At 37.9% G+C, this 70,687-nt stretch overlaps 7 protein-coding genes and 1 pseudogene across 10 annotated transcripts; 2 read left to right on the top strand and 6 right to left on the bottom strand.

Moving 5' to 3' along the window:
* Nucleotides 1-3,745: 3,745 nt before the first annotated feature.
* LOC121745820 (2-haloacrylate reductase-like) lies at nt 3,746-4,534 on the bottom strand. The gene is made up of 2 exons (XM_042139768.1): nt 4,235-4,534; nt 3,746-3,976 (listed from the first exon to the last, which is right to left on the bottom strand). Exons 1-2 carry the CDS (start codon nt 4,532-4,534, stop codon nt 3,746-3,748), a joined length of 531 nt encoding a protein of 176 aa, XP_041995702.1.
* A 1,080-nt stretch (nt 4,535-5,614) lies between these two features.
* On the bottom strand, nt 5,615-9,619 carry LOC121743595 (2-haloacrylate reductase-like). Its single transcript, XM_042136923.1, has 5 exons — nt 9,517-9,619; nt 8,770-8,911; nt 8,240-8,466; nt 6,360-6,614; nt 5,615-6,087 (listed from the first exon to the last, which is right to left on the bottom strand). The coding sequence occupies exons 1-5, from the start codon at nt 9,556-9,558 to the stop codon at nt 5,773-5,775; spliced, it is 981 nt and encodes a 326-aa protein (XP_041992857.1). The 5' UTR covers nt 9,559-9,619; the 3' UTR covers nt 5,615-5,772.
* A 1,448-nt stretch (nt 9,620-11,067) lies between these two features.
* LOC121745819 lies at nt 11,068-14,515 on the bottom strand (annotated as a pseudogene).
* Nucleotides 14,516-18,385: 3,870 nt separating this feature from the next.
* Nucleotides 18,386-20,555, top strand: LOC121745818 (protein FAR1-RELATED SEQUENCE 5-like). Its single transcript, XM_042139766.1, has 4 exons — nt 18,386-18,481; nt 18,568-18,572; nt 18,667-19,903; nt 20,076-20,555. The coding sequence occupies exons 1-4, from the start codon at nt 18,386-18,388 to the stop codon at nt 20,553-20,555; spliced, it is 1,818 nt and encodes a 605-aa protein (XP_041995700.1).
* A 3,069-nt stretch (nt 20,556-23,624) lies between these two features.
* Nucleotides 23,625-28,189, bottom strand: LOC121743692 (hexose carrier protein HEX6-like). The gene is made up of 3 exons (XM_042137021.1): nt 28,028-28,189; nt 27,626-27,948; nt 23,625-23,913 (listed from the first exon to the last, which is right to left on the bottom strand). The coding sequence occupies exons 1-3, from the start codon at nt 28,161-28,163 to the stop codon at nt 23,803-23,805; spliced, it is 570 nt and encodes a 189-aa protein (XP_041992955.1). The 5' UTR covers nt 28,164-28,189; the 3' UTR covers nt 23,625-23,802.
* A 6,277-nt stretch (nt 28,190-34,466) lies between these two features.
* On the bottom strand, nt 34,467-39,653 carry LOC121743006 (autophagy-related protein 3). Its single transcript, XM_042136179.1, has 10 exons — nt 39,347-39,653; nt 38,654-38,724; nt 38,199-38,315; nt 37,926-38,089; nt 37,750-37,835; nt 37,625-37,676; nt 37,390-37,455; nt 35,874-36,001; nt 35,189-35,292; nt 34,467-34,758 (listed from the first exon to the last, which is right to left on the bottom strand). Exons 1-9 carry the CDS (start codon nt 39,505-39,507, stop codon nt 35,196-35,198), a joined length of 942 nt encoding a protein of 313 aa, XP_041992113.1. The 5' UTR covers nt 39,508-39,653; the 3' UTR covers nt 34,467-34,758; nt 35,189-35,195.
* Nucleotides 39,654-48,351: 8,698 nt separating this feature from the next.
* On the top strand, nt 48,352-52,319 carry LOC121745225 (U-box domain-containing protein 35-like). 4 transcript variants are annotated; one of them, XM_042139034.1, is made up of 10 exons: nt 48,352-48,469; nt 48,665-48,861; nt 48,940-49,061; nt 49,129-49,250; nt 49,575-49,759; nt 49,892-50,175; nt 50,320-50,424; nt 50,584-51,012; nt 51,151-51,903; nt 51,996-52,319. In XM_042139034.1, exons 2-10 carry the CDS (start codon nt 48,675-48,677, stop codon nt 52,170-52,172), a joined length of 2,364 nt encoding a protein of 787 aa, XP_041994968.1. In that variant the 5' UTR covers nt 48,352-48,469; nt 48,665-48,674; the 3' UTR covers nt 52,173-52,319. The 4 variants fall into 4 exon arrangements, with proteins under 4 accessions (XP_041994968.1, XP_041994972.1, XP_041994970.1 ...); XM_042139038.1 differs by lacking the exon at nt 48,352-48,469 and having other exon boundaries at nt 48,985-49,061; XM_042139036.1 differs by lacking the exon at nt 48,352-48,469 and having other exon boundaries at nt 48,967-49,061.
* A 165-nt stretch (nt 52,320-52,484) lies between these two features.
* LOC121745226 (putative kinase-like protein TMKL1) lies at nt 52,485-54,517 on the bottom strand. The gene is made up of 2 exons (XM_042139039.1): nt 53,778-54,517; nt 52,485-53,532 (listed from the first exon to the last, which is right to left on the bottom strand). The coding sequence occupies exons 1-2, from the start codon at nt 54,268-54,270 to the stop codon at nt 52,973-52,975; spliced, it is 1,053 nt and encodes a 350-aa protein (XP_041994973.1). The 5' UTR covers nt 54,271-54,517; the 3' UTR covers nt 52,485-52,972.
* Nucleotides 54,518-70,687: the final 16,170 nt, after the last annotated feature.

Here is a 70,687-nt window from a genome sequence, read left to right as displayed (position 1 = left end):
CCTTTTTATCTCTATCCAAGGAATCTGAGTAGAATTCTTAATAAAAGGATGCCAACAAATAAAATAAATCCACTGCCCCTTCAAAATAATAATCCATTCATCCTATAAAATTAACTAGTTTTGTTACTTTGGTTCATGCCTTAAAATTATACTAGTTTTAATAAAAAAAAACTTTTGAACAACTTAATACTATTAATAATGTGGATTCCACAATTTACTAATATTATTTCTATTACATTGTATCTTTATTTTTCTTACTTTACCAATTGTTGTTATTTTAAGTTGTGCTAATTTTATGAGACGGATTGAGTAATATAGTGTCTAAAAGAAAAATACTCATACATAAAAGCACATTATTATTCATTGCCTCTAAACATTAAAACCAATACATAACAACATTTCATGTATATACTAGCATTAATTAGAGGCAATGAATAAAGGAGAAAAGCATTTATGTGCACATAAATGATTTTCTCCTTTATCTTTTTCATATTTGATTTGTTACATAAATGCTTTTCTCCTTTATTTTATCCATATTTAATTTGTTATAAATATATCATCTAACCTAAAATTTTCTTATAGTCAACATTACTATTCACACGCACGCGGTACACGCATGCGCACGCGCGTGCATGCACACATACACTCACTTCAACTTCACACACACACTACACACGCAACAGACACTAATCATTAACTTGAAAATACAATTAAAAAGTTCACCTAGGGGGTGTTCGGTTGCCAAGATTAAATTTCATGATTAAATATGTATCATGTTTGGTTAATAAGATTGAATCCTACAACTTAATCCTAGATGAATAGTCTCATGATAATTAGTCATAGCCTCCCCCCTCCGACTAAAATAATCCCACAACTTAATCCTAGATGGATAGTCTCATGATATTAGTCATGGCCACCGAACGCCACCCTAGAGTAATAAAATAATACTAACGCTCATACTTTAAATTAACACATACTACTATATACTAGACCAAGTTAATTGTTATCTGTATCCCATATCATATCGAATCTTACTAGACGCTAGCAAAATGCTTACCTATTAGGAGTATCTATTTATGGTAGAATGCATTTATTATTAATAGAGTCTTTGCATGATATACACGCATTATCTGACTTTAAAAAGTAACATAAGTTGGACGAGTCAAATAATACTCTTTTTTTATCTCTAGTCGGGAATAATAGTAGAATTCTCAATAACAAAATGCCAACAAATAAAATAAAATAAAATAAAATAAATCCACCACCTGCTTCAAATTATTAATCCATTTGTCCTATAAAATTAATTAGTTTTGTCATTTTTATCCATCCCTTAAAATTAGACTACTTCTAATAAAAAAAACTTTTGAACAACTAAATACTAGTAATGTGGATCAACAATCTACTAATTTTATTTTCATTACACTTTATCTTTATTTTTTTTATTTTACTAATTACAAATTAAAACCTTTATCATTATAAATTGTGCTAATTTTATGAGACGGATCGACTAATATAGCTAAAAGGAAACCACTCATACACAAAAACACATTCCTATTAATTGCCTGTAAACGTTAAAACCAATCAATAACAACATGTCATGTATATAATAGTATTAAGTGTTAATGGTAAATATATATATACTTTATGCACTTAAATACTTTTCTCTTCTATCTTTTTCATATTTAATTTGTTATAAATATATCATCTAACATAAAATTTTCTTATAGTCAACATTACTATTCATACGCACGCGGTACACGCGCACGCACGCGGTACACACTTCCTAAAACACACATTGAGGAGACTTGCTCAGAATAAAGAAGCAACACAAAAAACAGGATTAGGAAAAAGACATGCTTTTAATTTTGACAAAAAAAGCAAGAAATTAGTTTCGTGTTTTATTAACTAAATGGCTATTTTAAATAAATCTAAATGATTTAGAAATTTAGACAAAAATGGCTATTTTTAATAAATCTAAATGATTCCCCATTAACTAAATGTTTAGATTTATATAAGTGAAATTTTGTGCTTGGATTAATTATTTCCTTTATTAGGATTTTTCGTGTTAAATTACTTAACTGCAACGTGGGGTAAACCGCCAAGGGCTTACGCCATAGCAAGATGTTCCAAAGCCAACTGATGCAAATGTGCTTAATATTTTTACACAATAAGTTTTTTAAAATTATTAAATATATTTTTATCCCTTATACCAACACAACTTGGGGGTACAATTTTTTCTTAATTAAAAAAATTAAGGATGAGACAATTTATCCCACTCATGCGCGTGGTTGGTGAATTGCAGCTCCTTGAGAAAAGTCGCATTGGGCGTGAATCTCGAGGGTGTAGAACTAATTAATGAATTAATGATTTGATCCTGTGTATTTTTCTAGATGCGACACTATTTGATTGGAGTACGCACGATGGCTGGAGGAGCAACATCGCCTAACGATGGAGCTAAGGGATGCGCTCAACAAGTACAGGCGTGAGAAAAGTTGCATTAGGCGTGAATCTCGAGGGTGTGAATTAATTAATGAATTAATGATTTGATTCTGCATATTTTTCTAGATGCAGCACTGTTTGATATAGAGTGCAAGATGGATGGAGGAGCACCACCGCCTGACGGTGGAGCTAAAGGGTGTGGTCAACGAGTACCAACGGGAGATCGAGATGTGTGTCGCCATCGGCAACTGGTTGGCCCACTGCCAACTGGTTGCCATAACTATGTAAATATACTTTACGCACATAAATGCTTTCTCTTTTATCTTTTCTATAGTTAACTTGTTATAAATATATCATCTAACATAAAATTTCCTTATAGTCAACATTACTATTCACACGCACACGCGCGTGCATGCACACACTTCACCTTCACACAGACATACACTAAAATACACACTGCAGCTTTACACACACTTTGAATTACTACTAGTGGGAAAATGATCAATACAAAACTTGATCTTAATACAAAATCCAGACCAAATCCTGACCATGAGATTTGACAATCCAATGGTCAATAATTAAACAAAAACACGGAGGGTCATTGTAAAGTAGTTTTAGGTCATATTATAAACTTTGGGTTTAAGGTCATGTTAAGATCATTTCATGTCATCCTTACTAAAATGACGTAAAAATAAGCTTACAATGACCTAAAAATGACTTTTGTATGCTTGGTTCTGCATTTTTGTATTAAGAATGGTTTTGCATGGATCAAAACCCACTACTAGTGATATAAGTAAAGTAATCAACTTATACTCCCTCTGTCCCACTTAAATGGAGCATTTGCTTTTCGACACGGAATTTTATGTAGTATTGTTTTGTGAGTTAAGTGGAAAGAATAAAAAAAGATTGAGGAAAAAAGTAGAGTGAGTGATGTTTCTAATTTTAGAAATGTGTAATTTAGAATGTGACATCCCACAAAGAAAAATGTGACACTTAGAGTGAGACGGAGGGAGTATTTTTAATTGAGAAGTTTTTCACAACTTTTAGTTGCTACTATTAGATGGTGTAAACATAAACGGTAGTTCTGCAAACAAGCATTAAAAATATTTACCTCTTAGTCTCTAGCTTTAGTATTTCTTACCAATGTGATAGTGATACTATTCCATTTTCCTTTTTTTTTTTGCTAATATTGATTAATAATTGGTTTATTACTAATGTTGAGTTTAATTATAATTATAATATTGTTAGGTAAACATACTAGTACATCATTTAAATTTTGTTAAGTTGTGAGGATCTGAACATGATGTTATCTGGTATTAGAACAATGGAAGCTGATGTTCTCCTCTCTTGGAGATCGGAAAAAGGGGTAACTGTGATTCACACGAACCCGTGGAATGCCTTTCTCAACATTGGTGAACTTCACCTCAGATGCAGCTTCGACCACTTCATCTCGACTAGCATTGTATGGCCGCCTCAACAACACACACTTGGCTGCTACAGCTGATCTCACCATGTATCCCCCAACTTCCAATGACCCCTTACCCAATTATTCCAATTTTCAATCTCAAGCTTGAATATATAGACTACATACTAAGGATATCATCAGTTGATAACTCACAACTAGGTCAACAACCTACGTTATGGATGTCAACACGACCGAAGACATTTGCATGTCAACTACATTTAGTTCACATACAAATCTCTTTGTTTTCACATCTATAGCCTAGGTTGTTGATATAGTTGTCGGTTATCAATTTAAGATAGTTGTCAACATACTAAGTGTAGAAGATGTAACCTGAAAGGTGTCTCTGCCAACCAAATCGTTCACAACTTCAACTCCTCGACCACATGTTACGCGGCTAACAAAATCTTGCTGCGTGTAGAGTATGACATGGTGACAGCCGTTGTCTTTGGCTTGAACTGCCTTGTCCTCGGTCGAGACAGTGCCAATAACCGTGGCGCCAAGGGAGTTCGCCCACTGGCACAGCAGGGAGCCAGTTCCACCAGCTGCAGCGTGCACGAGGACACTGTGGCCTCGTTCAACCTGTCGATGAGTAACAGAGTTTATTAGGACCCTAGTCGGAGAAATGAACATTCAAATTTATGTGTCGGAAACAACAAAATACTACTCCATATAAATTGATTGTTGATTGATTATATGATCATAAAAAAATGTAAGATGGGATTGAACAACTTTTATTCGGAAGCTATAAATAGAGCAAAATTTCCAGTTTCTAAATTTATGATAATATTGAAACTAGTTACTATCTACAGGTGATATTCTTTAAGTACGTGGATTATTACTTGTGTAAATGCAAAATAACACAAATTTGACAACAATTTTGTTATGATCATAAAATATTCAAAATGTATCTATCTATCTTGGGGTATTTTGTTATGCTCCAACAAGAGAAGAGGCTGGAGAAGAATGATTTTTCTGATGCGTGAGTTTTTTGGTTGATGATAAAAGTATGTTTAATTGCATGAGTTAAGTTTGAACTGATCAAGTCACAACGATTTTTTGTATTTTCTCTCTTTTTTTTCTTATTATATTCCTTGCAAAATTTATGATTTGACCAAACTACTCATTAAATAATTAAAAATATACACATATATACTTTTTAAAGAGAGAAAAAAAAGAAGAAAAATATTTCATTCAATAATTAAAATGTATAGAGTCTAAAGACACGAGAGGCTCCATCTTCTTCATTATTATTTATATTTTTAATTATTAAATATAATTACTCAATTCATGAAAAATTAATCATAAAATTGATTAATTAGGAAAAAATATTTGATTGTGATATGCTATGTAAATTAATTATATAATTAATCGTTTATATATTTTGTGATGAAATAATAAGATAAAGAACAGAAAAAAAGAGAAAAATGCTAAAATCCATTATTCTAAAAAATTTCTGTGTCTCGATCCTAAGTTTTGAAGGTTAGTGAATTCAATCCTAAATTCTCAGTGAATTTGATCCTTTTTCTGAATTTCTCTAACTGCATTGACATGTTTACACATGTATTTATAACTGTGTTAAGTTAGCACTCTACGACCAAAAATAGAATGATAATTTGTTTAGAATTGTACTTGGTTTTGGTTTCGAGTACATTGGTGTTATAATTATTATACACAATAAAACATTGGAGCATAATCAAGTGGACCGAAAAAGAAACACAACTCAAGAGCATTCACACATTATTGAAAACATATGAAGAAATCCAGACGAGAAAAACATGTTAAAACAAACATTTTCTAGACTTATGTTTTATTGAAACACAAACATTATTGAGATTTTAGTTTATCCTTCTTCGAGTATGATTCAGCCACTAACACCCATCTGGTATGAGCACAATGGATCCAGATGTTTTTCTGTTCTCAAGATCTGAATGGGCTTGTGCAGCCTGCGACAACGGGTATGTATGATTTACTCTTACGCGTAACACACCCGCTCCAGCATTTGTGAAAACCTCAGAAGCAGAACGCAGCAGTTCATCCCTCGTTGCCGTGTATTGCATCATGGAAGGCCTCGTCAAGAAGATGGATTTTGGAGGAAGGGCCGATAAGTGTATTGGGTCTATAGCACCAGAGGACTGACCAAAGCTCACCATGTACCCTCGAACTTTCAAGCATGCCAACGAGCCCTGATCATAAGAACCCCAATTAAGGACTTACAAGATTAGAAAAAGTAAAGAAACAACTCATCATCAATCAAAATAAATCCCACTGAAAATTATCATAGTTGACATACAAATGTCATTGTGTTTACATTTATAACATAGGTTGTTGGCATAGTTGTCCGTTATCAACTTAAGATAGTTGTCAACATAACAGGACCCCTTGACACCCCTCTGCAAATAGTTAAGAGTAGGAAATAGAGAAAATGCTTGCAAAGTGCAAGCATAATTTTCATTACCTGAAATGTATCCTTTCCAACAGAATCATAGACGGCATCAACTCCATTACCGGATGTAATCTCATTGACGCGACTAACGAAATCTTCCTCGTACAATAAAGCATGATGGCAACCATCGTCCTTAGCTTGAGCTGCCTTCTCTTTAGTAGAGACAGTTCCGATAACTGTGGCACCAAGGGCATTTGCCCATTGGCATAACAGAGACCCTACTCCACCAGCTGCAGCATGAACAAGGACGGTATGCCCTGGTTCAACCTGTATGATATTGTCATAAGATAACCATGCCTGTAGATAATTGTATCCATCGGATAAATTGTTGAAGAAAGAAATGTGGATATTACTCTGCATATGATTAAGAAGGGGACAACTAAAACAATGATCTCCTTAAATCAATTAACTAAGATGAATGGAACTAGGAGTGGGTCAGTACGGTATACCGTACCGAGAACCTCATACCGCATACCGTACCGAAAACTGTGGTATGACGAAATATCATACGATACCTTTCGGCTATATAACACCGATACGCCACCCTGTTGCCGTATCACGTATCGGATACGTATCCGATACCGATACGCGACGGATACACCGTCGATACGTATCCTGGGCGTATCCGCGAGCTGGGCCGTATTGGGCCGGGAAACCTCAGATTCGATACGTATCCTTCGGCGTATCCGCGAGCTGGGCCGTATTGGGCCTTCATCCTCCTCTATCTGCAAAGATCTGAGGTTCTCCTCTTCGAAATCAACGTCCATCTCTGTCGAAGAACTTCGCAACTTTCAATTTACGAACTTCAATCCGATTTGGGAACAAAATTGACAGTTAATCGGATATGAAGAAGAAGAAGAAGAAGAAAGGGGAGGCGCCGCTATTGCCTCAACTAGGGATTGAAGAAAATTGGAAATGGGAGAATGAATTGGGCAAGAAGTAGTCACGATGGAAAAGGAGTATATTTGGGGCTCATTTTTTGGGCCAATTTATTACTCCATTAACTTTGTCTAATTTTGTAACTATAAATAAATATTTTGATCAATATTATTGGTAATATGGATAAGTATAACCAAAAAATCGATGTGGTGTAATCGACCATAAAAGAAATTGACTTTAGCTTTTAATATTTTGTAATTTTATTATTTTTATTTGTATAATAACATTAGAATATCTATTTTGTAATTTATTATGCACTATTATTATTTATTAAAAAAATAGTTAAAACGTATCCGCGTATCGGGTTGTTTGGGAAAGAGCCGTATCCGCGTATCCGTATCCTTCGGATACTGATACGCGTATCCGTATCCGTGCCGCATAGCCTTTCGGTATACCGAAAATTAGGTATGATAAATTTTCGATACCATTATCGTACCATTATTGCGGCATACTGTACCATATTTTGGTATACCGTACTTTTACGGTATACCGTAATGCTGTTATACATTTGTTACATCGAAAAAATCTGTTTTATACCCAAAATATATTAAATAACGATTTATCTATTTAAATAACGTCCAAACCAATAAAACTCCATCATAATCAAATCATTTTCATAACCTTCAAATCAATATAACTTCAAAAATCAAATCTTTTTCTTAAAATATTTCAATATATGCAGTATACCCCATATACGGTAAATGCCAAAAACCGGTATACCGAAAAGTCGGTATACTGCGGTATAAGTAAATTGATGCCGTTACCATACCGAAAATTGCAGTATACCAAAAAACCGGTATTTTCGGTATTTTTTCGGTACGATAAGTGCAGTATTTTGGTATTTTTCCACACTCCTAAATGGAACAAGCATAGCTTAGCATGGGATTAAACATTTAAGGTGCTTTAAATATACTCTTTCCCCTAAACACAATAAAATATGAAAGAAAACCTACTTTGAAACATCGGCGAAGTAGAAACTCAGCAGTCATTCCTTTGAGCAAAATTGATGCTGCTACAACAGGATCTATAGAACGAGGCACGGGGACTACTTTCTCAGCAGGAAGGATTTGCTCTTCTGCATATGCACCCATTGGGTTACCTGCATAAGCAACAACATCTCCAACTACTCTTCCAGTAAGCCCAGGACCTACAGCAATTACCACACCAACGGCCTCCATTCCTATCATCGAGAACAGTTCATATTAGATCGCTTGCAATGAAGTCCCAACGTGTGATAAATACACCACAATGCATGAATTTGACAAAAAGCATGAAAATGAACCATTGTGCCAGATAAACCAATTGAGAACTGATTAAGCAATGACATTCTTCAATAACAAATAGAAGTCTTAACAATTAAAAAAAGGAAACAACATTTTAAAAAACTTATCTTAGATATATGATTGGTTAGAGCATAGGGACTTGATCATAAAGACTTAGAACATTTAGAAATGAAATACAAAGATGAGAAGAGGAAATGAACCTGGTGTGAAAGGCAATGCTGGGGCCTTGTAAACTCCTTTCCGGAAATAAACATCAATGAAGTTGACTCCAATAGCCTTATTTTTAACCTTGATTTCTCCTTCTTTTGGCTCCCCTATTTCCACATCCTCCCATTTCAGAGCCTACAAAATATGCTTCAAATGGTAAGTAATACATTATGGTTTCAATTTATAGGGTCAAACGATTATCTATAAGAGTATGAGGACTATTGTGAAGATTCTATGGATAACTTTAATTTTGTCATGCTTGAAATTAAAGTTAAAGTTATAATAAAGTTAGAGACTTATTATCTAAATACATTGCCATGGTTCCAAATAGGTCAATAGAATCACATTCCTACTGATCAGACGTATAATACTACTTTCACAGATTATATGTGAATGCGTTGACACATGGAAGACTAACTTTCATACTTCAGAATCATCAAGAAAATCAAACACCATGAATCCGAATCCATGTAAACTTCCGCTTTATGTTTATCAATCTTATTCTGACATGTACGATTTATGTGAATCATTAATTTGATTCCATCGGTCTCGCCCTACTCTACTAAAAGCAACGGCAAATGAATTGAGAAGTTGGGATGAAAGTAGAATAGGTCAACCCAAAAATGAACCTAACATTTAATTTCTTCCCCAAAGATCATAATTGACAAGAGCACATTTGCAATCACTGAATAGAAGTAAAATACAATCCACAGCTTAAAATTTGGCAGAGTAGAAAATACCTGAAGGCCTCCGAGTTCATGAACTCTGATAGCTTTGACCATATTTGGTGAATTTGGGTAGTTGAAAGTAAGACCATTGTTTGTTTTTGTCACTGCATTTAATTTAAAACAATTGATGACGTCACGCCTTGCGTCTTATCAACCACCGCAATCTATACCCTCAAAAATTATAACCAATTTAATTTCAATAAGAAAAATTTGATTTGAGGCCATTCATATTCACTCTTAACCCTACCCTACCCATTCTAAATTTAATACTACTCCCTCCGTCCCGCACTACTCGCACGTTTCCTTTTCAGCACGGAGATTAAGGAATGAGTGTATAGCAAAGTCAAATATTACGGCTGTAGGTGAAAATTTTTACTAAAAATGGAAAGAGTGCAAATAACTTGGGCCGCCCAAAAAGGAAATAAGTGCAAGTAGTCCGGGACGGAGGGAGTATAAAATTTGATTGCGTGCGCTTTTTATAAGATATAAGTAGAAAAATAGAAAACTAACAAACATTACTTAGGAAGACTTAAACGCTGGATCTCAAGGTCATATACTTAAACATAATCATCAACTTTATATAGGTAAACATTTAAATAGTTGGAAGCTCATGTATCATGTTGCGGTGACATGTATATTTCTGACAAGGTGAATTAGCACTCAATCGCCGAAAATAGAATGATTGAGTAGATTTATACTACAATCGTGTCGAGATAGTAATGACACAAGAGGTATTGTATCGTGTGTTAAGTGAAATAGGTATATCTTTATATATTGTGAGAAAAAATTTCAAAAAAAAAAGACAACATGACATCTACATTACATCTTTTGTGTACCAAACTTAAATAGAGAGGGTAAAATCTACCTACAAAGAGAGTATTAGTTTTGGTTTCTAGGTAAATCAATATCATAAATATTAAACATAACGTAACATTTGGATACAAAATGGTATGTTCCCTAAGAGCATCTCCAATGGCGGACGTCCGGTCGGACGTGCGCGACGGGGGACCGGGACGTCCGCCATTATGGCAGGGGAGGTCGGATACGGACGTCCCGTGAGGACGTCGGGTGTCCTCGGACGTCCGCCATTGTGGAGCGGGTTGGACGTCCGGGTCGGACGTCCGATTTTTAAATTTTTTTTAATTTTTTTTAAACTCTATATATACGGCTCGTTGAATTTTATTACTATGTAATTTTTTTTTCAAATCATGTATGTTTTTTTTAAATGAAGTTGTTAATTTTTCCCGTTCGTATTCGTGTTGAAATTTTATTTCCATAAACATAAATTGTTTTATTTGTGAATTTGTCATTTTTTTTATTGCGGGAAGTCCTAGTAGGAAGGGCGATGGGAAGGGCGGATTGTGAAAGGGATGTCCTAGTGACGTGGCAGTGGGATGGGAAGTCCTAGTGACGTGGCGGGAGGTGTTTTTGGGATGTCCTAGTGGATGTCCGAGTGGGACATCCGCCCACTGGAGATGCTCTAAATCAAGTTGACCGTAAAGGAACAGAACTCAAGCATTCACACTGCTGAAAACATATAAAGAAATCCACACGGGAAACCCATGTTAAAACACACATTTATTAGACTTTCTTTGTTTTGTTGAAATACAAACATTATTGAGATTTAGTTTATCCTTATTCGAGTGCGATTCAGCCTCGACACCCAGCTACTAACACCGTTATGATATAAGCACAACGGATCCAGATGTTTTTCTGTCCTCAAGATCTGAATGGGCTTGTGCAGCCTGAGATGAGGGGTATGTATGATTTACGTAAGACACCCGCCTCAACATTTGTGAAAACCTCAGAAGCAGAATGCAGCAGTTCATCCCTCGTTGAGCCGATATGGGTAGTGGTTCTGGAGCACCAGAGGATTGACCAAAGCTAACCAAGTACCCACGAACTTTCAAGCACGCCAACGAGCCCTGATCAAAAGAAATCCAATCAGAGACTTATGAGATTAGAGAAATCAGTGCAACTACAGCTCAATGAAGATAACAAAAGAGGGGGGTGATGGCCTGAAAGTGAAGAATTGACCCATCATCAATCAGAATAAATTCAACTACAAATCATGCTAACAGATTGATGAGTTAAGGGCCAAAAAAGAGTAAAGGAAAGATTGATTAATTAATCTGATAATCTGAAACAGTTTAACAAAAGAAATAAAAGATAATCCCTATCAAGATGGAGATGTTGCTAACCACAAATCACTGCCTGCCCCATTATGTATTTCAGGGCAGTTTATATAAGCAATGACACAAATCAAAACTAGAAATTTCACTATAATCAGATCCATGGTTCGTGCTAATTAGAGAGACTAATTTTATCCTAATCAAGTTCATTTTCCTTAAATCATTGTGCTTCCTCCATTGTCTAGACTAGACAAGTCCGGTGCATGTCTATCACAATAAACCATATTGACAGTTTGACACCCCCTCTGCAAATAGTTAAGAGTAGGAAATCAAGAGTATGCTTGCAAAAATAATTTTCATTACCTCAAATGTATCCTTTCCAACAGAATCATAGACCACTTCAACTCCTTTACCAGATGTTATCTCATTGACACGACTAACAAAATCTTCCTCGTACAATAAAGCATGATGGCAGCCATCCTCCTTAGCTTGAGCTGCTTTCTCTTTAGTTGAGACAGTTCCAATAACTGTGGCACCAAGGGCGTTTGCCCATTGCCATAACAGAGACCCTACTCCGCGAGCTGCAGCATGAACAAGGACAGTATGCCCTGGCTCAACCTGTATGATATTGTCATAAGGTAATTATGCCTGTAGATAATTTCATCCAATGGAAAAATTGTTGCAGAAAGCAAAGCTTAGTACGGGATTAAACAGTTAAGGTGCTTTAAATACATTTTCTTTCCCCTAAACTAGAAGTATAGGATAAAACAATTAAGGTGCTTTTAAATTTCACAGCAGGAAGGATTTGCTCTTCTGCATATGCACCCATTGGATTACCAGCACAAGCAACAAGATCTCCAACTACTATTCCAGTTACCCCAGGACTACAGCAGTTACCACACCAACGGCCTCCATTCCTGCCACGGAGAGTAGTTCATATTAGATTGCAATGATGTCCCAGTGTGTAATACGTATTAAATGTACCACAACTAAGGGAGTTGACAAATTACATGAAATGAATCATTGTGTCGAATAAACCAATTGAGAACTGATTAATCAATGGCATTCTTCAATAACAAAGAACATATTACTCTCATTGATCCTTTTCTTGTGATAATAGAAGCAATTCCATGACAAGGAGAAAATGGACCTGGTGTGAAAGGCATTGTTGGAGCCTTGTAAAATCCTTTCCGGAAATAAACATCAATGAAGTTGAGACCAATCGCCTTAGTTTTGACCTTGATCTCTCCTTCTTTTGGCTCCCCTATTTCCACATCCTCCCATTTCAGAACTGTAATAATGGAGTGCTCATTTCAGTTGGAAGAAGAAGGCAGAGTTCGGTAAGCTCGGCTTACCGAGCTGGAACTAGCCTGGAACTAGCCGAGAAGAAGAAGGCAGAAGAAGGAAGCTCGGCTTTGAGCTGGAACTAGCCGAGAAGGAAGAGTTCGGTTGTGAGCCGAGAAGGAAGAGTTCGGTTGTGAGCCGAGAAGGAAGAGTTCGGTCTTGAGCCGAGGAAGGAGTTCGGTCTTGAGCCGAGGAAGGAGTTCGGTCTTGAACCGAGAAGGAAGAAGCAACCTAGCCGAACTAGCCGTTGGAGCAGCAGTTAGTTAGCTGAGATGTAGCGGTTATTCTTCTTGCTTTCTTGATTCTTCTTAAAGTTAGTTAGTAGCAGTTGCTACTTGATTGTAGAGCTTTAAATAGCTCACCGTGTATGTAGTTTAGAGTAGAGTTTAATCAATAAAGAGTTTTCCAGTTTCTCTCCAAGATTATCATCTTCAATACTCAAAGTGTGAGTGTGTGTGTTTCTGCATTGTGTGATCTCATACAACAGTGAGTGTGTGTGTGATCTTCTTGAGTGTGTGAAAGCCTTGTGTGCGTAAATCCCAACAAGTGGCGCCGTCTGTGGGAAGGGATATTGAAGCTGATTTGCAGAGGATCAAACGGTTTCAGAGATGGCAGCAAGGCTTGATGCAGAAAAGTTCACAGGCAAGAATGATTATAGCCTGTGGAAGATGAAGATGAAGGCGGTTTTGATTCAACAAGGCTTGGCCGCAGTTCTTGCAAAACCAGAGGAGAAAGGAAAGGCTCCAGTGCTTGATGATAAAGCTCAGGCAAAGATGGAGGAGATGCAGCTCAAGGCACATTCTGCAGTGATTCTGTGCCTTGGAGATAAGGTCTTGAGGGAAGTTCAAGAAGCCAAGACTGCGGTGGAGATCTTGGACAAGTTAGATGAAGTTTACTTGGCCAAATCCTTGGCTAACCGGCTGTATCTCAAGAAGAGGCTGTATGCCTATAGTTTTTCTGGAGATAGGTCCATCATTGAGCAGCTAGAGGAGTTCAACAAGATCATTGATGACCTGGGATCTGTTGATGTCAAGATTTCAGATGAGGATAAGGCCATTCTCACATTGAATGCCTTGCCTAGCTCGTATGACCAGCTAAGTGATGCAATTATCTATGGAAGAGATAAACCTATCACCTATGCAGAAGTCTATTCAGCCTTGATGGCCAAAGAACTCCAGAAGACAGCCAACAGAGGCTCTGCAAGCTCCAATGTTCAAGCTGCAGAGGCCTTGAATGTGAAGAAGTTCAAGAAGCAGAACTTCAAGAAGAAGTTTGAGGGCTCTAAACCCTCAAGTTCTGATGCTCAGAAGGAAACCAGAGCTTGCTATTGGTGCAAGAAACCTGGACATTTGAAGAAAGATTGTCATGCATGGAAGAGAAAGATAGCCTCTGAGGGACACAACCAATCTGATTGTGTGGAGAGTGCTGATCCCCCGGCTCAACTCATGAATATTAGTGACAGTGGGGTCAGTCATAGGTGGATTATGGACTCAGGGTGCAGCTTCCATATGTGCCCAAATAGGAGCTGGTTTCATGACCTTCAAGAAGCAGCAGGCACTGTGGTGCTGGGTAATAATCACATTTGTCAGATCAGAGGAATAGGGAAGGTAAAGCTAAGCCTACAAGATGGCTCTATAAAGATCCTAACTGGGGTGAGGTATATTCCAGAAGTGAAGAGGAATCTCATCTCATTGGGAATGCTGGAGCAGAAAGGGTTCACCATATTGATGAGTCAAGGAAAATTGTTTGTTAAATCTGGAGATGCAGTGATGATGGAGGCTGACAGAGAGCATATTCTCTATTATCTGAAGGCTAAGGCTGTTGATGGAGAAAGCAATGCAGTGTCAGATGATTCCATAATGCTATGGCACAAGAGATTGGGCCACCCAGCTGAAGGAAGCTTGAAAGAACTCATCAAGAAGGGTCTGATCTCTGGAGATTTCAACAAGATGAACCCCTGTGAGCAGTGTATACTTGGAAAGGCTAAGAAGGCACCCTATCCTACAGGTATTCACTCTTCTACAGCCCCTTTAGACTACATACATAGTGATCTTTGGGGGCCTTCACCGGTGTGTTCAATTGGTGGAGGAAAGTATTATCTAGCTATCATTGATGACTATACAAGGAAGTTGTGGGTATATATTCTTAAAGAAAAATCTGAAACACTCACAAAGTTCAAGATATGGTGTAAGGAGGTTGAGCTAGAGAAGGGTAGAAGTGTTAAATGCTTAAGGACAGACAATGGCCTAGAGTTCTTGTCTGCTGAGTTTGATCTGTTTTGTAAAGAGAAGGGTATGAAGAGGCACCGGACTGTTCCTGGTAATCCTCAGCAAAATGGTGTTGTGGAGAGGATGAATAGGACAATCCTAGAGAGGGTGAGGTGCCTGCTTCTTGGTTCTGGTTTGAGCAGCAGATTCTGGGGTGAGGCTGTGTATACAACAGCCTATCTCATCAATAAATGCCCATCTACTGCCCTGAAATCTGAAACTCCTGATTACATGTGGAATGGAGCTCATAGTGACTACTCAAAGTACAAGGTGTTTGGGTGTGTGGCCTATGCTCATGCTAGGCAAAGCAAGCTTGAAGCTAGGGCTCTGAAATGTATTATGTTGGGGTATCAGAGGGGTGTTAAGGGGTATAGGCTCTGGTGTATTGAGCCCGGTAAGCAGAAGGTCTTGGTGAGTAGGGATGTGGTGTTCTTGGAGGATCAGATGCCATACCTGAAAGATAAGCTGGACTCCAGTGAAGATGAGGGTGATTTCTTCAAGGTGGAGCCTGTGGGGGTTGGCCTAGGAGCAGGTGGAGTTATTGACTCAGGGAGTGAGTCTGATTCAGATAAAGAAGAGGCTCCAACTCAGGGCAACCAGGCTGGTGAGTCTATATCAGACTCTATCAGAGACTATCAGCTTGCAAGGGACAGAGTTAGAAGAGAAACAAGGCCACCAACAAAGTTCTCTGATGTTGTGTATTATGCTCTGTGTGCAGCTGAAAGTATTGATGGCGCAGATCCACTCACATATAAAGAAGCTATGCAGAGTAAAGATAGAGAAAGATGGATTGAAGCCATGAATGAGGAAATAGAGTCTTTACTCAAGAACAAAACATGGATTTTGGTGGACAAATCCAAGCTGAGTACAGATGAGATTGAAAAGGGGAGAGTGAAGGTGATTAAGATTAACACCTTGCACAATCCGGCTGACATGCTAACAAAGTCTCTAGGTAGAGACAAGTTTGATCATTGCAAGAAATTGATCAATGTTTGTGCAAGAACTGAGATGAGCCCTCAGGTGGAGAATTGTAATAATGGAGTGCTCATTTCAGTTGGAAGAAGAAGGCAGAGTTCGATAAGCTCGGTTTACCGAGCTGGAACTAGCCTGGAACTAGCCGAGAAGAAGAAGGCAGAAGAAGGAAGCTCGGCTTTGAGCTGGAACTAGCCGAGAAGGAAGAGTTCGGTTGTGAGCCGAGAAGGAAGAGTTCGGTTGTGAGCCGAGAAGGAGTTCGGTCTTGAGCCGAGGAAGGAGTTCGGTCTTGAGCCGAGGAAGGAGTTCGGTCTTGAACCGAGAAGGAAGAAGCAACCTAGCCGAACTAGCCGTTGGAGCAGCAGTTAGTTAGCTGAGATGTAGCGGTTATTCTTCTTGCTTTCTTGATTCTTCTTGTAGTTAGTTAGTAGCAGTTGCTACTTGATTGTAGAGCTTTAAATAGCTCACCGTGTATGTAGTTTAGAGTAGAGTTTAATCAATAAAGAGTTTTCCAGTTTCTCTCCAAGATTATCATCTTCAATACTCAAAGTGTGAGTGTGTGTGTTTCTGCATTGTGTGATCTCATACAACAGTGAGTGTGTGTGTGATCTTCTTGAGTGTGTGAAAGCCTTGTGTGCGTAAATCCCAACAAGAACCTACAAAACATGCTTCACACAGTAAGTAACTACACTATGGTTTCAATCCGAACAAAAATGAACCTTACATTTGCAATTAAGTTCAACAACACTACACCAGCAAGGCAACACTACAATTTATTCCCCAAAAATCACATACGACAAAAGCAGCAACATCGTGTATCGCCAAAAATCAGAAACGACGATAAACCATTCAACGAGATCAAATCATGAAATCGATGAAAAACACATAAAATTAGCAGTAACAGTGAAGTAATTGGGCAGAGTAGATAATGATAATACCTCAGGGCCTCCGTGCTCATGGATTCTGATCGCTTTGACCATATTTGATGAACAATGGATGGGGCGAAGTGCAGCAGCAGTTCCAAGGTGAAGTCGAAAAGCTGAAGGGATGGTTTTGGTAACGGAAAATCGAGGGCGACTGAGAGAAAAAGAGGGCGACGGAAGAAGTGAATTGTGTAGAAGAGAGCGATGGGATTTGGCAACCAATGTAGAAGATGAAGAAAGAAAGAGCATAGTTTGAATTAAGATGAATTGATGACGTCACGCCTTGCGTCTACCCAGTTTGAATTATGCCACCTTTTATACTATTGGAGTAGCAAAAATACAATGACCACACCCGTACAAAATCGGAGGGGATCAGCTAAGGCATAAACTAATCCACTACATAATTCACTAATGAAAAATAGACACATGGAATCTATTTATAAAATTAAATAATAGACTAGAGGTATAAATACGCATAATGTATCTTATGCTACACCAATATTAATTAGACACATGGACAATCTTTAATATTTACTAGAGAGGATTAAAACTAAAACCTAACCTTTACATATTTTATAGATTTCACCGTATTAGTGAAACCCTTTCACATCTTTATTCATCTTGGAATAATAATTTATGATCTTTTATTTGTGGATTATTTGGGGCTGAACTGGATATCCTTTACTGATAAAAGGGAACAAAATTAATTAAGGGTTTATTAAATATTAATACTCCATTTTTATTCAATAATTAAATGAAAATCACATTACCAAAATACAAGAATTATGTCGTCCAGATTTCTTGGCAACAAGGGTTAGGGTTTAGCTCCGCTCATGAACCAAATTTTTTTATCTGCCGCTGCTTTATGTCGATATCAAAAGGTAATAACTTTCAACTAATGTTTATCACTTTGAAAAAAGCAATTTTAGACTAGTTCTTTTGTCTCAATATATGGATTTTGGTAAAAAATTTTGAAGCTAATTTATAAAACTATCAGGGGAGCAACTCATAAAATATACAGTAATATAATACAGAGTACAGTAACTATTTACATTATTTGAGTTGTAACAGGATTGGATTATTAGCACATGCCTTCAAAACTTTAATGACATACCAAATAAAATAGATACATATTTATGTTGTCTAGATTTTAACGCTGTGATGGAACTACTATCTCAAAAGAAATTGACATGGAGTAAAAGAAATAGCTATTGAATATATGCTTTTTTTTTCTTTTGCAGATATGGGTGACAATGTATTAGAAGACCATATTCCTAAGATAGGAATGGAGTTTGAGACAGAAGTTGAGGCATATGATTTCTATATGAAATATGCTAAGGTAACAGGTTTCGGAACTTGAAAACTATCTGTTCACAGAGATCAAATTACGGGCAACATCTTGGACATTAGTTTCTGCTGTTGCAGGGAAGGTTTTAGAGCAACAAACAATAGATGTGTTACAATTAAGAATCCCTGTCCTGAAATTAGGTGTGGATGTAAGGCTTTGATGAAAATCAATTGTAGGTATAGTAGAAAGTTTCGGATTGTGAAGTTTGTCGAGGAACACAATCATGATTTGTGTGATCCGGAAAAATCTTACATGTTTAGATGTTTTAGACAAATGTCTAATATTCAGCAAACACAAGTTGATGTTGCTCAGAGTTGTGGGTTGGCTCCAAAGAAAATAATAGATGTAATGGCAAAGGAAGCTGGCGGAATACAACATCTTGGTTTTACTCATATTGATTTGAAGAACTATTTGAGAACTAAGAGGACTTTGGAGATTAAACAAGGAGATAGTGGAGGTGTTTTACAGTATTTACAGAGGATGATAAGTGAAGATCCACATTTTTACTATGCTATTCAATTGGATGAGGAAGATCTAATTACCAATATATTTTGGACCGATGGTAGAATGATACAAGATTTTGGTCATTTTGGTGATGTTGTTTGCTTCGATACTACATATAGAAAACATCGAGATGGCAGACCAATTGCTTTGTTTGTCGGTGTAAATCATCATAAACAAACAACTGTGTTTGGTGTAGCATTGTTGTACGACGAAACAATTGAAACCTTTGAATGGTTTTTTGATGCATTTGAAGATGCTATGATGGGAAAAAGACCAAAAACCATTTTAACGGATCAAGATCAAGCAATGAGCGCCGCTTTAGCTTCCAAGTGGTCGTCAACTTACCATCGCTTGTGTGTTTGGCATATTTTTCAGAATGCAGCAATTCATCTTTCCAATGTTTTTGCGAGTTTCAAGAACACCTTTGCAGCTGATTTTAGTCGTTGTGTGTACGACTTCGAAGAAGAATCAGAATTCATTGATACATGGAATGAAATGCTGGAGAACTACAACCTACAAGATAATCAATGGTTGAAGAGAATGTTTTCTCTAAGAGAAAAATGGGCATTGGTTTATGGAAGAAACACATTTTGTGCTGATATGGTTTCTACTCAACGAAGTGAGTGCATGAATGCTGTTGTGAAGCATTATGTAAATTACAAAAATAATATTGTCGAGGTGTTCCATCATTTTCAAAGGTTGATAGATGATCGTCGTGAGAAAGAGTCGGCAGAAGATTTCAAGAATGCTCAAAGTTCTCCTGTTATGACATTTCCATTAGAAATATTGAAGCATGCGGCTGCCGTATATACACATAAGATATTTGCATTGTTTAGCGAGGAGTTGAGGAAGACAATTGAAAGCAAGATTGAAGGTGAGAGTCAACTTGAAACTTCAGTGATATATAAGGTCAGACCATTTCATCGGGCTAATGAACATATAGTCACATATGATTCCATCGAAGGTTCCATTTTTTTGCAGCTGTAGGAAGTTTGAATTCTCAGGTATTTTATGCTCACATAGTCTAAGAATCTTAACATTTATGAATGTTGTTCAAATACCCGATAAATATATCTTAAAGCGATGGACCAAACATGCAAAGGGTGAAACATCAAGAGTTTGTGATGTAGGAGTTGTCACTGTTGATGAAAAAATAAGAAAGAAACAGCGGTATAAAGAGTTGTGTAACTCTTTCATGCGTGTGGCAATAAAAGCAGCTGGGAGTGAAGATAGCTATACTTATGCTTTAGATTGTCTCTTGAAAATGGAAAACAATGTGGATAGAATGATAGGGAAGGCAAATAATGTGACAATTGAGGCAAAGGACGGAGATGTTGCAGTTGATGATGAAACCAATGAAAGTCAAATTAAAGGCTTGAAACCTAAAGGGAGAGTTACATACCATTCATGTAAGAGGCCGAAAAATGCTTTGGAACAGGCTATTAGTAGAAAACGAAAACCAAAGCCAAAAGCAACAAAGAGTGGTTCGCAACATGCTTCTTCTATGCAGGAATCTGAAGAGACTACACTCATTAATGATGACTACTGGAACGTGACATAGTGTGCTTTTGATCCTCAAAGTACATCATAATTTTAGTCTAGCAATGCTGCAAGTCTGCCATCAATGAAGAGCAAGTCATTTTATTTTGGTGTTGTTGCAAATGGTACATATTATTTGATCTTTTCTGTTTGACAGACTTGTGCTAAGTTTTGATTAAGATTTTTGTGGGAGTTTCATTTTTAATTTAAGAGTTGCATTCTGATATTATCAATTTTAGTTTGTGTTGTTATTAAGTTCTTCCAACTTTCATCTTTTCACTGTGTCTGCTCACACTTGAGATCTTCTTCTGGCTGTTAGTGTATCACGATAGATATATATTATTCTCCTTTCTGTAGTCCACATAGCAAACACTTTTAGAAGTTTAGCAAACTGATCATCGTCTCTAGTAAAAATCCTTCATACAACACACTGGTCATGTGTGAAAGCTGATTGCAGGACATTAATTTCAGCTACATCATAAATCTTGTAAATAATCTTTTCTTTATAAATGATGAGTATGTATTTCTCTTTGTTGAGTGGGTCATATCTTCTCTTTTCTGGAGAAGGAAGGCACGCAGAAGCAGGTAGGAGACTGTACCATGGAATAATCTGACTAACTTGTGGAGATTATTGGATATCAAATATTTTTTGCTCTATACTGTTTTCTGCTGTTTTGCTTGGTTGTGCTTCCTTATGCCTACTTAATATTGTCGATATGATATCTGAGCTTCGAAGCCTCTGCCAGATAAGAACTCACAATAGTAGCTATTCTCAAAGATATAAAGATTGTCCATGTGTCTAATTAATATTCATAATAGCCCATATATATTTGACGGGCTTGCGAATTTATGAAATAATTCTTGGTTGTTTCTCTTTTATAGAGACATCCTTGAATGTTTTATGTTCCACTTTCGATGTGGGACAAACTCATTTTTTGGTTGTTTCTCTTTACTTAGGGTTTTACTTAGGGTGAGAAGGGAGATGTACACTTTTTTTAAGTGTACATAATGATATAAGTTTTTGTTTTTGTTTCTATTGAATTATTTAGAATTTGTATTCATTAAGTGAAAATTGTATCACCACGGGAGTTAATACTAGTCTATACAAAAAGTACAACAAAGAATGTACTGATAAATATAGAAATGTGTGGATTATAATCTAGCTATCTCCATACCATATATTTGTAGTAGAAAATTAGAAGTTTATTTTCAAAGCTTTTCACCTCCTCCACTTATAATAAAATAAAATGAATTAACTTCTTACAATCAAAACCTATAAAGATGAAAAAAACGTTAAAAAAACTGAATATTTAATTTCATTGATTGGCGGGGTCAAGAGTTAGAGAGTTAGAACTTAATATTTGTATTTTCCTTTCTCCTATTTCCAGAGACAATCTGATTGGAAGTATTAGATTTTGTTTAATCATAAGCTAGGTGCAATTTTGATGCATATTAAAAATAGTATATTTGCTTCTATGATCGATATGTTTATTTCTGAAATCATGAATATATAGTTCCATGTCATAGTTAATGAGGAGAATTGAAAGGTAAAATTGTCTTCTAATTTATAGGAATGAATTTGAATATTTATAAATTTTAGATTAAAGGTCAATTTTGTTCCAAAACATATGGCTGATATACGAATTTGGTCCAAAATATTTACTTTTGAAAAACAGGTCCATAACAAATGAAATCCGTGTCGATCCGGTCCGGTTCCGTCAATTTCCGACGATCAACAGTTAATTAGTGTTTTATTGACCGGATTAGCCATTTTTTATTACTGTAGCTAATTTTTTTTATTTTTTAAAATTTCTGAAATAATTGTATAATAGAAAACCCTTAAATAAAATCACGAAAAACATGAATCAAAATCATTTTTTAATTCTCCATCTCTTTCATTTCTTCTTCCCCACACCACCAAAAACCTAATTTCTTTATGCAACTTGGTCCAAAACCTGTCGAACTTATCAGATATGGAGAAGTCACACTGTTGCAGGAGTTTCGGCGACAGTGGCTGCCCATCGACGACAAGAAGCTGTCTCCATCTACCTCAGTTGTCGTTTCCGACGAAGCAATTGAATTTTGAATTTTGAATTTTGAATTTTGAATCTTCAATGTAAGTCCCTGAATCTATGTTCTTAAATTCCGACAATATTGAAATGCATATTAAGGTTTTGAAACTGGATTTGAAATATCCACATAGCATTATGGACTACAATGTCGTCGAAGATGAAGCAGAAAAATAGAACAAAATACCGTCAAACTATTCCAACATATTCATTATCAATATCAAATACGTCTTGAACATTTGCAATAATTAGATTACTAATAATCCGAGATTAAGCCTACTCGGGTCAAATTTTTGCTAATCAACGGTTGACCGTCAAAATTTAACGGAACCGTTAGAAATGGACTGGATCGATACAAATTCATTTGTTATGGAACCGTTTTTTAAAAAGTTAATGTTTTGGACCAAATTCATATATCGATCATATGTTTGCGACTAAAGTTGACCTTTACTCTAAATTTTATACGAGGATCACTAACTATGAAATATTATACATATTTTGCATGTATTCTTCGGGTAGTGAAACTGATTAATTATTCCACCAATCAATGGCAATTTTAAATGTCCACAAATATCACTACGAATTATATAACAATATTATAAAATAGAAAACAATATTATAAAATAGAAGTGAATGGATGAACATTTTTTCCTAACCTTCATTCTCTATAGTGATTATGACGTAAGAGTATTTTATAAATTGAAATTCATCCTATAACTCATAAATAATTTAAAATAAAACCAAAATTCATATTTTATGTAGTTATAGATATCATATAATGGGTAGATGGGAGGTGGGCTTCTGACAGACAGTGGGTTAGACCCTCCCAATCACTGCGTACCCTGATTTAACACCCCTTATAATACTATCGGATCACGATGAGGGGGCCTTAGGGTTGGAGTTTTGAACCTTTTGTATGAATAGATATCATATACTGTAATTATGAGTCTATACCAATAAGATCAAGCAAGACTACGACCGTTGGAAATATAGCGGATTAGACAAAAACAATTGTTGGCAATTTTAATTTCAATAAGATATAATAGTGAATTTGATTTGAGGAGACAACATTTTTGTTTTTATCCAATCAGCTATAGTATTAAAATTAAGTTGATGGCTATTGATTTTACCTGTGCATTTACAAACTTTCATTCGGAATGTTCTTCGTCTCCGGCAATAAGAAATACACGAACAATGTCATCAGCGCCACCCGAAAAAGAAGAAAAGCCCCGCCTTCAAATGGCACATTATCGCCAAAAACGTCTGCCCCACCACGAACGTGAAAAGAAAGTTGACCGCCACCGTCACACTCTGCCCCGCCGATCGTATCGGTTAGAAAACAGAATGCGGAAAATAAAAGACTATTGCAGAAAGTAAAAGACGGGGATAACTTCAAAGACTACATTGTGAATTACTTGAATTTTTTATTATCTCAATGGTTACACAACCTTTTATAGACTCTAATTCTAGCTATATATGGAAAATATATTCTAATTATACTAATATCATTTGTATTTGATTTTCCATAATCTTTAATTGCTTTCCTTCTTTATTCTTGCCATAACTTCATCCATTGCCTTCTTGTTCTCCAATTAATTGATTTCCTTATTCCAACACTCCCCCTCAAGTTAAGTATCGAGTTTTTCGACACTTAACTTGCACGATCTTTAGTTTGATTAATAATTTATACTCGTATTTAAGAGTTCTTCAATTTCCATTGACAATTTATGCTCGTTTCATAGAACTTCTTCAATTCATCATTGATAATTTATACTCGTATCAAAGAGTTGTTGAAAGTTTAGACTCGTTTCAAGGAGTTCTTCAATTTTTCTTCATTGAAAGTTTAGGCTCTTATCAAGGAGCTCTTCAATTTTTGTTGACGGTTTCGTGTCAAGGAGCTTCAATTTTTGGTCGACAGTTTTAACTCGTGTCAAGGAGTCATCTTAGATAGTTTTAGCTCGCATCCAGGAGCCACTTCATTTTTTTTCTGACTGGCAGTTTTGACTCGTGTCGAGGAGCTCATTCAGACAGTTTTGACTCTTGTCGAGGAGCTAATTCGGAGCTTATTCAGACAATTTTGACTCTTGTCGAGGAGCTAATTCAGACAGTTTTGACTCTTGTCGAGGAGTTCATTCTGACAGTTTTGACTCATGTCGAGGAGCTAATTCAGACAGTTTTTTTACTCTTGTCGATGAGCTAATTCAGACAGTTTTGACTCTTGTCGAGGAGCTCATTCTGACAGTTTTGACTCTTGTCGAGGAGCTTATTTAGACAGTTTTTGCTCGTATCTAGGAGCCATCTTAAGACCATTCTCGGTCCATTCCAGCTCAAACTATGAGGCCCATTATTTTCATTTAATCTTTTTCTTCTTGAGCCTAATAACCATTGGGCCCAAATTTATTTCTCTAAAAATGAAGACGTGAAACCATCAGTCTCCTTTAGCATTGTGCTCCGGTCACCGCGCCTCCTTCGCAACTGCTTTTTTCTCCGGTTAACTGACTGCACGCACCACTATGGCCGGTAGAATTGGAGACGAATCTTCCGGTAGTGTACTTCCTCTCCCCCTCTACCGGATAATTCTTCGACTGCTTCGACTCCTTTCCTGGTTGTTCTCTTCTCCAGCTAACTGATTATCCACCATCGTTGGTCCTCAACTTTCCGGTGACAGTCTCTCCCCCTGTGACGGATTCTACTTGAAGCCGACACATGCAAGCTGTTTGGTCTCTCAAAAGAGATTTGAGTTTCCTTTTTCGATTTGCTTCTTTTCCTATCTCGGAGATTCTCAACTCAATTTGGTAAGGAATTGTTCGGTCATACACACTCTCCTTGGCCGGGCAATTCGTCAACTTCTTTACCTTGCGAGCTTCTCTCGCGCCATTCAATTGGAGATGAATCTTCCGGTAGGTTACTTCCTCACCCCCTCTATCGAAAAAACCGAGGACTCCTCCACTGTTTTCTTCTCTTGACGGCGGCTGGGCTGCGGCGCTCTATCGGTGACCACCAACAAACTCTTTCCCTTTTGGCGTCTCCATCTCGGAGACTCTTGATCTCTTGGTTGGGCTGCTACCTTCTCGACAACCTGGCTCTTCTTTTGGTTGTACATACTGTCCTGCTTTCTTCTCGGCATTCTTCTAGGCGCGATGAATCGTTTGGCAGTGTTTGTCGTCTCCCCCTCGCCGGACGATTCATCGAAATCTCTTCTTCCATTTTTTATGTTTGTAAGATTGTGAAAGATGGCTTGGTTGGGCTACTACTCTGCGGCCTTTTTGACAGCATCGATTCTTTCCTCTATTCGAAGAAGAATTGTTCAGCTGCTTGCTTTCTCTCCCCTCGGCTGGATGATTCAGTATCTCCATCTTTGGAGCCATCATTTCTTCTCTGGAGAAACAGACTGGCCTGCTATGGCTGTCCGACATCTTCACTTTCGGAGTCGTCTTGCCTTCTTCTCTCAGATCTCTCTTGCTCGCTGCCATCTCTTTATCGGCGCTCCCACCGACGTCCAATCGACTCTTTCTTGCTAGTTGACCATTGGCTACTCCGCAGTTTTGACAAGAGAGGCCATCATCACGTTGTTTGCGGTCTGCGTCATCGTCTATTTGTGCTATTGTTCGCCGTTGGTCGGAGCTGAGCAGCTGCTGCTGTTCGAAATTCAACCGCGGAGAACTCAATATTGTTGTCTTTGTCCAGCCAAGCGCCGCCATCGTTTACAGCGCCGCTGCCAGCCATAGAGGCGGTCGCTACTGCTGCTTGTGTCGCCGTTTCTGTCGGGTCTTGTTATGCCATCGCTTTGTTGGTGAAGAACTTCCTGGTGCTAATCGCAGAAGCCTCCACCTGCTTTGATATTTTTCTGATAGGGTTTTGGTTTTTTTTGTTATTTTTTGCTTTAGAGACAGTGATCAATCCATGTGATCGAACCTGCTTTGATACCATGTTAGAAAATACAATGCGGAAATTAAAAGACTATTGCAGAAAGTAAAAGAAGGGGAGAACTTCAAAGACTACATTGTGAATTACTTTAATTTTTTATTATCTCAATGGTTACATAACCTTTATAGGCTCTAATTCTAGCTATACATGGAAAATATATTCTAATTATACTAATATCCTTTGTATTTGATTTTCTATAATCTTTAATTGCTTTCCTTCTTTATTCTTGCCATAACTTCATCCATTGCCTTCTTGTTCTCCAATTAATTAATTTCCTTATTCCAACAGTATCTCCATCGGCAATATCTCACTCGGAATCAACCACCCTAGTGGGGCCCCACGACACCCCAAATCCCGCCACGTACAAGCTCACAAGCCCCAACACTAAGTAAGTCAACCCCTTGCTTAGCTCATTATGATCACCTAACTTCACAACCATTATCCCCCCAACCCCAATTTGACACAAACATAATCCCACCCCAACCATAAAAAGGAATCTCCTACCAACTCTATCCACTACCACAATTGCTACCAGAGTTGTCGTCGATCCCACGATGCCTGTCATCAGTGTGGACAGCAGTGAAGTGCTCTCTCCCAGCCCGAGCGTCCGGAATAATATGGGTGAGTAGAATCCGATGACGTTGATCCCCATGAGTATTTGAAAGAATGGCATTGCCACAGCCATCACTAGCTGAGGCCAAATACCTTCTTTTTACGATGTTTTGGAAGGGGCTTTCCATTGATTTGGCAATGTCTCGAGCTGCGGTCAGGTCGTCTAGCTCGGTTTGGAGTGGGACAGATGGAGTATTGGTTTTATAATATAATGTGAGGGGAAAATGAGTTAGTATAATGTGGGGTCCATTCACAAAAATAGTAGTAAAAGTGAAATGAGACAATTAATAAGGGACAGACTAAAATAGAAAATTGGGACACGTAATAGGGAACAAAGGGAGTTTAATTTCAAGAAACTAGTTTTCTATGAATTCCTCTCAGTTCAGTCATTCACCATACGATTTTGCATCAAAACATGATACGAACACACGATTTAGGTAAGTTAATTCTAAGATATAGGAATTAACTACTCTACCAAACTGACCTGGTTAGTGAAACCAACGCTGATTCCGAGTAATAGTCTACCGATAATCAACATGTACAAGTTAAAGGCAGCGGCTTTAAGGGCAGCTCCAACAAGAAAGGTGACGCTGCCGGCAAGCAGGGAGGGTTTCCGGCCGAAGCTGTCAGTAACAAAAGAGGCAAAGAAGGAAGTGAAGAGGCCAGCTAAATAGAGTGAGGATGTGAATAATGTAAGTAGTTGGCTGTCAAATTTGCAGTAGTTGCTAATGTTACTATCTTCTTTCATCCTCTTGTATATTTTTGGGAAGAACTTCTCCAAGAAAGGCTCCATAGATGTCACACCACCTAACACATAGTATATTGATTAGAATAGGAAAATTAAAAAAAGGAATCTAAAAATGAAAAACATGTAGTAAGAGAAAACCTGAAACTCCAATATCATAGCCAAAAATGAAAGCTCCCATGGCAGCCACAAGACAAGAGAAGAGCAAATAGGATGTGATTCTTCCATTGTATTGGCTTTGACTTCCTTCATTTGTAATGGCAATTCCCACTGCCATCACTCCTCTCTTCTCTTGTTTCTATTGTTTTGATACAATAATAATTGGTGGGGTGACTCTAGCTACCTACCGTTGCATACCCATATTTATTGGTAGAAGATACACACCACTGATTCTGAGAGAGAGACAGACGCATCATTTTAAGAAGAATCAAATCTATCATTTGTTTCTTTTGCCATAAAGTCCCACCCTCACTAGTCTAAACATGATCCCACCCTCACTAGTCTAAACATGATGATAAACAAGGTACATACAGATTAGAGGAGATCACTAACCTAGTCACAATATACTCCCTCCAGTCACATTTAGTATGGACACGAGTTTTAAGAAATGTAAATAATATTAAGTTGTAAAAGTTAGTGAAATATGAGACCCAATTTTTTTGGGTTTATAATAAAATGTGAGTGAAGTGAGTTAGTGGAACGTGAGACTTGCTTACCATTTATGATAAAAGTGAAATAGAACTCTTATTGTGGAACGTACTGAAATGCAAAATGTGACTTTTATTGTGGGACGGTGGTAGTATTATTTTCTCATTTTACTCCATCCAACAAAATTAGTCCCTTTCATTTTTAGCAAATTACTCAAATAGCTTTTCCATTCATCTATCTCCTACCGTATTAATTTAGCATTAAAACTGTTATTCCCAAAAGTCTCTATTTTTAATTAACAGATAGATAGAGTATATATAATAATTTTTCATAAGTTTCCATCCTATATTTTACTCCTACTATTTTGTAATATTACAGATACAAATTTAAAAAAATTTGCTAGCAATGATTAATGGCTAATTGATTATACGTATAGTAAAACTATGAAATTGGTAGATAAACTCCCAAGGAAAAATAGCAAACCAAGTCAAAGGTGAATACTCTTAAACAACAGATAGACCTCACCACGGTTCGGGAACCGCCGGTTCCGGTTCAAGAAAATCATGAACCTGAATCTGCCCGTCCTAGGTTCGACGGTTCCGGTTCCTGAACCGTGAACCGGCGGTTCATCTAAACCGCCGGAACCGCCGGTTCCTATCCGGTTCCGGGCCAGTTCCGCGGTTCATGTTAATTTTTTTTAACATTGTAATTCAAGTAAAAAATGTAAATATACTTGCATAAATAAAATTAGAATAATGCAAATGTTGCCTCCAACATGGTGGCTTCCATGTTTTGCTCGGTGAGTCTACTTCTTCTGTCGTCCAAGATGTTGCCTCCAACACTAAAGGCGGACTTGACGGCTACAGTGGAAGTCGGAACCGAAAAGATCTCCTTGGCCATTGATGCAAGGATGGGAAAATCTTTCTCGTGTGATCCCCACCAATCTAGGACGTCGATTTGTTGGGGGAACAGGACCTCCTTCTTCATCATTGAATGCAAAGTGTGAGTCAAAATATAAATCTAACTCACTTGCCGAATTTGCCGCCCTTCCTCCGCTGCTGTAGCCGTATAGGTCCGCCAATTGGGATTGGGCGACGGGGTCATCAACTTGGAAGAAGCCAAAGTTATTGACACACTTGGATTTTACATGGTTTTAGAGGGTGGTTTTGTATGAATTTGATCATATTTCATCAATTATTAGGCGTGTTTACATCTACTTCTGTATTATGTTGGTATATTGACCATTTTGTTAAGAATGTGTAGAAAAATGTGCAAAATAGGTGGATGTGCAGCAGTCTTGGCTTGAGACAATTTTACTGGAGATTTTGAAGTCCAATCAACCCCCAATGCACATCATTCTCTTCTTCTTCGAAAGAGCTTCGCGTAGGTACCTCACACGCCCCAATCGGAGTTCGGATGAGAGAGATATGGCCGTTTTACGAACACTGCGCTGTCTAGAAAATCTCACGCGGCCGGGTGAATTATTACCCTGTAAATACACCCGGCCGGGTGTCTCAAATGGAGCAGAATCTGGTCGAAAATCATCACCCGGCCGGGTGAATTTTACCCTTTATAATTCCACCCGGCCGGGTACGTTGTTTTGACGTATTTTTATGCCAAAAACGCTATTTTTGAAGGGGATTAAGAGGAGAAGAAGCCTAGGGTTCATTCCACACCACACCTAACGCCTCCTACACTCACACACCACCCCAAGCACACCTTTGAGAGAGAGAATTGAAGATTGAAGACTTCCAATCGGGAGATTGAAGTCACCTATCCATCGATTGATCTCACAGGAGTCTTACTATCTTTACTTCATATATTTGTTGAATTCATTTGTTTTGAACATGGTTTTCTCTATAAACATGAGTAGCTAAACATCTCTTGTAGAATTCTGGGTGATGATGCATTGATTTCATAGTTTTTATCCGATTGATTTTGTTCTTGCCTTGCTCTTGTAGTTATTTGATTATTCTTGGGTTTATTCCTTTCAATTGCTTGATCACCACTTGATTGTGTAGGATTAATTAGATTAATCGGGAGATGAAATAATTAATCCGGAAAGAAGAATAATTCACACCTTAATACAATAGAACTCGGGAGAGTTGAGGTTTTGAGTGAGGTCATTGACCTAATCGAGCTTTTGGGAGTTAGGAGTTTAGGATTAGAAGGGGACTTCGATCCTAGCACCTAATCTACATGTTTCTCACCACGGGAGGGGGTTTAATCTATAATTGTGGTCGGCTTAGTAACTCTAGAGACACCAAAAGGTAAAGCGAATTGACTGGATAAGAGCTTGGAATTGTGCATCGGATCCTTGAGTTCTGCAATTTTCTCCATATTATCTTTTCACATCCTTTTTACACCGTGTTTCCTTGTTCTTAATTGTTACTTGCTTACTATATGCTTTTATTAGTTGTTAGAACAAGCCAATCTTTTCTTGATTGTCTAGATAGTAGTTGATTTTTGTTCGTGGTAGTTAAGTGATACAAAATTGTCTCTGTGGGATACGATACTCTTGCTTACTAATTGCTACACTAGCCCCGTACACTTGCGGGTATCACTTGTGTTAAAATAAGTTGCGTCAGTTATGTGTTTGACGGGGGGTCTAGGTCTCACTTGGTGGGTACTGTTGTACTTGGCTTCGTAATAGTGAAAGAGAGCCCGCAAGTCGAACTCAAATGTTGTTTGGAGGGTTGGGAGGTGGGGGAGGTTTATTTGGAATGTTTGGGCTAGGTTTATGTAGTTGTCATCGTCCTCGTCATTCGATTGCAAAGCTCGGAGTGGTTCAAGATCAATAGAAGCCAAATTGTTGTAATAAAATTTTAAAAATTTTTAAAGTAACAACTAGTATCCATTTTGGATCCAAAACTTTTGCAAGCAAGAAAACCGTTGGGATCTCATTGAAATACTTGAGCCATTTTTCAACCATGTAATATAAAACACACATTAATTCAAGATTATTTGCGGAATTTTTTTATTGCAGTTTTAAAACCAAGTGATATGTACATGCAATGTTCTAAAACACGAACGGATGTGCAATAATACACACCCGATAACTTAACGGTGGCATTTCTAAAACCTTTGAATAATTTAAATAAATTCATGCTTTGATCCCAACGAGAAGAGGTTAGATATAAATCATCTACAGGGAAAGTTCTATAAAAATCAACCAAATATTCTATATGCTCTACTGTAGAATGCAATATATCATATGTAGAGTTCCATCTAGTAGACACGTCTAAAGTAAAAGTTGTGTATCTTATCTTCTTCGAATGGCAATACTTCTTCCACGCCTTGCCAATTTGAGGCTTCCAGAGGATCAAGGATACAGCTGTTGTAATAGGTTGAATATGTCTTTGCCATAAAGACAAAGCATCTTGTACACATAAATTTAAAATATGACACTTACCACTTATCACCGGGGAGCAAGTCGCAATTAAATCGGGTATACTTGCAGTGTTAGCGGTTGCATTATCAAAACCAACCGAAAATATTTTGTTGCATTAATCATAATCATTCAAAACTTGAATAATTAAAGATGCAATTGCTTGTGCGGTGTGCGGTGAAGGAAATTGTCTAATACCAATTAAACGTTTATTTAAAGACCAACATTATCTTTAAAATGACATGAAATTCCCATGTAAGAATTTCTTTGGAAAGAATCCGTCCACACATCAGAGCAAATATTAACTTTGTTCCCCAAGTTGGATAGAAATTTTTCAACTTCTCTTTTTTTATCAAAAAACTGCCGGTTGTTAGATCTTTGAGCAGTTGAGGGTGTAATTCTTTTTGTAGCAACATTAAAAGCGGTTTGCAAAGTAACTTCATATTTTTTGTCATTAAAAAAATTAAACGGCAAATGTTTCATTGCCGCCCATCTTACCATAGCATCGGTACCATTTTTGGGATCATATTTAAATAGAGGCGTACCTGTTTGAGACGATGAGCCGGCAGGGAAGTTTATTTGGCTTTGGGACTTAGTATGCCCATATTTCACGGGGTGTTTTGTCTTCAAATGGCGATGGAGAGTACCATATCCCCCACCGGTTCCAAATGGATAGACTTTCCCGCAATAGTTGCAATATGCTTTGAACTCATTTGTCTCCACGGTAGTGGTCGGATCATTAGGATTTGAAATTACCACCGGGACCTTCTTGTAATGTTTGGTGAAAATATTGGATTTCAACTTTGGAGGCATCTTCTTCTTTTGTCGTCCTGAAGGAGGAGGAGCATCGGCCTCCTCATCATTTTCGCCAACTTGGCCGGCGCTAGAAGGGGGAAATTGATGCGATCCATCATCGCCTTCGTCCGATGATAGATTCACATCGTATTCGAATTGCGAAGCCGAATGTGAATGCCCCCTTGTTGGTCGTCGTCGGCGAGGGAAAGTAACAAGGCCGCATTTCGATCTTCTTCCTCCTACGAAAATTATACAACTAAGTAAAAATACTAACACAAAAATAAAACACATAGACACATAGATGTTAAAAAATGAAATTATGAATTTAATAAAAATGAATTAACAAAAAACATAAACATATTAGAACTTACTTGCGCTCGAAGAGCGGCTCGCCTTCCCACCTCCTCCGCAACTTGTGCTCTAGTAGGGGCACGTCGACGACGAGTATCACTTTGATCTTGGGCAATTCCCTTGCCCCGATCACCACCACGACGAGATGAAGACATGATATTTATGGAAATTGAAAATGGAGAATAGAGAGTAGTGTGATTGTGTGAATATGATAACGTGAACAACGTGAGTAAATTATGAGCGCAAATAACGTAAACAACTTGAGAGAATGATGATGGAGAATAGAGAAATTGAGATTGAGAAGAGAAATTCTTATTAACACAAGAATGAGGTGAGTAGAAATGAAGAGGATGGAGGTATTTATAGGGGAAAATTGTGATTAAATAAAATAAAATAAAAATTCAAAATTTCAAAGTTTTGAAAATCGGCGGTTTACCACCGGAACCGCCGGTTTTTCGGTGGAAACCGCCAGTTTCATCAACGGTTTTCTGACGAAAACCGGCGGTTCCTGACCGGTTTCTGAAAAGCCTAGGGTTAGGTCGGAAATAGGCCTGAAAAGGTGTAGGGAACCGCCGAACCGCCGGTTACGGTTTTCGAAAAATTGGAACCTGAACCGGCCCGGTGGAACCGGCGGTTCTGGTCACGGTTCGAACCGCCGCCGACGGTTCTGGTTCCGGTTCGGCCGGTTTGGTTCGGTTTTGGGGACCTCTAACAACAGAGATGACAGTAACTTCAGTTTGTCGTTTGTCTATTAAAAGAGCATCTTAATCACCATGCAGCCTTGTTTGAAATTCTTAAAATTCTTTGTAGAAACTTTTGATGGGCAAATTAAATCGGCAGTCTACTACATATTTGCATTTCTAAATATTTTAAACAATGGTAGTTACGTTTAAATCTCAAATTCTGAATATCGGAGTAAAGTAAACAGGAAAGCATCCATTTTTCGATTTGTTGCAAATTAGGCTGTTTTTTTTGCTGAAAGAGTTTGGAGCTTAGATTAATTATCGATACTACAACTTAAAACTAATTCAGGATTGCCTTGTTGTCGTCTTCTATTGCCAATTTAATGCTTAGAAACTTGATGTGTCATAGCTATAAGATATTTCATTATTACAATAAATTTATTTCTTGCCTTAAAACTATAACTAGTACTGCAAGATTATAGATTCATAGATAGTAGTAGTATTTGGCATGGTATATGTATACTACTACTAAAATAAATTTTTGGCACTAGTATTTAAATACTCCGTATATAATTCATAAGTATATAAAATGCTAATCAGGTCAAAAATAGCTTGGCCATCAAACTTATCTTCATCGTCACTTTCGGGATAAAAAATAAACAATTTCATAATATTAACAAGAAGTTATCAAAGACAATTTTCTAAACCAAAGTCATAAAATAGAAACAAAAATAGACTTCAATCACCAACATCAAATATAATTTTTAATCTTGATTCTTGTCTAAATATTTTTTTTGGTTTTTTTTTTTATTTTGCCATATCTTGACATAATTACAAGCACGCGCATACCAACTTAAATTAACGTATGCTAATCGACATCTATTTACATGGATGATAATTCAGTAATAAGCAGATAGAACACTACGCGAATACGAGCTTCGGTGCTTCAGAATATCGACTGCAATCTGCACAAACCAGACACGGTGCTTCAGAATATCGACTGCAATCTGCACAAACCAGACACGATAAAATGTTAGAACCACACCATACGTCCAATAATCTGCTGAAGTGAATCGGGAAAATAAACTGACACCGCTTAAATTCTTATAAAATTACGAAACAAGTATAAACACGACCCTTAGCACCGTGCTGCATTCATCATTCGATTTTGAGGACATTTTCATATTTCTTTACTACACAAGGCATCAAAAGAAGCTACGCCTCATGTATCTTGGTATCATCTTCAAGCAAACATATTCTCAGATATACAGTTTGATATAAATATAACACATAAATAAACAATTGCACACAATCTACTCGAAAAGGCATCATTCTGTAAACCATGTTTAGCAATAGTACATGTACATCTATAACAGAAGCAATGATATGACGCACAAGAGAATGTGGGATAATGAATGCACGTAGAGTTTAATATACCTTAGAATTAGGAGCTCGAGCTACCAAGATCAAAGTCTATGGTGTAATCGTACTCTATGGTAGGAATGAGGGAAGCCATGAATTTCAAGAATAAGAAAAGGTACCTGATATGAAAAAGAACAATATAACCCATCAAATATGGTAATGAAGGCAACGGAATATTAAAAGTTAAAACGCAGTGCAAAACTATAGTCCAACTAATAGTGTCTCCTACATAGGCTGCCAAATTCTTTTCTTTTTTTTCAGAAAAGAAAATACACACGTGACTTTTTCCTGTCCTATCTGGAAAAATTCCAAGAACCATCAAATGTTAGAAACCTTAAGCTTTATAGGTGAACAATAGCTTAAAATACATGAAAATGAACATTAATAGTATAAGAAAGTTGTTTGCTACAGCCTACAGGGTCCTTGAATGTTTCCTAGGCGCCAACTAGCACCTGGCAATGTCGGCAACATTGCCAATATCATCATTAAGGGATGATAGAGGAGATGGACATTTGCTTCTTATTGATCTCAGTACAAAAGGTCAAATTCAATTTGCAGACTCTTTAACAAAGCCCAAAACTTTCTAATATGCTAGACAAGGAGCTGAATAAGCTTTTTTTCAATGCAAACAAGCAAACAAAGAGATATTTTGTACTCATAAAGTAATGGGCTTTAGAAGGAAGGCAAGAGAAAAACTTACTTGTCAACTTCAGGCTCTACTCCACGTGACATTAAAACATCAATAATTTTTTTCATTACAGCCCCATGGCGGCATGGATGTACTGATGCATGCTTTCCAGGCAAGTGTGGATGGTCTTCAATGGTTACCTGATATACATATGAAAAAAAGCTACTGACAATATAATGATATATCAAAAATATTAAAGGGTCAAATAATTTAAATGGCAAATTATCACCCTCGTAATGGATAGAACCACTGCAAGTTTCACTATGACAAGTGGCATGGGCAAGAAGCTAAATAGTTCAGAGTAGCACTAATGTGTTGATACAAGAGATTCACTTTAACTTCAATCAATGAGAAGTCCAACATGGGATTTATGGGCATAATCAGTGTCCGAAGGTGACTGCCTGCTCACCTAGATAAATTTCAGAATGTTAAGGTGGTGAAGACGGGGAGCATGATGAGGCTACGAAATTTGTCTTAATGATCTGAGGTGCTTGGTCGGAGGATATGGAGCTATAAGGAAGCATGCCAATGTGCCATGTGGGATAATGAGTCTGAGCTGTTGGGACAATTTACCTTGATGTCTGCCTTGAAAACAGGGCTGCTTGGGAGGATAAGGGAATTGTTACGGACAAAGTTTACTCAAGGACATGAAAGGCATGAACTTAGCAGCAGCAGACTATTTGTTTTCTTCTGTTATCTGTATTTACTATTTGCTTAGTTAATCTTATGACTCACTGCATAGACATTAGACATGGTAAGGTTTGCCACAACTAATAGATCACAAACCTACACAACATGCCCTCCTCTGTTTTAAGACATCATCATCCTAGCTATGCCACCTTCCCCACCTCCACAAACATTATATAAATATAGAATCAAAGAATTCACATTCACACGCTTTTCCTGACCTTCTCATAACTAGGGGTCAGTATAAGAAATTTTACTATCCTCCAATGACCTTATAGAATCTTTAATAAGTTGACGGGACAAACAAATAGGAAGGGATAACTTGTCCATCACTGGTTGCCCAATCTGTACGTTGGTCCTTGTCCTTGCTTCCATATGAATATAGATTACAAAAAATTAGGAAGTAGTAATATCCTACTCCCTCCGTCCCATAAAAATATGGGCAATGAGTATGGCACGGGAATTAAGACAAAATTGATAAAGTAAGAGAGAGGAGGATAACAGTATAGTAAAGTAAGAGAGATGAGGAGAATGGTAGTTAAAGTAGTGTTAGTGGATAGTGGGTCCTACATTATTAAATTGATATAACTTTCCAAAAATGGAATGCTCATATTTTTGTGGGACGGACAAAAATGGAAAGTGCACATATTTTTATGGGACGGAGGGAGTATCAGTTATCGAGTCTTATTTTACCATATGAAGTTCGGAGTATGCGGAAGAAAATCACAAATTAGTGACTAGAAACTTAAAAGCATTCATTCTAAAAGAGTTGATGGCAGCTTCCAGATAATAAGTACCAATTCTATAGCACCAGAACCAAAAACATACTGCATAATCTCACCGTTTTACGTGCATGGTCTTGACTAACGTCTTCAAGAACAAGTTCTGGTTGCAAAAGCATCCTTGACTGCGACACATAAGGACGTCGATGGTTTAATAAAATGAAAATGTCATGTATGAAGAAATCAAACATACACAATTGCATGGTTTAAACAGCATGAAAAGTTAATGTTAACGAGGCAGGCAATCATAACTTGAAAGTATATAACAATTAACTATGATGTCTGAATGCTGACCTCGTCATATCCAGTGAGCCAAACACGAGGCGTTTGGTAATATTTGTCATACCTGACAGAGAAGACCATAAAGAACGATGCAAAATGACAGCTGTTTCAAGGAATCAAGATTCAATACAACTTACGTGATGCTGACATCATATGTTCTGGTTCGTAGAATGTTGTCATCATCAGGCTCATGAGCCACAAGATATGTAGTCTGCAGTGTTGCCTGCAAAAAGGAAATTATTGCTAAAGAAGAGCTGTGTGATTTTTTTTGAAAATACCATAGTGACAATGAGTCTGTAAATCCTTAACTTACGGGATCATTTTCAACAACGTTGTCCGCCTCATCAAATTCTTCCATGTCTGGAATATCATCTTCCTCCCCTACAAAGTAAGATGGGATTGACTGGATAGTAGTGTTCTTCTTGGAGATTTCTAGAGCCTCCATGGAGGGCACATTATCATTGTCATCCGTTTTTTCTAGACACAATAGACAGGAACCAAGCAAAAGTAGTAATAAGTAATAGTACTAGCTATTTAACCCTTTCATATATGAAAATAAAAAACATTATAGAACTGGCATACATACCTTTAGGTTTTCCATGAGTTGCCAGCCAACCATCATTATCCTCATCGTCAACTAAAACCTCACCCCCCGCAGCTTCATATTCTTCTCCAATTGAAGCAGCTCTGCGAAGACAAGGGACTAATGCCAAAGAAAAATAAAATATATCTCAAGAGTCAAGAACAAGTAATCAACATCAAACACATAAATGCACACTCATCAACGAAAATGGTATGATTAGATAAATGATTTTAAGAGATTGCCAGGCATGAAACTACTTGACATTGCCCAGGTAAAAGAAGAGTTCATTTCAGGATAACGTCATATCTTTCCAAGAGAATTTTTTTGTTTTTTACCCGAGAAAAAGTGTAAATAATGAAGAAGATATTGAAGACAGCGTCAAGATAAAGTTTAAGAACTTACATCAAAGACATTTTCAGCACAGAATAGTACATACATAGAGAATGATAGCCACTAACCATTTCTAGTTATCAAGAATTGCTTGTCTTGGGGCAAATATGACTTCCTTTTGCCCGGATCGCCTGATTCCCTGCACAGAAAAGGGAAAATCATCAAATACAACATACTCCCTCTGTCCCACTATAAGTGAGTCGTATAAGTATTCCTTTTTTGGCCATTGACACATTGCCTTTTTTAGCAAAAGACAACACCTTTATTCTATCTTCGTCTCTCCTACTTTATTCTCACTCCTACTTTATTCCCTCTCCACTTAACCCACCAAACATAAATTTCTTAAATCAGTGCCGCACTTATAATGGGACAAAGGGAGTACTTAAATTATCAGAAAACATTATCAAATAAGAGCAAATTTTGTAATCATTCCCGCGGAAAAAACACAAGACACCAAGCAGTGCATAAAGGAAGCAATCCATCCCATTCGTTTTGGATCTCATCGTAAAACGATCCCAACTTTCTACATTGACAATTGACATCAAATTCGGCAGCTACAAATATTCCGGATGATGCACATAACATCTATCCCATACATATTCATATTGATACACATATAAACAACCAAGCTTCATCGATTAGTTACGCATACACAAATTGGGGCATTTTAAAAGGGCAATAACTCAAACGAAATTGGGAATTTTTTTCCAAATTTCAGGCTGATAAACTGAGAATGGAGAGGAAAATTGAGTTAGAATTACCAAGACCAGGTGGGGCACTTGGAGACGAGATTATCGCCGGCGAGAATGAATTCGTTGATGCTGAGCACACCTTTCTCTTTGAATGCGGAGACGGTCCGCGGGCTGGTCATTCGCTCCACCGTCCCCTTGAACGCATCGTGAATTTTCTGCGAAAGCACCATCTCCCTCTCCCTATCTTCAACCTGTAGCAAGCGGAAATTTAGTCGGCCGATCAAACGATCGCTTGCGCTGAGTTTGGGTATCTCTGCGAGGAATTTGACTTCCGATTTTAGGTCACAATTTTAAATCCTTTTTCTTCTAAGTACTAACTCTTAGGGCTTTTTTAGGGACAATATTGGAATACATGTGATATTTCTCATTATTATTACTCCATATTATATACTCATTCCATACTAAGATAGCTATCACACTTTCATCTTTTTTTCAAATAGTCTAATTTTTTTTATAATAGTCTATTTTTTTAAAATAAACTCCTATATGAAGAAGGAAATTACAAATGATGTCAAGGGAGTTCGAACTCGGCACCTCATACAATAATGTCTAAACTCCTTGCTGCTAGGACGAACTCGGCACTTCATGCAATAATGTCTAAGCTTCTTGCCGCTATGACAAAGGCTCTGGACAAAAATAAAATGAACATTAAATGTTCCTTTTATTGTTTGTAAAGTCATGAACTTCCAGAATAGTTTGGTTTTTACCATAAACTTTAAATGTTGTACGAAAAGTTATGAACTTTACCGGATTGTGTAAATTTCTCATCCGACCCGACCCGATAGATTTTCGACACAAACTTATCCTACGTGACGCGCGCTAGAGGCGTCACTTGGCATATGACAAATTTATGGTTCAATTCAAATTGTGAAATTAATGCTATTTTTATGCTAAACTCGATTTGTGGAATTTGATTTGTATGTTTATGTCAATTTGTATGTTTTCACTTGTGCTACTTGTATGTTTGCGATAAGTCCAGGGTCAGATATTGCAAAGACAGAAGAGAATAATCACAATTAGTGGAGTTTTGCCAAGTCGGCGCACACCACGCAGGATAAGTAATTGCATCGGAAATCTATCGGATCGGGTCGGATGAGAAATTTACACAATCCGGTAAAGTTTATGACTTTTCATGCAACATTTAAAGTTCATGAAAAAATCAAACTATTTTGAAAGTTCATGACTTTGTAGGCAATTTGCCCTTTCAAAAATAAAAAGTTTTTTCTCAAACATTAAATTCCTAGTTATTTACAACTTATACCTACCATCTATTTAATTTTCTTTCTCTCCCACTTTTTCTTCTTTTTTTCCCTCTCATTTATCTACTTTTGCTCTCATTTCTCTTACTAGTATTTTACCAATTTTACATTAAAACTTAAGTCGTCGACAAATAGATTTTTTTTAATGGATAGAGGGAGTATCTTTTTGGAAAGAAGGTATTTTTCACATTCCCATAAAGACTCTCAAATGGCTAAAGAGTAATTGTGAAGCAACATAACCCCTGGGAATTTTTGCAAATATCGGAATTGTAGTTTTTATTCTATTTGTTGTTAATTGCAATTGAGATTTGTTGTAGTTTGGGCTGAACTCCGACGAAATTCATACTATGTGAATTTGGGCTCAGATTTCAGCAGATTTTGCAGAGGAAGTGAATGGATTGTTGAGGGCTAATTACATTTTTCACAAAGGAAGATTTTCAACCAGAAAGTATAAATATTGTGGGGACGTTAATCATTGACTGATTTTACATTCTAGTGCCGTTTGTTCGGTAAGGATCTCCTCATCCATTTTTCCATATGGGATTATTTTATTCTATTGTGAGAGGTGGAGCAGGAATGGAGGAGGAAAAGTGAATGAGGAGATCCTTACCGCCGTTTGTTCCTATGTCTGCCTTGTCTTTTTTGTCTCGTTTTTCAAAATTTCCATTAGAGGGATTGTAATTGTTTATAGTTTCTTTGTCTCTTAAAAATATATGCATTTTCTATTTCCACCCGTCCCATAAAAATATTAGTATTTTCATTTATGGAAATTTGTTCCCAATTCATTATCCACATGCATCAATTTATTTACTTCCTACGTTCCTTGTTAATTGAGGCGTTTCTTTTCGACACAGAGCTTAAGAATAATGTGTCAAATGTATGGTGAATAAAGTAAGAGGGATGGTTACTTTTTGTCAAAAATAGAAATGACTCAATTAACTTGTAACTTCGCAAAATAGTAAAATGACTATATTAATATGGAACGGATGGAGTACAATTTATACCATTAGGGCACACCATTAAACACTAATAGTAATGTGGATTTCATTATCCACTAACACTATTTTAACTACTATATTTTTCTTCATTTATCTTACTTTACCAATTATGCATTAATTTTCGTGTCATCCTAAATGTCTCTTGTTTTATGAATCAATGAATTGAATATAACGACATAAAGTAAAGTACAAGCAGAACACGGGCATACCCTAGGGATACATGCCTAGAAGCCGAAGCTATGTAAGCCGGTGGGGAGGGGGAAGTAAGCTCTTGGGAAAAGGTATTACAGTCCAGAAAACATACATAAACAATACATGAGTAAGATCAAACAAAGGACGTCACATCGGTCAAGTCTTCACGATGGGATCCACTCGACATACTCCGGTACTTCCTATCATCAATGTGTGCTTGTACTCGTTGCAACCGTCCACGTTACCCCAATGGAGGTAGGGGTAGGGCCTCGTTAAAACCTCCTAGAGATAAAACCCAGTGGGAAAAAGTCCCTAAGAGGAAAAAGAGTACCCCCGTGGCCGAGAGCAACGCTAGACTCCCAAGTGCTTGGTCACTTGTTCATGCGGATAAAGGGAGTATAAAACTGAGTATGTTACCTTCTTCACCTCAAACACCAAGTGCTTGGGTTCGAATGCTAATCCGTCAAAAATCAAGGCATTTTTGCCTCGCCACATCAGGCTGACCATTGCAATGAGGGTTAGTCTTCTAGCCTTGCGGATGCTTGCCACGCCACTACGTTCCTTGAGCATCCACTTGATTGCGCTCGGTATGGTGGTGATATTCCTCTGCATTCCCAGCCAAGCTTAAATCTCCTTCCAAACTGCCCAATTTTTGTGGCATTTGAAGAAAAGGTGGTCCACGGACTCCGTGTGCGCCATGCACAAGGGGCATCGCTGGTCGATGTTCTTGTAGCCCAGTCTGTCCCTCGTTGGAAGTCGTCCTCGGAGAGCTTGCCAAGTAGTGAAGGAGTACTTTGGCAGAACAAAGTCCTTCCACACGAATCGGTGCCATAGTCACCGTTCACCTTTTGGCCTGAACCACTCGTACGCCTCGACCGCTCCCTTGCTCCCGTACCACTGTCCCAGCATCTTCTCCACTTCTCTTCTCGGCCGGTCGGTCAGTAACTCGTCTCGGATTTCAAGCAGCCTCTTGAAGAGTGGTGAGTCCCGCGATCTTGTCGTCCATTCCCACAGCGTCCGATTCTTGAGAAACTCGCTATAGATCCATTTGATCCACATGGAATCCTTCTTCACGTGAATGTTCCACAAGTTCCGCGCTAGAAGAGCCTTGTTCCACGCCCCAAGGTCCCGAAAGCCGAGTCCCCCTTCATCCTTCGGTAGGCAGAGATCCTTCCAAGACACAGGGGGGTATTTCGTACCCCATAGGAACTCTCGGCAGATGGAAATGACCCAATCCCTCACGTTTTCCGGCAGGGGAAACACTTGTAGCCAGTAGCACTCAACTCCCTGCAAAACAGAGCGCACAAGTTCAGTTTTACCGGCATAAGAAAGATTCTTACCTGTCCACTTTTTGGTGAGGGATGCAATCTTGTCGATCAGCGGGGTGTAGTGCATGATGTTGAGCTTGCTCGACGCGAGGGGCACTCCCAAGTACTTCACCGGCAAGGAACCTAACGGAAAGCCAAAAATGCTCTTGATCTCTTCCAAGTCCCGTGTTGGCAGCTTGCCTCCTAAAAAAGGTTAGACTTGTCCTTGTTGATCTCCAAGCCCGAGCAGCCCGAGAATTTCTCCATAGCATTCGCCAATATCTCCATGAACATGTAGTCGCCCCTACTAAAAAGCATAAGGTCATCTGCAAAGGCCAAGTGACTAATCTTTTCTCTCGCACATTTTGCATGGAAATTAAAATTGGAGTTCGTCGTTCGGGCTGCAAGCAAACGAGATAAGTATTCCATGCAAAAGATAAAGAGAGTAGGAGACATATGATCTCCCTGTCGTAGCCTCCTTTTGCCGGGGAAGAATCCGTGCGGGCTTCCATTGATCGCGATCGAGAACCTAGGCGTCGTGACACACTGCATCACCCAATAGACCAACTTCGGGTGGAAATTCAGCCCATGTAGGATGGCTCTGAGAAAGTCCCAATCCACGGTGTCATACGCCTTGCGGAGATCGATCTTGACCGTACACTTGGGAGCATTCTTCTTATCCGCATATCCTCGCATGAGCTTTTGAGCGAGGTGGATGTTGTCCATGATGTGTCTCCCCGGTATGAACGCCGATTGTGCCTTGTCCACGAGCTTGTTCAGTAGCTGCGCCATCCTTCTCGAAAGGATCTTCGTGATGATCTTGTAGAAGACGTTGCAGCAGGAGATATGCCTGTAGTCGCCCACCGTTGGGTTGATTGACGTCTTCGGAATCAGAGAAATAACCGTCGTGTTGAAGTTCTTCAACAGTTGGCCCGTTTCAAAGAATTCCTTAACTGCCTCAGCCACGTCATTGCCGACTCTCTCCCATTGCTTCTTTAAAAATGCTGAGGAGTAGCCATCGGGCCCCGGTGCCTTGTCGTTCCCGATGTCAAACAGGGCCTCTTTGATCTCCTCAACCGTGATGGCTCGCACCAAGTCCCTATTGTCCTCCTCGCTCGCAAGGGGGCATTGCCTAATGATATCCACGTTGATAGGCTCCGGCTCCTTCTTGGTACCCAAAAGGGTCGAGTAGAACTCCACGAACTCACTAATTATTTCCTCCTGATCCCTCGTGATAGTGTCATCTCGCCTGTAGAGGAATGCAATGTAATTGCGTGAGTTGTTCCTATTAACAAGAGAATGGAAGAAAGAAGTACTGCAGTCACTAAGGAGTAAATGCTTGAATTTAGCTTTATGCTTATAATACTCCCTTTCAAAATTCTCGAGGTAGGTGGTCTTCTTCTTCTTCTGATTGGTGATCTGGACCCGAAGGGCAAGGTCTGAAGTGTCCATGTCCGCCTGTTTTTACAGCGCCTCAAGCTTATCCCCGGCCTCCTTGGCCCTCTTTAAGAGCTCACTGAACTCCTTGTACGAGACAATGTAACCTTTGGTGAACCAAGCGTCGTTGAGTCGTCCGTGTACGGTCCTGATGGCAAAAGAGAGTAGTGACGGCCGGTGAGTGGTACGTGTACGGTCCCGATGGCAAAAACTCCGTACTAGCCAAGTAACCTTTGGTGAACCAAGCGTCGTTGATCATGGCCCTATCAATCTTGCTCGAGATAGCATGGTTCGTCCAAGTGTACTTGCATCCCGTAGACATGATGTCTTCCAAACCGAGCAAGGCACACGTGTCCACCATGTTCTTTATCTCATATTCGATTGGGACGGAGCCCCCTACTCTCTCATCCTCGGCGAGCACGTTGTTGAAGTCACCGCTAACGAGTGTCGGCTCGTCCTGCATCACATGCTCAACTAACGAGTCCCATAGAGGGCGTCTATCCGGTATAGTATGTAAACCATAAACCAAAACAAAATGAAACGAATTATTGGAAGTCAAGCACCTGATTTTGGCGTAGATGGCTTGTTCTTCCACTCTGATCGGCTCGAGTTCCACTTTGCTTGGATTCCAGATTAGAAACATACGACTATTTTCGATTAGCTCAAAATTATCCACGACTTTCCAATCTCTGAAGTTGTTCTCAAGGAAGAAAGTGTAGTTCTCTTTTTTGAACTTTGTTTTCAAAAGACCCATTACGTCGATCTTATGTGTTCTCATAAATTCGACGATAGCAGCTTGGGGGGGAGTTGCTACAATCCCCTTATGTTCCATGTGGCGACGATCATTGGGACACCCCGGGATCAGCTTCTAATCCATCCTCCCAATGGGTGGGGGTGACATCCTCTTTCTTGACCGGGATCGGGACTTGGATTTACGTGTACTGCCGGGTTCCACGACCTTCTCGGACCGGCTTTGTCGGGTGTCAGGTCGGCTTCGTCGGGTGCCGGTATCGGTAGGATGGCCTTGTCCGTCGGCCGCTGCCTTCGCTACGCAATCAGTGTCGGCCTCAGATACCGGGTCTTCCTCAGCAGCGTCGTCCATCGGTGGCTGGGCATCCGAAGCACCTTTAGGTTGTTTCTTTTGTTTCTTCTTGTTCCCAGCCCCCCCTTTGGCGGTCATAATGGTCTGATCAGGATGATCCGCCGTGGGGCTCAACTTCCACGGCCTCAATTACAACTCCAAATCCGTTGCCCATGGCGAGCTTAGGATCGGCACCAACACCTTTGCCTCTGTCATCTTCAGGTACTGTCCCTTCCTCATTGTTTTCAGTCTGAGCCTTCTCCCATTGGATCCTAGGGTCACGGCTACGGCTCCGATGCCGTCTATCCGCATTGATGAATGGGCTGCTCCAATGGTGCATTCCCCGGTATGGCTGCCAAGATAGGTGGCAGAACGGCTACGAGGATGTCATTCCCCGGTATGGAGTATTAGTTTTAAATGAAATGTGAGTGGAATGAATTAGTGGAATGTGTGACGCTATTACCATTTATGGTAAAAGTGAACCGGAACTCCTATTCGCGAAGGACTAAAATGGAAAAATGAGACTCATATTCGCGGACGGAGGGAGTATATGTTATTCCACGCATGTGTCCTCTTTTGCTATCATCTTTATCAATATAATTTGCCTTGCCACCATGGGCTGCAAGATGCACACCGAGTGACGATTTTGGACTTGGCATTAAGCGATTCAAGCCATTAGGAAAGTAAAAGAAATCTTAATCAAATGTCAAAGAAGCATGTGCATATTTATGGCGAAGCTAAAATAGAAAAATGAGGAAAACAAAAAAGTCATTTTTAACATGGATCAAGCCTTGAGGGTTTCTTTGTGTAGTTAAAGAGTTGAATTCAAGGTTTTATAGTAGTAGTAAATAATTTGATATATCATTATTTCTCTTTAATTGTTTTAAATAAGAAAAAAAGAAAGAGTCCGGCTAGGCACTGACCATGCCTATCAATTAATTGATAGAGCAGAATTAAAATTATTTTCAATAATAATTCAGCAAACTTAATTAATACTTACATAAGTTCAACAAACTCAAAATTTAATTACATAAAAAAATACACCAGTATTAATATAGACTAAAGGCCCCATTTTGGTCCTTAACATATTGCGATTTATTGATTTTGGTCCAAAACATTATCTTTTGAATTATTCGGTCCATAACAAATAAAAACGGGTCACATTTGGTCCGAATTTGACGGAGCCGTTAAAAGTTAACGGTCACCTGCAATGATCAACGCCGCGTCACCGCCCTCGATCTCGCCCAGTTCAATCTCGTCTGTCAAATCTCCTTCTCCCCGCTTTCCTTCCTCGACATGCTCCTCTCCCTCAACCTTTCCGGCAACTCCTTCGTCGTCAACGCCAACTCTTCTCTCCTCCAAATTCCATATTCCGTCAAGGAGCTCGAGCTCTCCTTCTCCAGCGTCATCGGCCACTTACAGAAGAGCATGCTCGCCAATTGTCCTAGTCTTGAGTACGCCAATCTTGCCTTCAACAACATCACCGGATTTTTACCGGAGAATCTCTTCCTCCATATTGATAAGCTCAAATATCTTGATCTATCCTACAACAACGTCTCCGGCACCATCTCCGGTTTGAAGATTGAAAAATGCAACTCCCTTACTCACCTCGATTGGTCGAATCAGATTTCCGGATCACTGCCGCCGTCCTTCTCCAATTGCACCAGCCTCGTGGAGCTGATTCTGCCGAAGAATTTCCTCTCCGGCGAAATCCTCTCTGCTTTCGGCGTGCTGAAAAATTTGCAAACCCTAGACCTCTCTCACAACCACCTCATTGGCTGAATCCCTCCGGAGCTCGGCAATACGTGCGCCTCCCTCACCGACCTCAAGCTCTCCAAAAACAACATCACCTGATCACTTATTTGCGTTGACCGTTAACTTTTAAGGATTCCGTCAAATTCGGACCAAATGTGACCCGTTTTTATTTGTGAGGGACCGAATAATTCAAAAGATAATGTTTTGGACCAAAATCAATAAATCGCAATATGTTAAGGACCAAAATTAACCTTTAGCCATTAATGTATAAATACTACTTTTTCATGGTTTCAGTTGCATATTTGATATGAGCGGTGTTCCTAGTAAAAGATTTAGATAAGGGTTATGCCTTTCAACTTTATTTAAAAATACATTTTTAGATAATTCAGATTATTAACAAGAGTTTTGCATAGCAATTTATTTAATACTACTAGTACTAAATAAATTTGAAAATATAAATAAGCATGTCATTGACTCTATTGCCTAGGAGACTTCGATTGAGTCAACTGCAGACCTACTACATTGAGCACGCAACTTCTAAAATTTGTAGTACTACATTATTTAATTTGGTGGATTATTTTTTATTTAATTTTATTGATAGCAATATTAGTTGTTACTTATTGATGAGGGAACTCTTATGTAAACTAATAAAACAAAATAAAGTTTTTAAAGTCATACCAAACAATTTAATGGCTTCCCAAGGATGTTTCAAATATTACTTATTAATTCATGAAAATTATCAACTACTACTAACATATAGGGCAAAGCCGGGTTAAACAAAATTATTATGTGGGGAAATTGTTATAGTATACAATAATTTAATGAAATTCTACTCCTATCAATGTATAGTATATTGTATCTGTCCAAATCAGAAAAAATCAACTGAAGACTTTTCCACATGTTAATATCATAACTAAACACATGGAATTTTAATTTATAGTATATATGCATTTTTTTCATTTAAAATTGACACTTGTAATTTGACATAACACAATAATTATCTTGATGAAGATGATCGACTATGTCATTTTTCCAACCTACATGTTGAAACCGGTCAAGCTGTTTGTTAACCAACTCCATACAAATTCTGCAGCTCAACACTGGTGAATATCAAATTTTGATATACTTTGCAATTTATTTATCTACACATTTTGTTTTCTATTTATTCCAGTTGCCAAATTGCATATGTTTTCTGTTAGTCAGCAGTTACCAAATTTTTGCATCAATTGTAGTTGTTTTTTGAGTTTCTTGGATTTAGATTTGTGCATTTTATAATCAGAATTTGTTTGCAAATTTAGAAGCATAGATATGGATGAGAAAAGCATGAAAAGAGTAGAAGGGTTTGCTGAATTGTCAGTTGTTGCTGTGGCTATAACCGGAAGTAGAAAAACCAAACATGTAATCACCTGGGCATTGGATAAATTTGTTCCAGAGGGAGTAGTTTACTTCAAGCTGCTCCACGTCCGCACTCTCGTATCGATCATCCCAACTCCGAGTAAGTCGTAGTATGCAATAATGGACTTGATAGAGCTCATCTGTTGGAGGGTGATTATGTAGTGTTGTGATGTAACAGTGGGTAATTTTATTCCAATTTCTCAAGTTCGAGATGATGTAGCAGCCGCGTATAAAAAGGAAATGGAGTGGCAAGCAGCAGAGAAGCTTCTACCTTACAAAAGAATGTGTAGTCAAAGAAAGGTTGGTTTTGTCTAAGAAGATTGTTGTTCACTTCAGTGTTGTGCTTAATCACTGCTTCAACGTTCAGGTGCAAGTCGAAATTGCACAGATAGAGTCGGATGATGTTGTCGCTGCAATTACCGGGGATATTCAGAAGCATAGGATTAGTACACTCGTTATTGGTGCTTCGTCTCGCAGTATTTTCTCAAGGTAATGCACAAAACAGCTACATCTTTTTATCTAATATTTTTGGAGCTATCTTGTTGTAACCATCACAGTAGATTTTATGAACTGCATCGAAAAACAATATTCTGATTCAGGGGAGCATAGTTACATTGTAACTGGATTTTTGTGTATTTCCTGTTATTTAGAAGTTGTTCATTTGTTGATCATAAAATAAAATATACAGATGAAAATTCCATGTCCGTTCTTTAGTTTACACGTTGCTGTCAATCATGTCGCAGGTTCAGCAACGAGCTTCGTGTATTTATCGTTCTTTTTTTGACTGATATGATTACTTAACTGTATGCCCAGGGCACGCACACTCTCCTCGAATATAGCAGAACGTTGTCCGCCTTTTTGCACTGTATATGCTGTTTCCAAAGGGAAACTATCATCGATTCGGCCAGCAGATTCAGAAACAAACCAGAGCTTTAGAGATGACAGCAGCGACACAAGTTCCGTTAATTCTTCAACCAATACTTGGTGCTCACGAACAGGTACTTCGTATGAAACTTCTGCTTTGTTGTCAATATATCACCTATTGTAGTTAATGCTATCGTTTAGTCGAAGAAAATGTATGGAATCAATTGGAAATGTGATCCAGTTCTTTCCTTGTATTATGCCTCCAGATCGGACAGACCAAGGCTCGTTCGCTCATTTCCGCTCTGCTTCACTGCCCATGCAGCGCTTCCAAGCTCTTTCCACCTTTAATCTGCCTCTTCTTCATAGTAGAACGCCTTCAAGTGGAGTCGTGGATCCTAAAAGTCCATGTCTGGAAGCTCAAGCAAGTAACGCGACAAACCTTTTCTCCAATGATTTAGATGTCAGTCAGGCCTCCAGCTTCACAAGCTCAGTAGCGGAAAATTCTTTGCTGCAACATGCTTCGACTTCTGAGACCTCTACCAAGGATCAGGTAATTATATTTTCGTATCGTTTCCCCATTTTTACATTGACTCATGGATGACATACTAGGAGGGCTCTACATAATAAGAATCTCGTATCTTCCTTTTATTCGGATGAATAATAATAAAATCGAGTAACTTGTAGTCTTTTCCAGCAGGATGATGTCAATTTTGAGCTAGAAAAATTGAGGATCGAACTCAGACATATTCGAGAAATGTATGCAATGGCCCAAGGAGAGGCAATTGATGCTTCTAGAAAGGTATATTTCTATAGCCACCATTCTTTTGGTGCTAAAACTTAGATGTTAACTCATTTTCAAGAAAGAGTTGTGATAGAGTAGAAGTATTGATTAATGAAGTTGACCTTAACATACTTTAAGAGAACATGCTTTGTTGTTCATTTCCCTGCTCTCGTTCAGTTAAACGAGCTTCAGAAACGCCATCTAGAGGAGGAAATTCATCTCAAACTGGAACTTTTAAAGGAGGAAGAAGCCAAAGAGTTGGCCAGACTGGAGAAAAAGAGATATGAAGATGCTTCAAGAGAAGCTGAAATTGTCAAGGAATGTGCTAAAAGAGAAGCAATGGAAAGAAAAGAGGCGGAGATCCAAGTTTCTCGTCAAACCAAAGAAAAAGAAAATCTTGAAAGCATCTTGAATGGCAATTTCTATCAATACCGTCAATATACATGGGAGGAAATTATATCTTCCACATCGTCGTTTTCTGAAGATCTCAAAATTGGAATGGGAGCATATGGAACTGTATATAAATGCAGTTTTCAGCATACAACCGCGGCTGTGAAAGTCCTTCATGCTAAGGAAGGGAGCAGAGTAAAACAATTCGAGCAAGAGGTATTTATTTCTTTATTCAAATAAGAATGAGTTTATTTTCGGATACCAAATGCAATCATTCTGAAAGGCATGTCATGTCTTTTGTTATAATTGTAACCGAAAGTTCTGAATGCTCTCTCTCTCGTTTTATTGATTTAGTTGAAAATATTGAGCAAAATCCGCCATCCGCACTTGCTGATTCTGTTGGGTGCATGTCCGGAGCAAAGTTGCTTGGTGTATGAGTTCATGGAGAATGGTAGCCTTGAAGATAGACTGTTCAGGAAAGATAAGACTCCTCCACTTTTAAGGTTTGATCGCGTCCGAATTGCTTGGGAAGTGGCTTCGGCTCTTGTCTTCCTTCACAATTCAAAGCCTAGAGCAATCATACATCGTGATCTAAAGCCAGCAAATATATTGCTTGATCGCAACTATGTGAGTAAAATCGGGGATGTTGGCCTTTCGACTATGGTTAGCGAAGACTCTCTTCTGGTATCCACTGCATACAAGGACACTGCGCCAGTGGGTACATTGTGCTATATCGATCCCGAGTATCAAAGAACAGGCATAGTCTGCCCCAAATCAGACGTTTACGCCTTTGGAATGGTTGTCCTACAGCTGCTGACAGCAAAACCAGCCATCGCCCTTGCTCATAAAGTGGAAAACGCAGTGGAAGACGATCGATTGTTGGAGGTACTAGATCCAGAGTGCGGTACATGGCCGATTGAAGAAGCAAAGGGCTTAGCTCTCATTGCATTGAAATGCACCGAGCTTAGACGGAGAGATAGACCTGATTTACAAGACGAAGTTCTTCCCGTTTTGGAGAAACTGAAAGACGTCGCTGAGAGAGCTCGGGATAAGACATTAGTTTCTGCACCACCACCTCCTAAACACTTCATTTGCCCCATTCTCAAAGTAAGCCTATTTTCCTCTTTCCCTCTTTTGGCCATCAATCCATGTGTTTTCAATTAGTTCAAAAGTTTTGATGCATAAATTTTGCATTGCAGGAAGTAATGAGTGATCCTTGTGTTGCTGCGGATGGCTATACATACGAGAGAAGGGCGATTGAGGCGTGGCTCACGGAGAAAGATACGTCTCCTATAACCGAATTATCGTTGCCCCACAAGCACCTAATTCGCAGTTTTGCCCTTCTTTCTGCTATTATGGAATGGAAGCAAACATAAAACCTCATTTCATTTTTTTGAGTTTAGTGAGTGTATTTTATAACAAACTTGTGTCTCCTAAAATATTATCCTGAAACTGTAAATATGGAATTACAATTTGAAACAATTATCTTATTTAGTAGTATCCATCAATGGTTTGAAGTGAAATTGACATAACAAAACACATGGAATTGAGTGATGATTTATACAGAGGAAACACAACTTTTAAGAGCCTTGACATAAAAGAAAAAGGTTATAATAAAGAGGTGGTCTCTTCTAGTAGTACAATTTTTTTAAAAAGCAAAATCTCAAACTTTTGCACAACCTCTCAAATTCAAAACAGCATGCTGTTGCAAAGATTTTTGTTTCTTTTGTAATGTCTCAGCTGTGAAAGAGAGCATCCAAATACAAAACAATAGCATTGCACCTTACAAAAAATTATAGGAGAAGAATGGTTAATGAAGTAGACTAAAGTTACAGAACCAGATATCGAATACAACCCACCGGCTATGACTCCGGCATCTCCTTGGCCACCGCAGAATAACCATCCACAAACACGATGCAATGCTTGTAAGCCGAAGCCGGAAACTTTGGGTTTTTTTTTTATCTTACTTTGAACATATTTTTCTTTCCTTTTCCCTTTTCTCATTTGAGAAATTGGTCTCACCTTTGGCAAAACTCAGTCTCCTTTCCTTTGACAAGTCATCCTTTTCATGATCAAAACGTGCTTGGATGAATGAGACCTTCATCACAACCTAAGTTAGTGTTTCCCATGTTCAAACATCATTCTTTGACTTGGCACTCTTTTTGCCTCGACTCCTTCACTTTGCAATGTCTTGAAGCTTATCCAGGATTTGCTTTATGTTAGGCCGGCGTCGTCGGGAAGGCGAGCAGCACGCGGTTGCAAGCTGGAAATATCTGAGCATACCGTCTTCGGCGACTACCCTCTCGTCGTTCTTAAGACCAACAAGAATCCCCGGGTGATGCAAATCTGCGCTAGTCATGGTGATTGGCAGATACGAATCTTGATCCTTCCCATCGACCGCCTGTTTCCCGGATAGCAATTCCAGAAATATGATCCCTAAGCTGTAGATGTCACTCTCCACGCAGGCGTCTCTCATTTTAATCAGCTCGGGGGCTCTATAACCCTCGAATCCAGACGCTTCAACCATTTGTTGCCCTGTACTGGGACTCAACAGCAGACGCACCCCAAAATCTGAGACATACGGGTGATACTTAGCACCCAATAGCACGTTCTTCGACTTGAGGTTACCATGGACTATCGGCTTCTCCAACGCTGTATGGAGATGGTGAAGCCCTCTAGCAATACCAATGGAGATTCTGCATATGGTAGGCCATTTATAAGCCTCCCCATTTCCATCTGTGCATTATATTCAACCACACTAAGTCAGTTCAACTCCCCTTCTTCTATATGTCTATTTCCACCATTCCAACATCAAAATAAACAATCTCATGTGTTTCACAAACATAAAACCTCAATTTAGACAAATGTTCAAACAAATCCCAAGCAGCAAAAAAAGCACATTCATTCAGCAGGACATGAAAAAAACACTTGAATCTACACATCAAACACATTCTTGAAAATCAAGATTCAATTTTTATTACCTTTGATGAACTGAGCCAAATTCCCAGAGGTGTAAAAGGGAAGAACCATCAATTTCTCCCCTCTGGGGCCTGCATAAAAGGCATTGAGAGGCACCAAATTGGGGTGCCTAACAGAGCCCAGCAGCTCAATAGCAGGCAAAACCTCCATCATCCTCAATGTACAAGTAGGCCTCAAGAATCTAAGCAATGCCACACAATTCAAATTAACCAAATCAGCTTTATACAAAGTCCCATAACTCGATTTCCCAATAACCTCTCCAGGCGCCTCAAGAATCTCCACCACACTAAGATCTTCCCCTCCTTCAAATTTCACCAGCTCCTCTGCATTCAACTTCAACACCCCATCCACCCCCTTGCCCTCCAAATCCAATCCCACATCATCATTTTTCGAATCTCTTCTTCGAAAACACAAAATTATTGAGAGAAAAATAATGGCTAAGAGTGAAAATGGGGTTAGAGTAGACAGCAGTATGAGTTTAAGCTTGTGCTCCATTTCTCATTGATCTGGGAAATCAAAGTGGTTTCTAGAATTGTCTGATTTGGGGAATCTTAAAAATGTGAACTTGGAGTTTATGAGTAAGTGGTGAAACAAAATCTTGATTGGGACTGAAGAATTAGTGGAATTTTAGACAAATCTGTGTGAGGAAGGTTGGCGGAGAGAGAGGGAGAGAGCACAGACTGTCTGACAGAGAGAGCAAGAAATGGCAGGTGGATTCATTTGAAGGATTATCTATCTATACAATAAATTAAATACTACTCCAATACTACTATGATTCTTTTAATTTAATGGTTATGCTCTTCACGAATTAAACTTGTTATTTGCCTATAAATCCGGCTGAATTAACGTTAACGCTAATAGTGGGTAAATTTTTTTTCAGGTAGGATGATAGTCTTTAGGCAGTTCATTTATGATAATTATTAGTAGTACTTATGATTGTGATGATTCACGCATTAATTTAGACACTTATTAATCTCAAGCAAGTCGGATTGTATATTTTTGTTTTGAATATTCTTATATTTATATCAAACAAAAAATATAAAATAAATATAAAATGTAAAAAAGTTTAGTAGTAACATTCTTTTTTCTAAATTAGTACTAATAATTTGGTATTTGTGAATGCAAGATGCAAATTTGATGTATCTCATGAATTTAAATTACACAAAGAAGTATCTAGATTAACGTTTTAATTTATTTAAAATACTTTTTTATAATTAATTCTTTCTCACTTTACTTGTTGGGTCTCAAAGGCAAATTTGACTATTTTACCTTTTTTTTCTTCTCTCATTGCTCTCTTACATGTATTTTAAAATAAAATTAAACTTAGATATTCTTTAGTTCTTTAGGATAATTCTTTGTAGTCTCCAAAATATCTTTATATGTAATTTATATGGTTCAAATTTTATAAGTATACTCTATTACGTCCCTACTATTTTCATTAGTCTTCCCTGAAAAATACTTCATTAATTTTTTAATTTTGGATACTTAAACAACATATTATTTCTACACATCATTTTATTTACAACTTATATCATTACACTATACTACTACTAATGATGTGGGGACCACATTTCACTAACACTACTTACACTAACTATCATTTGTCTTTCTCTTACTTTACCATTTATACATTGAAACCCGTGCTGATTGTCGAATCAAATGTTCATATTTTTTAAGAATCGATGAAGTATCTATTAATGTTATACTCTATTCATCTACAAAAAATATTCGCATTTGTAAAGGGCACGGTTTTTATGAGAATTTGGTAAAGTAAGAGAGTGAAAAAGAAAAAAAGTAAGAAAGAGAGGAGAAAGAGTAAGAGAAAAAATGGATAAAATATGAGATAAAGTTTCTATTTTTGAAATAGAGTGAACTGTCTCATTAGTCCCTAATATTTTGGGTTGTGATCCCTAAAAAAATAGCATTAGAGGACCCTAACGTTTAATATAATCACGAATGATGGTTTTTCGAACTAAAACACCCCAGGCCGTATAAGAGCATTTTTGTCACTGCGTTATATTGCTGGCATATAATTTCTACCACATTTATATTAGCAACTTCTTATGTAATTTGCTAATAAGTTATTGTATTTCATACGTAATTAAAATTTTTTCATTATTTAAACTTTTTATTTTTGTTATAATATACAGATTTATCATTATTTGCATTAATTAATTTGAAAATAATAAAATGAGACCTTTTTTCTTCCTTATAAAACTAAATTTCTAGTATTTTTCCGTGTTTTTATTTCCCCTAAATTACCTTGATTTATGGATCAATTTTATTTATTATGAAAAATATCCTAATTTTGCGGTATTAATTTATAAATTTACATTCTCTTAGTTTCAAATACTATTATTAATTAAAAAATTCAAGGACTAAATAACTAATATCACATGCTTGAATATTTTTAAAATATTACTCATTTTTAATTTTATCATGAATGGCAAGAAACTGTGCAAATTTATATCTAAAGTTTGAATGTTCATATGATGTTAAAAATTTCCGTTTGAGCTAAATTAAAATTCTCAATCAAATACCAATCATAAAAATCGTCTTAAAGTTAGGCTTAGAGTAATAAATTAGATTGATTTTATATAATGAAATAATTGTAATATTTTAAATGTCAGTGTTTTCAAGAAAATAATTACTGATTTAATTAAATGTGAAATATTTTTTATTCTGTTTATTATTGATTTAGATTTTATTGCATAAATAACTTCACTTTTCTATATTTTTTGTTATTTCTCAATTAATTTTCTATATGATATAACTAGTAAGTATATTGTTACTATTAACTAGAAATAGAGGGATATGAGACATTTTTTTCCTGTGCAAATAATGATAAAACTTTAATCACGTATAAAGTACCAGAACTTATTAGGAAATCACATAAGAAGTTGCTGACAGAAATATGACAGAATTCATATGTCAGCGAAATTGGAGATTGCCAACAAATGACCTTCAAGCCATTTGGGCATTTTCCTCCGCAAAGTGGCTAAAAACACTGCAATCGCGATTATACTAACGTTAGGGGTCCTCTGGCGCTAATTTTTTTTGTTAGGAGTCTGTGGTGTCACAACCCAAAATGTTAGGGACGAATGAGCCAGTTCACTCTTTGAAATAAGAATTTTTTTTACATCCCAAAATGATAAAATGAGATTATTTTTCGTAGACGAATAGATATAATATTAATATATATATAGGTGTATTCATATTCTTTTTCCATCTTTTGTTCTATTGTCCTTCTTAATCTCGGCCATTCAATTTCCAGATTTGATGGTTGATTTTGATGCCACTTGTAATTAGTTTAATTATTAAAAAAAAATTGAAAAGGGCAAGAATGGAAGAACAATTTCACGCCATTTATTCCCTTCCCATATTTCACGCTCTATTTTTGTTTGTGGGATTTGTTTTCCTTAATTACGACATAATTACGGCGATCACTTCTGGGATCCATTCTGCGCCGATTCTGCAGTCTACGAATCAAGGTTCTCGGCAAGGGGATGTTGCCGGATAATCTCCCTGTAGTCGTCAAGGCCAAGCTCATCTCCAAAACAGAAGATCAAGGAAGCCGACGGTGCGGTGCTTCTCACTGCTTAAGGTTATTGATTCTATGACTGTTTTATTGTTTCACTTTTAGAAATGTTCGAATTTCAGTGGTTTATGATCGAGTTTTAGACTTTTAGGGTTTTTGCGATCGATGGATGTTGTTGAATTGGTTTCCGTAATGTTCTTCTTTAGTTAATTGCTCGGGATCTGATATGATTTACTTCCGTAATGATTGTTTTATATGTAATAATGGACGATTTGTGAACTGTAATGTAATTGTTTGTTGACCAGTTTAATTTAGGCGGCCGAGATTGATTGTTCGGTGCAAGTTTCTTGTTTTCCCCAAGGGTTTAGCAATCCTTGGGGCTAGGGTGTAGTATGTAGTTAGTATTAAAACTGTCATCAAAGTCCACGAGTTTCAGTCATTCATCTAGGGTTTAGAAATCATATCGGCTAGGTAGTAGTTTTTAACTGATACATATAATGAACATATATTATTGTGTAATGGTTGTTTTAGTTTCTGTAATGGACGATTTGTGACCTGTAATGTAAATGTTTGCTGACCATTTTAATTTAAGTTTGGCCGTGTTTGATTGTTCGGCGCACATTTCATGTTTTCCCCAAGGTTTTAGCAATTCTTGGGGCTAGGGTGTAGTTAAAAGGACAAGATTTTGCACGCGTGTCGTTTGCACGTGTCCCTTCCTATTCAACAAGATTTATAAGTTCACACTTTCCAAAATACTATTAATTAGCATATGGTAAGTTAGGGTGTCGAACCCACGAGGAACGGTAGCATCCGCTATGTATTTCCACACTTAAGATTTGTTTTGGCGATGCCGCCACGCTCTAAATTGGGGGTGGGAACTAAACTACGAAATATAAACAACACTTAAGCTAAGGTGGAAACTAAAAGTGCAAATAAAATGTAATTAGAATAAAGCATTTAAACTGGAACGCAGACTGGGCAATCTGATAAACTGGGCAACTTAGCAGAGAAATAGAGCAGTAGCTAGAAAATTACAACATTTAGCGAAAATAAGAACATTCGGAAATAAAAACAGAGCAACTACATGCATGAGCATTCCTAAGATTAGAAAGCAAAAGAGACTAAGTTAAAAGGCTAAGGAAAATAAACTAAGTGTTGGCTCCTAAAAGAAAGCTAGAAACTAGGACTGTGACCCTTAAAGTGGCTAAACTAATTAACTCCTAAAAGCTATCCTAAATCACATGTAAGTGGAGGTTGAGTGCAGAGGTAACTAAGCTAAATGGGCTGCCAAAAGTGAAAAGGAATGTGATTGAAAAGGTGTACATCTTGTCTCCTAGCTCCTATTGTCCAAGGTGTAAAACCAATGGATAAAAGCCTACAACTAATGGTCCTTCAACTTGACTCCTAAAAGATGATCATGGTTCCTAATTCAACACAAAAGGCATGAAAATAAGAGTAGATAAAAGACTAAATGGCTGCTACACAACCAAGCAAGAGAAAAACCAAATCATCAATTAAACTACCTAAACATGCATTGAAAACACCAAATGAAAAGCTGAAAACTAAAGCACTTAAACATGATGAAAGAAGCTTCAAGAACACTTAAACATGGTGGAAGTACACTTAAGAACCGAGCTCATCAAACTCATGCCAAATCATACGAAAATGACACCCGACGGGGCACCGAAAACACACAACACCATGGCTTATTTTTTTTGAAACTTTTCCAACTCTTTGTCCACGTTTTTAACTACAACTAACTAAGAAAATGCTTGAGAAACTGACTTTAAAAGCTTGAAAGAAGTTTTAACTAAACAAGAACATAACCAACACTAGAACTAAACAACAATCTAAAACCAAAATTCAAACAAGAGCTAAACTTAAAGCACATTAAACACAACCACTTAGAGAAATTACTACTTGAAATGAGCTTTTAAAACAAGAACAACAACAATAACTAAGAGTGAGAAAGGTGCAAAAGAACTCCACAAGTTAAGACAAGCAACTAGAGAAAATAAACACTACTACTAAATTACTACTACTTCAACCCATGATGAACAAAGATATTGGCAGCCTTGAAGTTGAAATCTCTCTTCTTAAGGAAGAGAGAAAAGTTTCCTAGAGAGAGAATAAACTAAAACTAAAACTAAAACTAAGTGGTGAGTGACAAGTGGTTCTTGGAAAGTTAATAACTTTTAATACATATATCCAATAAAAGATATTTCCCCTTCTTTTTTTACTCTCCAAGGGCAGATATGGGCGTGTGTACCAAGTGGGATTTGTCCTTGATAAGTGTGTGGAAGTGGCTTTAATCATTTTCCCGTCGGGTTCAAACTGGACAGTCCAACAGCTTGGGCAGTTTGAGTCTTCTTTGCCTTCTTCCTCCACGTTCTTCCATTTCATGTCATTTTGCCCTCTTTCTTGCATGTTTTCCTCTTCGTGCGGTCATTAAGTAGCTTCCTAACTTAATGATCCATATCCTGCCAAAAAGCATCTTTTTTCATGCAAATATTCAACTAATAAGTACGAAAAGTAATCAAATCCGAGTGACAAAAACTAGCCTATCAAACCTCCTCACACTTGGATCATACTTGTCCCAAGTATGTGGTTGGACTTTTCACTCAATTGCTAGTTTAAGTCACTCCCCTCTACTTTCTAGACACACTCACACACACTAACTAAACCCAACATAACACAAAGACACTTACTAAACACAAACACACACAACGACTCGAGAAACACATGAAAGACAAACCAAGCAAGTTGTGTGAAAAGCGTAATGATACCCCCAAGAACCAAGTTGAAACAGATTGTTAAAACATAATTTTCTTCATCGAACAATGTAGTTTCAACCATCGGTCTCATCAAGATAGTTAAGCACATATCACAAGCAAAAGATTCACTCCCTGACCCTCTCTAATTGTAAGGACAATTCTCTCAAGAATAATGATGAAAATGCAATCAAGGAGATATCACTTTATCACATGTAGCTCAAGAGAGTCTTGCACTGGATATAATGGGGCTTGGGACCATTTAAATATTGTCGGTTAGATCCTAGGGGTCCTAAGCTAGTGAGTGTAGTACAACAAAATACTTGTGCATATTCTCCAAATGGATACTTAGAACCTCCAAACACAATCACCTAATATCAAACCAAAAGCTATCTTCTACCTTCCCACTCTTGCCTTGCCATTTTCTCTTTGTTTAGCTTCATTACTCTCTTTCCTTCTTTTTCTGTTTTCTGTTTCTTTTTTTTTCTTTTGCTGTTTCCTATTCTTCTCTTCTTTTTTTTTTAAAATTTTTGGTAGCCACTTTTTTTTCTTTTTTTCTTGGTGGGGGGCAGATTTTTCGGATGTTCACAACTACAATCTCTTTCCCAAAAGGTGGTGATCATGTAGGAGCAACTAAGCACATTTATTTTACACAAAAGGGAAACCATTTTCTAACTTGGAAAAAAATGTAGGCTCAAGGTTTCAAAGTGGCAACTAGGGGCAGCTTCTTTTGGTTGATGTAATCACAAAGAATAAGGCTCAATTTGGCTTTTCCTAGTGCCTTCTATCTATGCCATAGTGACAAGGAGATATCAACTATCATGCAATGCAATGTCATTCCACGCTCGAAAAGATGTAGAAAGTGTTCTACTTTGAGGCTTTGAACCTTACCATTTGTGGGTTTTTATGCAAGTGGTGCTTCACATTTCCATTGTACTCAACTTCATCCAATCAAAACCACAAGTTCTTGAATAGATTTTTCAAAACAAAGCAAGTCCTGTTTTTACGGTTCAATAGGGGGATCATTACCAAATCATGCATCAAGGCTTGGAAAAAGGATAAAACACGGCTCTTGACAAAAACAACACAACACAACACGACCGAACAACTAAACAAACCCCCTCCTTACACTAGACCTTGCTTGCCCTCAAGCAAGTTTGGTTAAAATGTTGGAAAAGGACACACATCACATAAAACTTAGAAAACCAAGAACAACACAAAACAAACCCCCTCCTCACACTTCGGCGTTGCTTGCTCGAGAGCAAGTAGACCAAGTGTTTAGAGAGAGTTTACTAACAACACAAAACATTCACAAAGGCCGGCAAGGCCACAAAGCATGCATCAAGGCCGACAAGGCCACAACACGAAGCATGCAAGGCCGACAAGGCCACAATTACAAAAATTGCAAAGCAAACACATACATCACACATGTATACAACAACTAAAAGAGAGGGTTGGATAGAAATCACCTCCCCCGCACAAAGCGAGGGGTACGGGCTGATGTGACATGTGGTGGTGGAGGTGGTGCAACTTCCTCCTTGGATTTCGATTCCAAGCTCATGTGTCGGCTTCACGGCTCCTCCTGTTTTGGCCACTTTATCCACTAGGGCATTCAGATTGCCCTGTTCAACAAACTGGGCAGGATACATTTGTTATTCCAAAAAATCATCATCAAATCTTGCTTTCCAATCCTTCCAAGTAGACGCATTCAACTTCCTTTTAGCGTCCCTATAGAGTTTAGAACCCTTCTCTGAACTCACGTAAAACACACAAACATCGGGGCTTATACACATGATGTCGTCGGCCGAAGTCCAACCGGTCACCTCCTTATGCCTCTTCAAAACCTTGGTTGGATCTTTTTCATGACTCTTGTGTAAGCTACTATTGATGATCATGGAATTGGTGTCATTTTTTTTTCAAAGAGTTGAGTTTGGAAGGAAATGCAATCGACTCCAATTTAGGTGGATGAATCTCCAATGATAGCAACATTTTCTCCACTCTTGGACTGGGCAGTTCATTCTGACTGGGCAGTTCCTTAGGATCAGAGAGTTTACATCTCTTAGGTGGGTTTGTGTGATTCCTCTTCTTGCACCAAGTCATTATTTCAGCCTCTATCTCCTCATCACTAAGCTCTTGAGTGTTGAATAACTTGCATTCACTAAGTTCTTCAAGCTCAACTTGTTCTTCAATGCAGGGCAATAGATACATAGCTTGCAAAAACTCGGCTTCAAGAAAGTCGAGACCTTTAAACTCTTTGATCAACTTCTCACCTGGGCCATTTTCCAACTTACTATTGATAATGATTGGAAGAGTCTCATTTATCCCCAAGTAGGCAAACTTTAGGTTGTCGGGTGGCTTCAACTCCAATTTTAGTGGTTGAACTTCCGATGGCACCAATTCATCCTCTGCCCTCAAACTGGGCAGTTTTCCTGGATCGGGCAGCTTGCTGGCAGACTTTGCATGCTCTAATTTGTTGCACCCTTCATGATGGCCGCTTCTGGTCTCAAATGCATGGGTGTAGGCCCATCGGGTTGAATGATGATGTTCACTTCAATCTCCTCATCGCTATCCTCTTCATCTTCAAACCAAGCAGTCTCCTGACTTGGGCAGTGTGCTGCGTTGGGCAATCTAGGCTCATGTTCCAATGTTTCCCCTGGTCCGCTGTTTGAGTTATTGTTGAATGAAGCTTTCAACTCTTGCCCGGAACTAAGGGTAATCTGATTAAGGTTCTCCTTCCTTGGTGGTTTCACTTGAGCCGGAATTCCCCCACCACTTCCACGCATATCATTGATGGATGTCGCCAATTGTGTCATTTAGCGTGCAAGATGATCAAGACTAATCGTTTGCTCGTATTTTTCCTCTTGCACCTCATGCACCACATTGTAGTTAACTTGTAAATAGTTTTGCATGAGTTGTTGGGATGTGATTAGATCCTCAATCATATCTTCTAAGCACATGGGCGGCATTGGCGGATGATTTGATTGATATTGGCCGAATTCTTGTGGCTGGAAACATGGAGGGAAACCACTTTGATCAGGAGACCAATAAACTTGATTTTCGTATGATCCTTGGAAAGTTTGGTGATTTCCTTGTGGTGGTGGACCTTGATATTGTTGGTTCGGATTGGTCCGTTCAAAATAGGAGTAATCACCCCATCCATAATCGTAAGGATCTGTGAATTGATCCATGATTCCCTTTAATGGCGCAACACTCTCATCATTGCCTCTTGAATAGGTTTCCTCGTCAATTCACTCATAACCTTCTGACTCTTCAAACTGGGCATTCTGTTGAACCCGGCAATTAGATGAACTGCCCTTGCCAGAGAACCCAATACAAGCTTATTTTCTCAAACGGGCTTCCTCACGCAGCCTCTTCGCCGTCTTCTCAATTTCAATATCAAACAACAGCCTTGGAGATGAGGATCTGCTCATAAACTAAAAATAAAATAAAGAGAAAAAAGAAAAACAACAAAAAAACAAGTAAAAAACTATATACAATAAATGTAGGAATACATAACGAGACAACAACACCGTTCCCCGGCAACGGCGCCATTTGAAAGGATGAGATTTTGCACGCGTGTCGTTTGCACGTGTCCCTTCCTATTCAACAAGATTTATAAGTTCCCACTTTTAAAAATACTATTAATTAGCATATGGTAAGTTAGGGTGTCGAACCCACGAGGAACGGTAGCATCCGCTATGTATTTCCACACTTAGGATTTGTTTTGGCGATGCCGCCACGCTCTAAATTGGGGGTGGGAACTAAACTACGAAATATAAACAACACTTAAGCTAAGGTGGGAACTAAAAGTGCAAATAAAATGCAATTAGAAGAAAGCATTTAAACTGGAACGCAGAGAAATAGAGCAGTAGCGAGAAAATTACAACATTTAGCGAAAATAAGAACATTCGGAAATAAAAACAGAGCAACTACATGCATGAACATTCCTAAGATTAGAAAGCAAAAGAGACTAAGTTAAAAGGCTAAGGAAAATAAACTAAGTGTTGGTTCCTAAAAGAAAGCTAGAAACTAGGATTGTGACCCTTAAAGTGGCTCAACTAATTAACTCCTAAAAGCTAGCCTAAATCACATGTAAGTGGAGGTTGAGTGCAGAGGTTACTAAGCTACATGGGCTGCCAAAAGTGAAAAGGAATGTGATTGAAAAGGTGTACATCTTGTCTCCTAACTCCTATTGTCCAAGGTGTAAAACCAATGGATAAAAGCCTACAACCCATGGTCCTTCAACTTGACTCCTAAAAGATGATCATGGCTCCTAATTCTACACTAAAGGCACGAAAATAAGAGTAGATAAAAGACTAAATGGCTGCTACACAACCAAGCAAGAGAAACACCAAATCATCAATTAAACTACCTAAACATGCATTGAAAACACCAAATGAAAAGCTGAAAACTAAAGCACTTAAACATGATGAAACAAGCTTCAAGAACACTTAAGAACCGAGCTCATCAAACTCATGCCAAATCATACGAAAATGACACCCGACGGGGCACCGAAAACACACAACACCATGGCTTATTTTTTTTGAAACTTTTCCAACTCTTTGTCCACGTTTTTAACTACAACTAACTAAGAAAATGCTTGAGAAACTGACTTTAAAAGCTTGAAAGAAGTTTTAACTAAACAAGAACATAACCAACACTAGAACTAAACAACAATCTAAAACCAAAATTCAAACAAGAGCTAAACTTAAAGCACATTAAACACAACCACTTAGAGAAATTACTACTTGAAATGAGCTTTTAAAACAAGAACAACAACAATAACTAAGAGTGAGAAAGGTGCAAAAGAACTCTACAAGTTAAGACAAGCAACTAGAGAAAATAAACACTACTACTAAATTACTACTACTTCAACCCATGATGAACAAAGATATTGGCAGCCTTGAAGTTGAAATCTCTCTTCTTAAGGAAGAGTGAAAAGTTTCATAGAGAGAGAATAAACTAAAACTAAAACTAAAACTAAGTGGTGAGTGACAAGTGGTTCTTGGAAAGTTAATAACTTTTAATACATATATCCAATAAAAGATATTTCCCCTTCTTTTTTTACTCTCCCAGGACAGGTATGGGCGTGTGTAGCAAGTGGGATTTGTCCTTGATAAGTGTGTGGAAGTGGCTTTAATCATTTTCCCGTTGGGTTCAAACTGGCCAGTCCAACAGCTTGGGCAGTTTGAGTCTTCTTTGCCTTCTTCCTCCACATTCTTCCATTTCATGTCGTTTTGCCCTCTTTCTTGCATGTTTTTCTCTTCGTGCCTTCATTATGCAGCTTCCTAACTTAATGATCCATACCCTGCCAAGAAGCATCTTTTTTCATGAAAATATTCAACTAATAAGTACGAAAAGTGATCAAATCCGAGTGACGAAAACTAGCCTATCAGTAGTATGTAGTAAGCATTAAAACCGTCGTCAAAGTCCACGAGTTTCAGTCATTTTTCTAGGGTTTAGAAATCATATCGGCTAGGTAGTAGTTTTTAACTGATACACATAATGCACATATATTATTATGTAATGGTTGTTTTAGTTTCTGTAATGGACAATTTGTGATCTGTAATGTAAATATTTGCTGACTATTTTAATTTAAGTTTGACCGTGTTTGATTGTTCGGCGCACGTTTCTTGTTTTCCACAAGGGTTTAGCAATCCTTGGGGCTAGGGTGTAGTATGTAGTAAGTAACAAAATCAGTTCCAAAGTCCACGAGTTTCAGTCATTCACCGAGGGTTTAGATATCATCTCGGCTAGGGAGTAGTTATAACTGATTTACATAATGTACATATATTACTCAATAATGGTTGTTTTAGTTTGTGTAATGGACAATTTATGATCTGTAATGTAAATATTTGCTGACCATTTTAATTTAAGTTTGACCGTGTTTGATTGTTTGGGGCACGTTTCTTGTTTTCCATAAGGGTTTAGCAATCCTTGAGGCTAGGGTGTAGTATGTAGTAAGTAACAAAATCAGTTCCAAAGTCCACGAGTTTCAGTCATTCAAAGAGGGTTTAGATATCATCTCGGCTAGGGAGTAGTTATAACTGATTTACATAATGTACATATATTACTCAATAATTGTTGTTTTAGTTTCTGTAATGGACAATTTGTGATCTGTAATGTAAATATTTGCTGACCATTTTAATTTAAGTTTGATCATGTTTGATTGTTCGGCACACGTTTCTTGTTTTCCACAAGGGTTTAGCAATCCTTGGGGCTACGGTGTAGTATGTAGTAAGTAACAAAATCAGTTCCAAAGTCCACGGGTTTCAGTCATTCAACGAGAGTTTAGATATCATCTCGGCTAGGGAGTAGTTATAACTGATTTACATAATGTACATATATTACTCAATAATGGTTGTTTTAGTTTCAATAATGGACGAGTTAGGATGCTAATAGACCTCTTAGACGATGTAAGACTTGCGATGAGATGGGCCATCACGACTCTAGAAATTGTCCAATGCTTAAAGAGATAGCGATGGAGAAAGATATGCGGAAGGGCAAGAGGCCAGCTTGATGTATTTTTTACCACACAACATTATTGGTTTTGTTTTTCGGATTAGTCTTGTGATTCAATTGGTTGTGTTAGTATTATTAGTATTCCCACTGTCAACATTTAATACATATTTTTATTACATTATTAATATGTTTCTGTCTATTATCGTTAATGAAGTTGTACATTATTGGATACTAGCACCTCACTTACTCTATATAGTTGTTCCATTACAGTTCATTATTGGACACATTATGTACTTTATACGTTGCATTACGAAACTGATAATGTACATTGTTGGCCTTGAAGTTTAACATTGTTATTCAAACGCACTTAATGGAGTGTACATAATATTATTGCATTATTAATCTGTTTTCATTTATTATCATTAATGAAGTTGTACATTATTGGATACTAGCACTTCACTTACTCTATATAGTTGTTACATTACAGTTCATTATTAGACACATTATTTACATTATACATTGCATTACGAAACTCATAATGTAAGCGCGCTAGATTAAGAGAGTTCAGAACCCAGTATGCCAAGTAACCGGGAATCTCCTTGATCTGGAAATGCAATATTGGACCGAAGCCAATTTCTGTAACTGCTTCCTTCTACCTTGCGTAAGCGTTTTCAGGCAGTTTAGAAACTCCGACAGGGTCCGTCGACAATATAGATGATCAGCTTTTCTACCCCTCGCTTTCTTGTGCTCACCCTCTTCTGGAGCAGTACTTGGCCCGGCCTCGGCCAATCTTTTCCTGAATTTCTGTGCTAGGGCTACCAGAATTACGTCGTCGAGTGCTTCGTCGATTTCTAGTCGCAGCTGCTTCTCTGCTTTTATACATACAACATCAGAAAATTATTATAACGAACATAATAATGCATAATATTTGATACATAATGTATACTACTAGTTAAAGAATGCACAGCTTCATTCAAATGTTGCACACAGGAATATCATACAAACATATTTGTGAGTTGTGGTTTTCACAATTTAACCTATGTACACAAGCAGTCCCATAATGTCCATTAACTGGTAAATAAAGTATACTACTAGCTACATAATATACAGATTGCATCAAATAATGCACATAGGTATATTGCATTCTCCATTTCACCCACATCACTCAGCAAGCAGTCAAGTAATGCCTAATAATTTATAAATAATTTATAATACTAGATACATAATGTACAGAATCAATCAAATAATGTAAAAGCATCTGTGTGAGTTTTGATTTTCACCATTTCACCTATGTACTTAAGCATTCAAATAATGCATAATACCTACTAAATAATGTAGTCTACTAGCTGCATAATGTATATATTCAATCAAGTAATGCACATAGGTGTATTTCATTCACCATTTCACCCATGCAACTATGCAAGCAGTCAAATAATGCTTAATACCTGGTTAATAATGTAAACTGCTAGCTGCATAATGTGCATACTCAATCAGAAAATGCACATAGGTATATTGCATTAACCACTCCACCCTTGTCACTCTGCAAACAGTTACATAATGCCTACTCATTGACAAATAATGTATACTACCAGATAAATAATGTACTCATTCAATCAAATAATGCGCACAAGCATACTGCTTTCACTCAAACACCCATGTACACAAGCAGTCAAATAATGGATACTACATGATGATTAATGTGTAACCATTATTTAATAATGAACACGAGCAATCAAATAATGCACACACGAATTTTACAGTCACCCATCCACCCATTTACAAGATCTATCGAAGAAAGTGTTAGGATTGGTATACTGAAAAGCACATTTCGAGCATGTTGCACGGATAGAATTGCTTGTATACAATAAACTCTACAATCCACTTTTAACCCAAGGCGAGAAGAAATAATTTTATCGCATTGGTGTTTGCTTATGCATTTATAAGATGTTTCTCAAACATTTAAATGTATAAGAAGCAAATAAGTCTAATTCTTCTGCATAGTAGACTGGTCGTGAACGACGTTCACAGAAGGTGACTCAGTCGGTCCTTTGTAGAAGAGAAATAGAATTTCACAACCTAGATAGGCTTTGGCTACCTATCGTGAAAGGTTGCAGTGTCAGTCTGCATGTTTCCTTACCTTAGGAAATAAACGACACTGGTGTGGTATAGCACTGAAGGATCTAACAGTTGAGATAAGTCTTTCTTGCTATTTACTGAAAGACGAGGTCTCGGTGATTGTTATTTCTTAATCATTGTTGACATAACATTGAGCATACGATATTGATTATGCACTACTTTGATTTATCAAATGGTGCGGATTTTTCGCAATCCAAGAATCCTGGTATCTTGGGTAGTGGTGATCAATGTCTAGAGGTGCTAGTATTGTTATTGCAATGAATCGTGTGCTGAGTGAGTCCAGTTTGATAATATCCTCAAGAGGTGTTCGAAAAAGGTTTTATTATTCAGAAATCCGGCCGGTTGGAATTTATTCCAGAATAATAAATAAAGATTTTGAACTAGACAACTCTTGGAAAAAGATATTAATTAATTAAAGTCAAATAGCAGACTTAAATTAATTAATGGATATTTATATCTTAAACACGGGAAATAATAAATTAAAGAGGTAAAGCCCGGATTACTCGTAATTTGGGATTGGACGGGCAGTCAATATTATTATTATATAGTGGATGATAATAATATTCTATTGGACTTGTATTAAATTGGGGCTCAATTTAATTAGTAAAAGTCCAACAGGTTTGGCCCAAGTCCAACCTCCATGGATCCCTAATCTGGCCCATCATAACTCTATATAAAGGAGACTAAATAGAAGACAAAAAGATGGTGATTTTACTCTTAATTTTCGTGCTCCCGAGTGGGAGTGGACGAAAAATCGGTTTTTGAGAAAACTGATATTTTGTCTTCCTTCTAGTCAAGCCTTTTTCGATTATGACAAGCTTTGCCCACCCAAAGGTCATTATCTGAGTTCGGGATACAGATTAGAAGATTCGTGGTTGAGTAGGAAGAACATCACGTGGAGAAGGCGCAAGCAATCGTCGATTCTTTGGAGAATCAGATCGGTAATCCTAAACCGTAGAATATCATGAATTAGGATTTTAATTCCTTAAGCATGATTTTTGTGCGTTCTTGTATGCAATTCAATGTTTTACATGTGAATCAATTAATCCCATAATCGGTCAAATAGATCCATATGTATGATTTATTTGTGAATGCATGTCTTCCGCTGTGCAAGGGGCACCAAACCCCAGCAATTGGTATCAGAGCCAATTTTTTGCTCTGATTATGTGGATTAATTTCATGTTATGTGAATTGTATGATCGCATATGTGTTTCGTTTTGTGTTCGCTGTTTATATGATAAATCATATGGAAGCAAATCGCGTACATTATGAACGAATTATAGCCATGTTTCGTTTGACCCTCTTGTGCGTGATTTTTGGGAATATTGTATATGTTGTTTTGATTAATGAATATCCTTTGATCGGTAATCAATGTTGACAATTGTTTAATTAATTCCCAAAATGAATCACTTCATACGCACGGTACGAGATTGTCATTGATTTGGCGGTGGGTGCTTTTAACGGCTGATCATGAGTGACTCCTCCACATTCCCGGACTGCTGCAACGAAGGACTCTCGAAGGAGAACGGGCAGCGGCGGGTGCAGCGACGCTGCGACAGCAGCGACGGTATCCCGCAGCGCAGCGCCGGTGGCAGCAAGGCGACAGTTCGATCGACGGCAGGCTGGCCAAGCTGTGTCGGCAGCCCAAGCTCTCGAGCTGGGCAGCTTGCGTGACGCAGAACGACAGCTGTTCGTGAATCGAGTGGGAGCCCTTCGTGGGCAGATCCCGGACTCGACGGACGACGGAGACGATGCAGAGGCAGGCGCGCTCAGTGGGAGTCTGCCGACGGCGGCTTCCGGAACTCGTGCGGCGTCGCCGATCATGACTCGGTTATGCTTGTTTCCAAGATTAGTTAGGGTTATCCTAATCCCTAGGAATTAGTTTTGGAGATAATTCAAAATTAGTTAGGATTCCCTAAATCCTTGGAACTAATTTTGGATTGGATAAATTCAAGATTGGTTTTTGAATAATATTTGAATATATCAAAGTGGATTATCTACAATT

The sequence above is a fragment of the Salvia splendens genome, chromosome 8, assembly GCF_004379255.2.
Source record: "Salvia splendens isolate huo1 chromosome 8, SspV2, whole genome shotgun sequence".
NCBI lineage: Eukaryota > Viridiplantae > Streptophyta > Magnoliopsida > Lamiales > Lamiaceae > Salvia > Salvia splendens.
This window is presented reverse-complemented; position numbering and strand designations above follow the sequence as displayed.

What these genes read in the sequence shown, in the direction of transcription:
- LOC121743006 (XM_042136179.1), bottom strand. Translation starts at nt 39,507, where the DNA reads ATGGTGCTTTCGCAGAAAATTCACGATGCGTTCAAGGGGACGGTGGAG. An exon ending in ACGTTGTTGAAAATGATCCC is followed by an intron (nt 37,836 to 37,925) that starts GTAAGTTAAGGA and finishes TCCTTTTTGCAG; the next exon opens with GCAACACTGCAGACTACATA. An exon ending in GTAGAGCCTGAAGTTGACAA is followed by an intron (nt 35,293 to 35,873) that starts GTAAGTTTTTCT and finishes TTTTCATATCAG; the next exon opens with GTACCTTTTCTTATTCTTGA.
- LOC121745225 (XM_042139034.1), top strand. Translation starts at nt 48,675, where the DNA reads ATGGATGAGAAAAGCATGAAAAGAGTAGAAGGGTTTGCTGAATTGTCA. An exon ending in GAATGTGTAGTCAAAGAAAG is followed by an intron (nt 49,062 to 49,128) that starts GTTGGTTTTGTC and finishes TTCAACGTTCAG; the next exon opens with GTGCAAGTCGAAATTGCACA. An exon ending in TCTCGCAGTATTTTCTCAAG is followed by an intron (nt 49,251 to 49,574) that starts GTAATGCACAAA and finishes CTGTATGCCCAG; the next exon opens with GGCACGCACACTCTCCTCGA.
- LOC121745820 (XM_042139768.1), bottom strand. Translation starts at nt 4,534, where the DNA reads ATGTTCATTTCTCCGACTAGGGTCCTAATAAACTCTGTTACTCATCGA. An exon ending in TTGGCAGAGACACCTTTCAG is followed by an intron (nt 3,977 to 4,234) that starts GTTACATCTTCT and finishes TAATTGGGTAAG; the next exon opens with GGGTCATTGGAAGTTGGGGG.
- LOC121745226 (XM_042139039.1), bottom strand. Translation starts at nt 54,270, where the DNA reads ATGGAGCACAAGCTTAAACTCATACTGCTGTCTACTCTAACCCCATTT. An exon ending in TTTGGCTCAGTTCATCAAAG is followed by an intron (nt 53,533 to 53,777) that starts GTAATAAAAATT and finishes TATAATGCACAG; the next exon opens with ATGGAAATGGGGAGGCTTAT.
- LOC121745818 (XM_042139766.1), top strand. Translation starts at nt 18,386, where the DNA reads ATGGGTGACAATGTATTAGAAGACCATATTCCTAAGATAGGAATGGAG. An exon ending in AAACTTCAGTGATATATAAG is followed by an intron (nt 19,904 to 20,075) that starts GTCAGACCATTT and finishes TATATCTTAAAG; the next exon opens with CGATGGACCAAACATGCAAA.
- LOC121743595 (XM_042136923.1), bottom strand. Translation starts at nt 9,558, where the DNA reads ATGGTCAAAGCTATCAGAGTTCATGAACTCGGAGGCCTTCAG. An exon ending in AGCATTGCCTTTCACACCAG is followed by an intron (nt 8,467 to 8,769) that starts GTTCATTTCCTC and finishes TCTCGATGATAG; the next exon opens with GAATGGAGGCCGTTGGTGTG. An exon ending in TACTTCGCCGATGTTTCAAA is followed by an intron (nt 6,615 to 8,239) that starts GTAGGTTTTCTT and finishes AATATCATACAG; the next exon opens with GTTGAACCAGGGCATACCGT.
- LOC121743692 (XM_042137021.1), bottom strand. Translation starts at nt 28,163, where the DNA reads ATGGCAGTGGGAATTGCCATTACAAATGAAGGAAGTCAAAGCCAATAC. An exon ending in CTATGATATTGGAGTTTCAG is followed by an intron (nt 27,949 to 28,027) that starts GTTTTCTCTTAC and finishes ACTATGTGTTAG; the next exon opens with GTGGTGTGACATCTATGGAG. An exon ending in GCGTTGGTTTCACTAACCAG is followed by an intron (nt 23,914 to 27,625) that starts GTCAGTTTGGTA and finishes TCGGCGGGGCAG; the next exon opens with AGTGTGACGGTGGCGGTCAA.